General features: G+C 41.7%; 1 protein-coding gene across 1 annotated transcript; it reads left to right on the top strand.

Moving 5' to 3' along the window:
• The first annotated feature begins 13,834 nt into the window (after positions 1-13,834).
• On the top strand, positions 13,835-69,772 carry LOC139461721 (transient receptor potential cation channel subfamily A member 1 homolog). The gene is made up of 32 exons (XM_071243177.1): positions 13,835-14,102; positions 22,244-22,406; positions 23,800-23,930; positions 24,514-24,810; positions 26,922-27,122; positions 33,470-33,569; positions 33,784-33,982; positions 34,487-34,670; positions 35,564-35,653; positions 35,839-35,907; positions 36,255-36,326; positions 36,510-36,578; positions 42,129-42,194; positions 43,938-44,021; positions 44,143-44,190; positions 44,853-44,903; positions 45,323-45,430; positions 47,194-47,285; positions 47,611-47,757; positions 49,654-49,765; positions 50,678-50,814; positions 51,508-51,674; positions 53,281-53,391; positions 54,071-54,195; positions 55,842-56,011; positions 56,405-56,537; positions 59,403-59,537; positions 60,040-60,240; positions 60,725-60,931; positions 67,852-67,920; positions 68,615-68,797; positions 69,356-69,772. The coding sequence occupies exons 1-32, from the start codon at positions 14,079-14,081 to the stop codon at positions 69,548-69,550; spliced, it is 4,140 nt and encodes a 1,379-aa protein (XP_071099278.1). The 5' UTR covers positions 13,835-14,078; the 3' UTR covers positions 69,551-69,772.
• The last annotated feature ends 2,317 nt before the right edge of the window (positions 69,773-72,089 follow it).

Genomic DNA, 72,089 nt, shown 5'->3' with positions numbered 1-72,089 from the left:
ACGCTCAGGAAAGTAGTCCGTCATCATCTGACCCCAGGTCATCACCATGGGGTAGCCAATGACGGGCCTGGAATTCGATCTCACACATATGTTTGATACCAGTTATCTCAAATGGGTTTCTCACCCACAAGTGTGTAAGAAATAGAGAATACTACACTCATTCTCGTTAAGAGAATACTAAACTCATTAAGAAAGTTTACGAGTTACGTAAAAATGGTATCTAACGAGAATGAGTGTGGTATTTTATTTATTACCCACTTTAAATATGCATGTAAGTGCAAAAAAAACTTTTGTTCGTTGACGGACCAAATTGAAACCGGTTGCAAAATCTGGTTGAGCATGAATATTGATATATGCCCAAATATGGGCATTGTTTACATTCCTATGCATACGCATTAACGACATGCGCATGCAGTTGTGTTTGCAAACATAACAGCACCGACGCACAAGATCCTTTTGGAAGTATTTCTTCAACTTTGGAGAATTCAAGCGCCATGTTGTTAGTACGCAGTACACCTATAAGAAAATTTGAAAAGTCACATTAGCGCCGCGCTTTGAATATCGGACCATTAGTCGGTCACTTGCACTGCCGGGTCTGTGCATTCAAGATGGTTCGGTTTCCTTGATCTATCATTTGAATTTATAGCATGTCCGTACCATTTTGAAAGAGGGAAATCAGACTTAACGTACGGATTTAGTATCTTACCACCTGTATCTTCACCACGTGGGTAATAAATCATGGTACAACACTTCACATAAGTAGGATATCACTGAACAGCAATACACAGGAGGAGGATATCATGGTACAACACTTCACACAGGTAGGATATCACTGAACAGCACTACACAGGAGGAGGATATCATGGTACAACACTTCACACAGGTAGGATATCACTGAACAGCAATACACAGGGGGAGGATATCATGGTACAACACTACATACAGGTAGGATATCACTGAACAGCACTACACAGGAGGAGGATATCATGGTACAACACTTCACACAGGTAGGATATCACTACAGCACTACACACAGGTTGGATATCCCTGAACAGCAATACACAGGAGGAGGATATCATGGTACAACACTTCACACAGGTAGGATATCATTGAACAGCACTACACAGGAGGAGGATATCACGGTACAACACTTCACACTGGTAGGATATCACTAAACAGCACTACACAGGAGGAGGATATCATGGTACAACACTTCACACGGGTAGGATATCACTGTGCAGAACTAAACACAGGTAGGGTATCACGGTACAGGACTACACATGGGTAGGATATCACTGTGCAGCACTACACACAAGTAGGATATCACTGTACAACACTAAATCCCGGGTGGGATATCACAGTACAACACTACACACGGGTAGGATATCATTGAACAGGACGACACACGGGTAGGATATCACTGTACAGCACTACACACGTGTGGGATATCACTGTACAACACTATACACGGGTAGGATATCATTAAACAGAACGACACACGGGTAGGATATCACTGTACAAAACTACACACGGGTAGGACATCACTGTTAAGAACTACACACGGGTAGGATATCACTGTACAGAACTAAACATGGGTAGGATATCACTGTGCAGCACTACACATGAGTAGGATATCGCTGTACAGCACTACACACAGGTAGGATATCGCTGTACAAAACTACACACGGGTAGGACATCACTTAAGAACTACACACGGGTAGGATATCACTGTAAAGAACTAAACACGGGTAGGATATCACTGTACACCACTACACACGGGTAGGATATCACTGTACAGCACTACACACGGGTAGGATATCACTGTACAACACTAAACACAGGTAGGATATCACCGTACAACACTAAACACGGGTAGGACATCACTGTTAAGAACTTCACACGGGTAGGGTATCACTGTACAGAACTAAACACGGGTAGGATATCACTGTACAGCACTACACACGGGTAGGATATTACTGTACAGCACTACACACGGGTAGGATATCACTGTACAACATTAAACACGGGTAGGATATCACTGTACATCACTAAAAACGGGTAGGATATCATTGAACAGGACGACACACGGGTAGGATATCACTGCACAAAAGTACACTCGGGTAGGACATCACTGTAAAGAACTACACACGGGTAGGATATCACTATACAACACTAAACACGGGTAGGATATAACAGTACAGGACTACACATGGGTATGATATCACTGTACAGCACTACACATGGGTAGGATATCACTGTACAACACTGAACCCGGGTAGGATATCACGGTACAACACTAAACACGGGTAGGATATCGCGGTACAGGACTACACACGGGTAGGATATCACTGTACAGCACTACACACGTGTAGGACATCACTGTACAGCACTACACACGGGTAGCATATAATTGTACAGCACTGTACACGGGAAGGATATCACTATACAGCACTATACACGGGTAGGATATCACTACAACGCTACACATGGGTAGGACATCAGTGTACCGCACTACACGGGTAGGAAATAACTGTACAGCACTACACATGAGTGAGATATCACTGTACAGCACTACACACTGGAAGGATATCACTATACAGCACTACACACGGGTAGGATAACACTGTACAGCGCTACACACGGGTAGGATATCACTGTACAGTGTAACTGTTAGGGTGCTACCGCAGGCGCATGCGCCACACCTTGCTGATTATTTAACAAAGCTGGATAGCCAATGTAACCCTTGCAATGTTTCCAAATGATTTCAAGAGATTTGGCCAATGCAAAGTGCTTCAAAAGACCTGCACATTTACGCCAAAAACGACAATTGGCACGTTTCTCTAACAGGTAATGCAGACCATTGCCTTTTTGGTTGGCTCACTTGGATGTACTTTTGCCGGAGAAGTGAAAAACACATCTTTCTCAAATATCAAGCGATTTCAGTGTATGGTGGCTGTTTATGTGGCCTCCATGGGCAGTTTGGGGATAGTTTACCTGGGCTTCAATAAGGTGATAAACCTACTGTGTTTTGAAATTTGACGTAGCATAGATACCTCTTTCCTTTAATTTGGAACCGAGCGCCACAACTTTTTATAGATCCAATGTGTCAGCCACCATGTAAAACACATGTGTTGATCCTGATCCTAGTGAACCAGATTTGAGCCATATATACTGACTTTGTGAACCTGAAATGACTTGTTTCCAACTGTTATTAAATCTTTCCAAAGAACCATGCAACAGATGGTCCCGCGAGCTAGATAATAGTTGAAAATGAGCGACACTCGACAAAGAAAGAGACAGCGTTGAATTCCTCAACATTTGCAGGACTATCTGCATAGTGTACCTGATCCAAGTGAACATATTCAGGATGATGTGAGGTCAGTGACTTCATGTTTTTTTCTGATGTTTTATCTACAGCTTCCTCAAATTTGCCAGAAAACAACAAGCTGAAATTCAGAAAATTAAACCAGCACAGAAATTACGTGAACTGAAAAAACAACACGAAGAGGAAATTCTTCATGATAAAATGAAAGATAGACTTGATGAATGCTTTAGAGAAAAGCAGAGAATTCAATCATCACTGCAAAGACATCGTCAACTGCGGCAATTAGAAGCCGAATTAGAAATGGCATCCGTTATTTATGGTATGTTTCTGAAAATGATAAAGACATTGTTTTACAAATCAAAACTGAAACTGACATTGATGATAAATTAGACGTTGATGCATTTGTGTCTGAAGTGTCAAAGGTCAAATATCTACAAATATCACAAATATCATGATAAGAATCGTATAACTTACAAGTACAGACCCATTGCATATTCTACTCTGACACTGAATGTAGTATATAGGATACTAGCCAGTCAGTATGGTCCTCTTGGATTCCTCACACCTTATCTTGCAAGAGCCAAAGTCATTGTTCAGCAACTGTGGCAACACAAACCTCAATGGGGATAACCACTTCCAGAATGTGAACTTCCCACAGAATGGCAACTGTGGGAATCTGAACTGAAACTTATGAACCAAGTCTCACTTCCATGATGCATTGATCCACCTGAACCAGTCAATCAGAGACAGTTACATATTCTCTGTGATGCATCAAAAAAGGTATATGGTTCTGTCGCATACCTCAAGTCAGAGACCAAAGATGGATCATATCATGTCTCCTTTGTTGCAGCACGAAGCAGAGAAGCTCCTAAGGAAGCCCTCTCAGTGCCCCGCCATGAACTGTTAGCTGGAGCCCAGCTTGCCAACATGCTCACCAGTAAAACATGACCATTGACATTCACAAAGGGATCATGTGGAGTGTCTCAACAACTGCCCTAGCATGGTTCACGTCCCAATCATGTTCCTACAAAGTGTTTGTGGGAACTCCAGTAGCAGAAAATGTCCAGTCGGAGAAAAACCCGGCTGATGATATCGCCAGAGGAAAGACACTGCAGTACTTGTGTGTAGAGACACGATGGAGAAATGGCCAAGCATTTCTAAACCTATCAGATATATACTCAACAATATATTTTAGTGTATTTTTCAAATAAGTAAAGTTTGGTTTTCAATATTGTAGTACATGTATGGAATCAAGTAAAAAAACGTAACTGCTATAGAAAAGCATGCATTCCATGCAAAAGTTGACTTTATGCAAGCCCCAAGAATGGGTATAAAAACATGTGCGTTAACGGGATTCCATGTGCATTGTTTACATCATGCTGACAACAACCACTCAGTAAAACAACAAAATTACGCAATTATTCAACATTACGAAATGCCACGCCTGTCCGAAAATGAGCGCCTGGGAGCCATTGGTATGCTTGAAGCAGGATCGAGTCAACGTGATGTTGCAAGACAATTTAACGTCCTCAGAAACACCATTTGGTGTTTATGGCAACGTTGGCAACAGACGAATGCAGTCAACGACCATCCTGGGAGTGGCAGGCCACGCGTTACCAATAATCGATAAGACAACTGGATTCGAACAACACGCCTACGAAATCGATTCCAGCCAGCAACAGTGACTGCAAGAAGCATCCCTGGCCTTCGACGAATATCTTCGCCGCCTCAGATGTGGAGGGACTGTCCAAAGGAGACCCGGCAGACGCCAAAGTTTGACAGGAAACCGTCGTCAAGCACGTGTACAGTGGCGCAGACAGCGTCTACGCTGGACGGCCATGCAGTGGGGACAAGTTCGATTCATCTCAGCCACAGAGATGGACGGATTTGAGTCAACCGACGTCGATGTGAACATTACTTCAATCATTGTATCATGGAAGAAGATCCGCATGGGGGCGGCAGCGTTGTGGTATCGGGTGGGATTACAGCAAGACAGAGGACCCGTTTAATAGTGGTAGAGGGAAATCTCAATGGACAGCGCTACCGCGATGAGATCATCGGCCATGTTGTTCTACCGTTTTTGCGTCGTCATGGCCCAGGCATTACCTTTCAACATGACCACGCCCGGCCTCATATTGCTCGACTTGTTCAGGATTCTCTTCAACAAAACAACGTGAATGTCATCCCCTGGACGGCTCGCTCCCCTGATCTCTCACCAATCGAGCACATGTGGGACGAGATTGATCGGCGCCTTCGACGTCAACCACAGACACTCCAGGAACTTCGAAACATGCTCCAGCAGATATGGACAGATATCACACAGGACTTTGTGCGACGCCTGGTCCATTCCATGAGACAAAGATGTGTTGCTTGCATCGCAATCAAAGGTGGACACACACGCTTTTGATTTATAAATTGACATTTTGGCATGTTCATGGTTTTTTTTATGAAATCACGCATATTCTGAAGTCAGTATGGCAAATTAAACCATTTGAACACTTACAAGATTCTTTTATCTGTTGCAAACCGAAATTACTTTGCATCAAATCTTATTTAATGTCACAGGAACTTTTGTTGTTCAGTATAGAATGGCCCCTCAGTGATGCAAAACCGAAACCTGAAACTGAGACATCTAGTGTTGAAGTAAAGAAAGCCTTCTGCAGTCACATCACAGTTCAACCTAAAGCTGATACATCTCGACATCAATCATAGAAAAAACTCCACCATCAATATTGTCAAGGGTCCCAATGTGGCGGCCTCCATCAATGTTACCGAAGCTGAGAAAGCTGAAATACAACTGTATCGCCAAGTTCAGGAAGATGCTTTCCAAATGAAACGAAAGCATTATCCAGAGGTATGAGAATAGCATCTAACAGCAGGCTCTCACAACTCAGTCCAGAATATGATAAAGACCATCACATGAAACATGTTGGTGGTAGACTGAGAAGATGTGATGAACTGTCAACATCCCATCGTGCCCATCCAAGTCATAATGTTACAAAGCTCTTCATAAAGAAATAAGACTCTGACCTCCATCACTATGAACGCCAAACCTCTGGGATACACCTCATCTAACATCTCCGATACCGATCCTGTAACTTCATACACCTTGCTGATCGGGAGATCAGACCCAGGACTTCCTCAGGTTGTCTACCTGAATGAAGAAAGACTAACAAAGAAACAATTTTGTCAAAGTCAAGTACTTACAGTTTGTATCCTACGAATGGACTGACGGAGGGCGTAATGTACAAACTGACGATATTGTGCTAATCATTGACCCGCTTCACACTCGCAGGGGGTGGAAGAATGGACAAGTGATAGAGACCTATACAGGATCGGACCGTAGAGTACGATCATCAAAAGTGAAAACCAATGACAATAAGACTCTCCGACCTATGTCAAAACTGAGCAAGTTGACAAAATATGTTTGAATACGACAATGTGTCTAAACCAATTGACAATTAATGGCATTATTGACATTTTGACATCCATTTATTCCATGTTTTGTTTCAAATGTATTTCTTTTAGGTTGAAGAAATCGTTAACTTTGATTTATTGTGAAACATTGATATGATCTTTATTTTTAGTTTAAAATTTAGTTCCTAATTTTGGGGCGGTTGTTATAAAGTGATAGCTGTTTATGTGGCCTCCATGGGCAGTTTGGAGATATTTTACCAGGGCTTCAATTACTAATTCATTCTATTCATTGTTTTGTATTACCCCATTCTAAATCCATTTTCTATTTAATTCCACCTTTTATAGATCCAATATGCCAGCCACAATGTAACACCCGTGTGTTGATCATGATCCTAGTGAACCAGATTTGAGCCATATAAATTGACTTTGTGAACCTGAAATGACTTGTTTTCAACTGTTAAAACTTTCCAAAGACAGTGCATGATGGCTCGTTGCAGAGCTCTCCTAATGCTCAGGATTTTGATAGCAAATTAAACACACCAACAAAGGGTCCTTAGGAAAATACAACCGTTTGAAGGTGTCCAAATTGACATCGGAGGCCACTGTTAGGGTGTTACCAAACGCGCATCAGCGACACCATGGTGTGTATTTTAACATACATCTAGCTGGATAGCCAATGTAACCCTTTCAATGTTTCCGAAAAATGTCAAGAGATTTGGTTAATGCAAAGTGCTTAAAAAAACTGCACACTTCCGCCAAAACCGAAAATTAGCACGTTTCTTTTACACACAATGTAGATCAGTGTCTTTTCTGTTTGCTCACTTTGATGTACTTTTGCTGTAGAGGTGAAACACACACCGTATTTAGTTACTTTATAGCATGATGGCTCGTTGGAAAGCTCTCCAAATTCTAAGAATGTTAATAGCAAACTAACAAAGGGTCGTTAGGGAAATGCAACCGTTTGAAGGTGTCCAAATTGACATCAGATGCCACTGTTAGGGTGCTACCGCACGCGCATGCGCGACACCATGCTGGTTATTTTCCCAAAACAGCACCATACCCGTGCTCGTGGGTTTCACCGAAGTGGTAAATGTCTGATACCTGCATCACTTCGGGCTTTCCTCCCACATTAAGCTGACACGCCGCGATATGACTGGAATACTAAAGCGGCGTTAAACCAAACTCACTCACTCACACTCACTCCCAAAACAAAACAATTGTATTTGGCCAAAATATGTCCGAATTGTTACCTTGTTTTGTCTCTGTGTCGGACTGCACTTCGTAACGTTATGACAGGACAGGCAGATTAAACAAACGTGACATCTGATAGCCAAGGCTGGCTAAATACAATGTTTACTCATAATACAGCATATGTACTATCCCCGAACACTCTCGTCTAATAACCTCTATTAATCACCATTCCGTAGAGACAGGGAAGTCTCTGACCGTTGATAATCTACTAAAACAGAATTGGGTAGAAATGAGCAATGCACTTTTAAAACTTTCTCCAATGTCAGACGAAGACATCCTAGCAACATGATCCACACCGATTCTCTCCGCCGCCTCTGTAGCTACTGTGTGACAGTTCCACAAACTGGATAGTAGCCTAGAGGATATAAACAACAGTAGCCTCAGTGATATAAACATTATAGTAGTCTGGGGGATATGAACAGCATAGTAGTCTGGGGGATATGAACAAAAGTAGTCTCAGTGATACAAACAGCATAGTGGCCTAGAGGAAACAAACAGCATAGTAGCCTCGTTGATATAAACAGCATAGTAGTCTGGCGTATATAAACAAAAGTAGCCTCAGTGTTACAAACAGCACAGTCTCGGGGATATAAACAAAAGTTGTCTCAGTGATACAAACAGCACAGTATCTTGGGGGATAAAAACAAAAGTAGCCTCAGTGATATAAAAGCATAGTAGTGAACACCAAAAGAACCATGTAAGCATATGAGAAAATTGCATGAAAAGTATTTGTTAGACACAACATACCTCATGATACACATAAACCAACAAGCCATTAACCATCATTAACCCGAGTCTCCAAGAAGAAATTCATCCAGGCACTTCCAGTTGAACCAATGGAGGTTTTGCTTAGAATTGATGCATCATGTGCTGAGCCTGGCCATTTTGCAACATTAGTAAATCTGAAAATAGAAATAGCAAAGCCCAGATGACAAGTTTTCATCAAACTGACGTTATAAAAGGTATACTATGGACAAGTAGTTACATCATTTTTAAAGTGATGTGATGTGTAACATTGCCAGGCTGATATATCGTTGTGTTCATTGAAATTCCTGCATTCTGATTAGCTCAACTGGTCACGTGTTATTGCATTCATTTCCCAGTGAATGCAGAAAACTAAGCCACGCCCACCGAAGCGGACTACTTTTATTACTATGGAATGTCGGGAAATACCAAAATTACAGTCGAGGGAATTCCCTTTCTGCTTGTATCGTCATGCACAGGACATTTAGCGAAAAGCATTCATATTCATTGTCCAAACAACCTTTTGAGGCCGAAGGCCGAGAAGAAATGAAACAGCAAACGTGCGGGCGAGCTCGCCTGATTTTTTTCCCGCTCGCCTCGGTTCCACAATTTTCATATCTTCGGGTTTCATTTCTAAATAGCATTTTTCCAAATGTGTCAGGGAACTAATGTTTGAATATGTCGGTAACTGACCATGTCATTTGAAACAGCCGCCTTCTCCCGGACATACTTGTTCCGATTAGTAACAGTCTGTCTGTTGCAGTTCTTCTCGCCTCTTGGCTTGATTGACAGGTCCTATGAACATTGTTTTGATCTTACTCTCTGTTGATAAGCTGCTGACTTTGTAGGCGTGTCAAGTTAAGTGCATAAATTAAACAATCACCTGAATCATGTCACGCCAAAGTATGTATTCCTACACCTGGAATGTTTATCAATCTCTGCATTTTTGTCTGCTATGATATATACGACTTTCTTTGGTTAAACTATTGTAGATAAAACATGTTTTCGTTGTCGAATTTAATTATAAGTATTGCCTGTGTATTTTTTCGATTCATACCTCAATGAACCTAATAGCCCCATCACACCAAACTCAATACGTTCGTGAAAATGTTGTCGAACGGGCTCCAACTGCGTATGAACGTAGTGGACGTAGTAGCAACTACTGACAGTCTTTTTACGAACTTCATGGACGGGCTCGGACGGGGACGGTGCTCTAGAACTTTGAGTCTGCTCAAAAAAGAATTCCCGTCCATCCCGTTCCGCAATTAGTCGGATTGACAACGTACTTAAAACGAGAAAGACGTGTAACGAACGAAATTGCCGTACGTCGAACCTACTAGGGACGTGGTTCGACGTGGTGCAGTCGGACATAAATTTCAGTACGTGTGCGCACCCACCGGATCGACTTCTCTTTGGAGGCATGATGTGTACAGCTCGGAGCCCTGAACTCGAATGAAGACTGGCTATAACGCGCTCGGTATCCAGAGGAGTCGGGCCAGGATGGACCAGGACGCGAATACACACGCACTTGGGACGACATGAGGACGTACTGCGAACGAGTTGGTCGGGTTAAGAATAAGATAGAACTTGCTTGGACATATTGTGAACGAGGTAGAACGAGGTTGAACTGGTTAAGAACGGGTTGAGAACGGCTACGGACGTGCTCGAACTGCTTCGAAACGTTGTCGGGATGAGGTGAACGGGCTCTTTTACACGATCTGAACTGGATACAAACGGACTGCAGACTGGCCAAGAACGAGATAAGAACGAGACGTATTGAGGACTGCTTATGAACAAACTAGCATCGTATTTTACGCCAAACTACGCGTTCTACCGTGATCACAGCCCGTTCTAGTATTTGTTAGGGATAGAACGAGATAGAACTGCTTTGGTGTGATGGTAGCATAACTAAAAAAACCAAGGTCAATCCTTTATTGAATATTATGAACAGTGCTTATAATCAATGAACCGTATTAAAAAACTATGCTTGACTTTAACGCGTAAGATATCTTTAAGTAACCAAAAAAGTACCCTTCTAAAAAAATGCTTATTACCAATTGGTTTACAGATATCACGGGCGGGTGTACTGACAGGTGTAATGTGATAGTCGTATCTAATATAAACAGGAAGTAAATTAATAGAAATAGGCCAAGACTTGACCGCCACACATGTCTTCATTGTTATACACTTGCTTGTTCTTTTTATTCTGTGGTATGGTGGTGGGGGGGGGGGGGGGGGGGTCACTGCATGATTTACCCCTAGCTTGCATGGCAAATGGCTTGCACATTAGTGGCATGGAAGCCCTTTCGGCACATGTATGCTGCTTCCTCATCGGCAGGTGGTCTCCTGGTCTGTCAAAGTGTTCCGTCTATGGCTCCGATGCTTTACATCAAGTAAAATGTGAAAACTGATGTTGTGGAGCGGCAAATGGTCGGGTGAACCACCTGTGACATCCTGGACTACATAGTCCCGTGAAAGGTCGCCCAACTCAACGAACAAACACCTTGCTTGAACACCTTTAAGAACACCTTGCTCAAATATCTCAAACTCAGGAGTAACTTCGTTTCTGGATATAGGGAATGTGTTACTTGTGTAATATAGATGAGAGACTGCTTCTAGAGGGCGTTGCGTGGCATACGATAGCGCGCACATAGTTCATCGTCAGATGACGTATCCACTTGCCGGGCGCGGTCTCTAAACACCCGTTCTTTGTGTAAGACACGATCCATTTCCTTGCACATCTTAATAAAAGTCGCAATGGACCCAAGAAGATCCGGGGTAGAATAGGTCTTCAGCAACCCATGCTTGCCATAAAAGGCGACTATGCTTGTGGTGAGAGGCGACTAACGGGATCGGGTGGTCAGGCTCACTGACTTGGTTGATGTATGTCGTGCTATCCCAATTGCATGGACCGATGCTCATGATGTCAATCACTGGATTGTCTGGTACAGACTCGATTATTTACAGACCGCCGTCATATAGCTGGAATATTGCTGAGTGTAAACAACAAACAAACAAACAAAAGTCTTTTTTTTTGTTAATGGACAATTTAACATCGATTTTAGCGATCCTAAGTTGGGATGGAGCAACTTAGCATTTTGATCTTAACTTACAACCCTCTTAGTTAAGATTGCTTTGTGGATCGTAACAAAAAACGTTAGATCAATTTAGACCTAGGATCGATCTGTGGAACCGGACCCTGATTTCAATGAGATTGTTTTTATTTTCTAACGTCTTCTACTTGTATTGACAGTATATATAAATATTAATGGCTTATTTCCCAACACTACTACTGTTTGTAGGGACCAAAATGTATCTTTTATAAACTACCGTTTCAAATGCTTATTTTACTTAATCCTTTACAGTTTTTAAGCGGCGTTAGTACCAGTTCCTCTGAGTTTTGCGCGTTGTGGTGTAACTGTCCCATATAGGCGACAGTGGCATTAATCAATACCCATGAGACAATACTTTAGAGAGGCAGTTTCCAGGAAAACTGTATAGACAGTTTCTAAGAAAAGACAGCTTAACCGGGAATACGTCGCGCTTCGATTGTTGTGTGGAGTGTTGAAATCGATCACGCAAGCAACATGTACCGGCAGTCCCCGCAGTCTGCTCAGCTGTCTGTCAGACGCCGAGTACGAACAGTCTCCATGAAATATAATACATGCACGCATGTACATGATTACGTAAATACTTTTTGAAGAGCTGCAGTGAATGTCGATGTCCCTTTGTAAATACTGACAGTACACAAGTATACCCGTGTGTAATAGTTTATGTTATGCGAGGGGCATTGAGAATGTGGTGGCAACATGCAAACTTTTACCAACAACGTGAATGGGTAACGGCTGAACAAAGAGGACTTGTAATATGCTTAAACCAATACACGTTCGACGATTATTCATATTAATACTTGTAGGTGACAACAGAGACATTACCATCAACCGCATATTATATGGTAGACCAATAACATAACATGGCGTGTCAGTGCCCCCCCCCCTGGATTTTTTATAGAAAACATTTTTCCTTGTGAAAATTGACTTGAATAAGAAATGAATAATCTTATTTGCCCTCCCTGTCACAAAAGGTTAACTACGGCCTTGCGTGTTAGGGTAGACGCATGACGCATGACGCATGACGTATGCAACGTGACTGGTTGACTTGTTTCTTGGTTCGTTGTTTGACGCCACACTCGGCAATATTCCAGTCAATGACGGCGGTCGGTAAATCATCGAGTCTGGATCAGACAATCCAGTGATTGATATCATAAGCATCGATTTACGTCATTGTAATACGATGATATACATCAACCTAGTCAGTGAGCCTGACCCACCTGATCCCATCAGTCGCCTCTCACGACGATTCTTCCTTCTCGGGTCATCATGGGTCCAGGAGCTGGATGGTACTCAGGTTGGCAGGGTACTGAGTAGGACTGGACCCGTGGTGTGTGTGTGTGGCTGCTTGTACTAGTCCGGACTGATGCCTATTTTATAGTGCTAGCCCACTGAGATACAATACCGCAGTTGAACATGAATACCCCTCTCAGACACAATATACTGACTCTGAGCAAACCAGTCCTTGTTTTAGCCCTTAATGCTGAGCTCCAGACAGGGTAACAACAAGTACCATCTTTTAACGTCTTTTAGTTTAACGTGACCGATCCACCCGGACCATCCGCTCTGCCACAGGGCCCAATGTAAACCTAACCTATTACAAAACAAACTCAGGCAAACCATCCTGAGACATTCATAGAATGTTGGTTACTATTTACTGTTCCATATACATAGCTAGCCACTTGTACTTGTCCGCCAGTTGAGGTAAAGGTTATTGTTACTTAGTAAAATAAATGATCAAGCTACGATAACTTTGTATCTGTTCATTCCCTCTATTCGTGTCTCTCTTATTTTACAGAATCGCATATTGACTATATGTCTGTATTTGTGCAATTATTGATTAGTGCACATTACCTCGATAGGCACCAACAATACATTTCTAGGAAGAGAACGGCATGTGTCATCTTGTTACATGACAACGGGATAACAGACCCGGTATCTAGGGGAAGAGCGTTGTGCAGACAGTCACATACCAGCGATTAAGGTAACGGGGACTACCGACCAGGGTGTGCATTGCTGAAATAGATTACTGACACGACACATATCCACCCATGGTGCACACTGTATATATCTGTGACATGTACTTGACGTTGGCAATCGGACCACGAGCGTCTCGTTAAAACCTCTCAACCTGTCTCTCTGTGATTTGTACATGACGTTTGACATCGGACCACGAGCGCCTTGTTGACACTTATCATCCTGCTACAGCTGCAGGTGACGTCCACGGCACCATGGAGAAACTCACCCTTCATAACGTAAGTTGATTGTACAGCTATGTTTGTTTGTTTGTTTGTTGTTTCAAGCTGCACTCATCAATAGTCCAGGTATATAACAGCTGTCTGTAAATAATCGAATCTGGTCCAGGCAATCCAGTGATTGACATCATGAGCATCGGTCCATGCAATTGGGATACCACGACATACATCAACCAAGTCAGTGAGCCTGACCACCCGATCCCGTTAGTCGCTTCTCACCACAAGCATAGTCGCCTTTAATGGCAAGCATGGGTTGCTGAAGACCTATTCTACCCCGGATCTTCATGGATCGATGGCGACTTTTATTAAGATGTGCAAAGAAATGGATAATGAGCATCGATCTATGTTATTGGGGTACGATGACATGCATCAACCAAATCACCTGACCACCCGATCCCGTTAAACGCTTCTTACGTACCAGGATGGGTTGCTGAAGACCAATTCTAGACCGGATCTTCACGGGGATGTACCTATGTAATGACTCTTATGCTCGAAGATCAACTGTGAGTCAATACAACTAGTTCTTGTATTTCAAAGGGCCGTTGGTAAAAAATAAATTACTCATAAGGGAACGGAAATAGCTGAAGTTATTTTCAGAAGTTCTCACTGAACATTATGACAATTATTCCATTGTTTGCGAATAGATCCATATCAACCTGACGTCATAGAAACGCATTGTCGCAAATACTTTTTTGTCGCCTTCCATTGTTCATGACGTCATAACGATTTAATGTGACGTCCGTGCATCTATGGGTAATATAGAGAATAGGCTTTTCACAACTCTTAATAACGGATTATCTGTCCGTGAATTAACGTTCAAAGTTACCTGCTCCTCGTAGCTCGTATGTTCTCTGTTACCCATAGAGGCGCGGAAATAGGCGGCCTTGCGTCAGTGTTTCTCGGTGAACATCATACTGTTGATTTATTCTGATCGTGTACAGCAAATTATGTTCCATTGTTTTTTTAATACTTGAAAAGATAGTAAATAGTTCATAACGTCATCCTAGCTCATGATATCATATTCTTTGAGGTAGTGTGTCTACTCAAACTAATATTTTTCTACGTCTTTCCGCCATGGGTAGGTAACCTTTCCTTAAATCCTATCATTTCATGGGTTATTATCTTAATGTGTGTACATTTCATATGAAATCCTGCCAATGTTTGACTGCCACGAACTAATCATGCTTTGAATTATAAGAATTCATATATACTGAGTCAAATTAAATACTTCAAATTTTTAAAAGTAATCCCATATATGATATACAACGGACAAATGTATCAGAGAAGGTAATTTTTCATCATAAATGTCCAAAGAAGAATTTTAATTAACGGTGTTTTTTCTTTTTTTTATCTTTTTCTTTTTTATTTGTTAATGACTGCTAACAAGTATGGCTGAAAACACGTGCGGTATTATGGCCACATGACCAGTTGCACGTGAAAAAACACTTGATTGCACATGATTTTCATCGTTTCACCTGCACAAAAACGACAGTTATCTGAAGACAATACATGGCCATTACTGTTTAAATACACAATAAGGGCCCACTATGATAACTGGTCAAAATGTTAAAATTTTAGGATTGTGAAGTTTTTAATTTGGTTCAGTATACTTCAAAACATCATATGTGGGTGTTGCTATGAATTGATTTATTTGTGTCAGTCAAGATATTTCTTGAACGGAATAGCAACCACATTTTATGAACTTTACGACAGTGAGATAAAACACAGTGACACTGACACCAGTAATGCCGCCTTGACCTGCTTCAGTTGTTTGTTGTCGAGTGGTATCAGATCAAACAGGTTATATGAAGACGTTACGCTCCTGCAGACGAGTATTTAGTGTGTTCACCGCCCAGCAATGATAAGCTTTGTGCTGCTAAAAAAAAAGATACGTTCATACAAAGACAGTCACATTAGTTTATTATGGTCTCACTCACCATACAGTGAACACTGACTGCTCCATACCATAGAGGATATTCCATGTGCCTCGTGAAATATCATGTTTCTCTCATTAATTCTCTGACACACGGGTACGGTTCACCACCCCTTGTATTTGCGATTTAAAAGTAGTTTCGTGTTTGCGAAATCTTATAAAAATTAAACTGGGCGGCAAAAGAAAGTATAGGTCGAGTACCATGATCGATAAAACATGACAAGAAATGGTTTTATTGTGAATTATAATATAATCTAGGGAGGGTAACAAATAATTGATCAACTACAGTTTGAATGAAATTGTGCAATCACTGGTAATGTTAGCTCAAGGTAAACAATGATGGGGTAAGAAATTTCATTTTCAAAAGTTGTCTGAAATGTCACCAAATAATTGTCAGACACACTACAAGTTCATTGTCGACACAGTTGCCTTGCGTGTATGACCTCCAACTGCCTCAATGCATGCCGTGATACGCCGCCTCATCGATGACGTCAGTCTTCTGGAATCCGTTGCCACTCGTCTCTCAGGGCCTGCTGCAATTCTTATCTGTTGACGGGAGGCTGATGGCGTGCTCTGATCTGTCTGTCAAGATGGTCCCACAGATGTTCAATAGGATTCATATCGGGTGAGTGGGCAGGCCAGGGCAAAATGTCAACGTTCTGCTGGTTTAGAAAGTTCCGAGTCAGTCTTGCAGTATGGGGCCTGGCATTGTCGTGTTGAAACAATGTCCCCTGCTGTTGGTTTGGTAAGAACTGGCTTCAACACTTGGTCTCTGTACTGCACAGCGTTCAGGTTTCCCTGTATAAACACCAAATCGGTCTTCTGATCTCCACAAATACCGCCCCACACCATGACACCTCCCCCGCCGAATTGACGGACCTCTCGAATACACGAGTAAACAGCACTCGACGCCAATTTCTGACTTGCCAGCGTCGAACCTGTCTCGCCCATCGTAGTCTCAGGCGTCGATGTTGAGCAGTCAGTACCATTCCTCAGAAAGGACGATACGCTCGGATTCCAGCAGTACGAAGTCGTCGTAGTACTGTACGTTGGCTAATGGGATGTGCCAACGCTGTTGCTGCAGTCGCCGTTACGAATCTGTTTCGCAGGTGAATGAGCCGTATCTGACCGTCTTCCAGTGGTGCTAGGGGCGGTCGGGTAGCCTAGTGGTTAAAGCGTTCGCTCATCACGCCAAAGACCCGGGTTCGATTCCCGACATGGGTACAATTTGTGAAGCCCATTTCTGGTGTCCTCCGCCGTGATATTGCTGAAATTTTGCTAAAAGCGGCGTAAAACCATACTCGCTCACTCACTCCAGTGGTGTTGAAACTCGGGTCGTCCGGTTCTAGACCTGTCCTGTGTCCTCCCTGTCTGCCTGTACCGTTGAATCAGCCTGGTTACTGTCAATGGTGTACAACCAAACCTTCTGGCAATTTGGACCCGTGTTGCCCCCATTTCGGCCATACCGATGGCTCTCTCTCTCTTCTCCTGTGACAGTCGTGGCATTTCTTTTGTGTGCTTTCATCACGTGTGGTTATACCCTGCAGACGAACGCAGTTATACAGCTAACATGCACGTGCAGTTTGTGCGATAGGCGGGATTCCTGTTTCACCATTTTTTTGGCAAAGGTGGCGCGTTCGGGTGTTCCTGGGCAGTCATATTCCCAATACCCACTTTCCACTAGTTATCGCTGTTTTTAGGAAAATTACAAATTGCCAACGTATAGTTTCTTTTGCCGCTTAGTTTATAAACAAAAGTATCAAAAAATATTTAGATTCACGATAATTCTTAATCATACATTTAGATATGATTGTATACAAAATCAACTTTTACACACAAAAAACTTGAATACTAGGAGACAAGCTGAGAGAAGCGAAAGAATACACGCTGGTGAAGTAACAAAAATGGCGCTTTGCGAAACGAACAGTCTCGATATGACGAGGTAAATGAGAGATTTACAGTTTATAACGAAACACTTTCGAGCGAAGAATCAACGGCTAGAAGTGATATTAACTCCCTAAATGACCATCCGTCATTATTTTGCCTTGTCAATCTGGAACTAACGTAAAAAGAACGTCAACAATTGTGTACGGGCTTGTCACTTACGACAAGGGAGACAATTAAAAGGGAAGTAACTCTTGTAGGACCATAGTTCCGTCAAAGTGTTATGTTCACTGCAATGAAAATATCACTTTTTACAACTTCAGAAAATAAAAAGGTAGGTTGCCTCAAGTCCTTTAACCAATCAGATTTCTAATACGTATCGGTTTCACTTCTTTAACACCTCGATTCGGATATTTAAATCTCTGCAAACGAAAACCCTAACAGACCCAACACTATAAAAAAAAACTTATGCCACACTTTACCGGTACCACGTCCCGAAGTAAAACTTATGCCACACTTTACCGGTACCATCTCCCGAAGGTAAACTTATGCCACACTTTACCGGTACCACGTCCCGAAGTAAAACTTATGCCACACTTTATCGGTACCATCTCCCGAAGTTAAACTTATGCCACACTTTACCCGTACCATGTCCCGAAGTAAAACTTATGCCACACTTTACCCGTACCATATCCCGAAGTTAAACTTATGCCACACTTTACCCGTACCATGTCCCGAAGTAAAATTTATGCCACACTTTACCCGTACCATGTCCCGAAGGTAAATTTATGCCACGCTTTACCCGTACCTGTCCCGAAGTAAAACTTATGCCACGCTTTACCCGTACCATGTCCCGAAGTAAAATTTATGCCACACTTTACCCGTACCTGTCCCGTAGTAAAATTTATGCCACACTTTACCCGTACCATGTCCCGAAGGTAAATTTATGCCACACTTTACCCGTACCATGTCCCGAAGTAAAACTTATGCTACATTTTACCATGCCCCGAAGTAAACTTTAATCCACACTTTACCATGTTCGGTAGAAAATCTTATTCCACATTTACCATATCTATCGTAAATCTTATTCCATATTTAAACATGTTCCGAAGTAAAGCCATATTCTGTTTCATTAATTTTGTTCCGCTACAAATGCTCCACAATATCTCATGTCTCACCTCCTGTTGCTATTTATGCAAAATAAATCATTTACTGCCACTGCAAATTACTACAATACATTTACAACTAATTCATAATAAAATGCATGTAGCATAGTAATGTACCTCTTCAAAAGCCATATGGATATTGTATAATAATTAAACTTTCATTGTGTTCATTATAATTCCTGCATTCCGACTAGCTGAATTAGTCACGTGTTATTGCATTCATTTCCCAATGAATGTAAAACATTTCAGCACGCCCACCGAAGCGGACTACTATTTATTACGGATTATCGGGGAACCCCTCTGTTACAGTCGAGGGACTTCCCATTCTGCTGACCTGTATCGTCATGAACAGGATTTGTTATGCATATTTATGGTCCATATCACTCTTTGATGCCTGTCACAGTTGTTGTTTATCGCGCGCTCTTGGTTCCACAAATTTCATGTCTTTGGGTTTTACTTCTAACCCGCATTGTTCCAACTGTGTCATCCCGTTCTCAGGGAACTAATGTTTGAATCTGGCAGGAATGAAACAGCAAACGTGGCGGGCTAGCTCGCCTGTTTTTTCCCCGCTCGCCTTGGTTCCACAACTTTCATGTCTTCGGGTTTCATTTCTAACTAGCATTTTTCCAACTCTGTCATCCCGTTCTCAGGGAACTAATGTTTGAGTGTCATTTAAAACAGCCGCCTTCTCCCGGACATATTTGTTCCGGATTGTTACAGCCTGACGACAACAGTTCTCGCCTCTTGCCATGATTGACAGGTCTTCTGAACTTTGATTTGATCCTACTCTCTGTTGATCAGCAGATTTCTATAACTGTTTTTGATTAATCTATTGTAGATAACACATTGACTGTATTCGTTTCGGTTCATTGAGGTACGAATCGAAAAACAGATGTGCAAACGTTTGTCAGAATCCGCTACGCTTTCAGACACTCATTTTGCAATTCTCGAGTTATCCAACATCTGTGTAACATGTTCAATTGCATGTTTTACTCGAAGAATTCTTTAATAAAAATTATGTTGTCTTGCATTTCCTAGCCAAAGAGTAAGTGAACGGGAGACAACTCCGCGGGCTGTCCCCGTGGTGTCATGCAGAATGTAGGAATCTGTGATGCGACAAATGTGTTTGTTTCCATCAGGCGTTTCTTTCAAAGGAACCGGGGAACTCCAGGTGGGAAGGGGCGGTCGGGTAGCCTAGTGGTTAAAGCGTTCGCTAATAACGCCGAAGACCCGGGTTCGATTCCCGAAATGGGTACAATGTGTGAAGCCCATTTCCGGTGTCCCCCGCCGTGATATTGCTGGAATATTGCTAAAAGCGGCGTAAAACCACACTCACTCACTCAGTCACTCACTAACCCCAGGTGTGATACCGCTGGTTTGTCTCAGTAATGAGTAATGGATGGAGGGGTGCGTTTTGGTGATGGCTTGAAACTGCAGAGACTTGGTATATCTGACATGACCAGGGCCCACTTGCACAAAGCGATCTTAGCGCTAAGACTGTCGTAAGTCTATGTTAAAGTAGGGAAGTAACGATCATCTTAGCGCTAAGATCGCATTGTGCAAGCGGGTCCTGATGTAATCATGAACATCCAATAGTACCTGTGTCTGCGAGAACCACACACCCTGTCGGCGCCAAGGTAACCATCATCTGCTTCAGGATCAAGGTATGAGCTAAGAGCATCAGTGCAAAGGCTCATGTGAAGGGCTATTTGAGGAATCAGTTTACCAGATGCCTCTATCCTGCTAGCACGAGGATGATAGAACTGGAAAGGTACACCATCTCATACTCATGAACAGTGTGTCGGATCCTTTTCTTCTGATTGACATCTTGTTGAAGGGAAGCATTTTCGGGGAAATTGACTTTGCCTTTGACATCAGGAAATTGGCGTTGCAATTGTTGTCAGGAGAAGAGGGAGTGGAGATTTGTCCTACAATGGTATCAACAGGTGGACAGATTGGGATGGGTAGTCGTAGAAAAAATGAACCAAGAGGTTTCCCAAGATAGTGCATCAGCACTGGTGTTAGCTTTTCCGGGTTTATCAACAATGGAACAGGTGTACTTTTGCAGTTCAAGGGCCCATTGATGGATTGGTAATGTGCTTGATGCTCTGTTACCACATCAGTGAATTATAGTCTGTGATGATTATGAAGGGTTGGCTGGCAGGATAAATACGGTTGGTCTTGACTGCCTCTACTACTGTTAAACATTCTCAGTTGTTCCCTTACAGTCCAGTACCTTTCATATGAATTAAGAGATCTCCCCTTTTGCTATAGCTCGTCCCTTGACATAAGACATAACCAATCACCGATCCGCATCTGTGGTGAGAATGATTGGTTGCTTCATGTCACAATAGGCCACAACAGGAGCCTGAACAAGACTGTTTCAATTGATCAAATGCAGTTTGGCAATCCTCAGAGCAATTGAAGGGGATATCATTGGTAAAAGGGCATTACGTGGTGTTGCAAATTCGGAATAACATTCGATTAATTTTCTGTATTAACTGCACATTCCAAGAAGCTGAATGATGGATGTTCTTTGGAGGGGGGAATGTACGAACGGTTTCTGTTTTGGAGGGGTCAGTTCCTGGTAGCTTTTTTTAGATAGCCTGTAAAAACGACGTCTGCCATCCGCATGGCGTGGCATATTACGTGACTCGTCAGTAGACCAGACTTTTCTCCATCGCAGATTTGGTCATACTCTGTGACCTCGCAGCCGACGATACATATCCGTCAACAAAACACCTCGAACTGGTCACATAGCGCGAATAACTTCAGCGCGAAAACGGTTCTTCACGATCAGTCTTGACTGATATCATACGCAATCCTCGTATTGCCGTAGTTGTAGAGGTGGCCCATGGTGGTTCTTTCAGAAAAGCAATGTAACAGTATCAAGCTGTCCTGTCCTCTAGTAGCTCTAACATGTTTTTGCGATGTTTCCATCTTTTCACCAAATTTCTGCAGGACCTTTTTTTCTACAGAAATCAATCTTAACCCATGCGGAAAAGAACTTTCGCGTTTCATTTTTCGCAGAGTAAATGAAGCTGTATGATTGTGTGTACACAGACTAGCCTTACATTATGAGAATGTATTTATTTTTCTCAGATTAGAGAGTAAGGCATTCCAAAGGTAAATGACAGAGGTTAGTTTTCATGTTGTAGCTCGCCAGAGAAGGTGACGACAAGACGCTGAAGGCCGTGCTTCATGAGAACAGTTACGTGGACTTCGACACTCGAGATTCAAACAACCTGACAGCTTTGCAGTGTGCAGTCATCTGGGACAAGCCACATGTCCTTAGTGTACTACTTGACGATGAAAGAACAGGTAAATGTGTTACATATATCTCCGACTGTAGCCATGACAACCCACATGTCCTTAATGTACTACTTCACGATGAAAAAAACAGGTAAATGTGTTACATATATCTCCGACTGTAGCCACCACAACCCACATGTACTCAATGTACTACTTCACAATGGAAGAACAGCTAATGTGTTACATATATCTCCAACTGTAGCCATGACAACCCACATGCCCTTAATGTACTACTTCACGATGAAGGAACAGGTAAATGTGTTACATATATCTCCGACTGTAGCCATGACAACCCACATGTCCTCAGTGTACTACTGCATGATGAAAGAACAGGTAAATGTGTTACATATATCTCCGACTGTAGCCATGACAACCCACATGTCCTCAGTGTACTACTGCATGATGAAAGAACAGGTAAATGTGTTACATATATCTCCGACTGTAGCCATGACAACCCACATGTCCTCAGTGTACTACTGCATGATGAAAGAACAGGTAAATGTGTTGCATATATCTCCAACTGTAGCCATGACAACCCACATGTCCTTAATGTACTACTTCACGTTGAAAAAAACAGGTAAATATGTTACATATATCTCCGACTGTAGCCACCACAACCCACATGTCCATTACACCACAAAATAGAAACGCGGTTGCATTGACATCGAATCAAGACCAGATATATCAGTGATAGGCGGCATGTGTGTCGGTGCACGCCGTAGGGTTATATTATGCTGAAGGAACATGCACATCCCGAAATCGCAACAGGGAACACAATAACATTTACCTTTGTTCTGCATAGTCATGATCATCTAGTTGATCATGCATAGATGCACAGATAAGGTATATGTGTATAATTCAGCCTTTGACTCGAATTATTAAACGTCAACAAGGCGAGACATCGAGTGAGTTATATGCCTTTGACATCCTCGTTTATCCAGTAGTATGTCTCCGTTATATTATCATTCATAGTCTGGGCCCATTCGCTACTATAGCTTTGTTTTGAACCCTATTCGAATAAATAGCCATCCAATCATATTACACTCATGAGCGAGAGAAATCCTGTTCGAAGATAGTGATAAGATAGATGGAGAAGACGAGGTCACCAAAGAATAATTATCGTGGGCAGTTGGTCCAGGGTTTTATCATTTTTGAATGGAGATACGATACACTGGATAATTGAGGAAGTGACTTCGATGGTGCCAGAAGTATGTCTGATCTCAATTGACCCGAGTGTCTCAGGACGTCTACCACGTTTGAATATCGTGTTGCCATATTGCGCAGTCTTGTGAGGAACCTTCCATTAAATATTCTGTGGAAGTTTGGGGATTTGTGTAAGAGACAGGATGCATTATCACATCAGTCGCTAAGCTATTCTTATCTGCTTCATTGTGTTAATCAGAAAGTGCCCGCCAGGTGCGAGACAGCGAGGGTCTGTCCCTGGCACACTATGCAGCCAAGACTGTTCGGGGGAACATTAATCCCGGCATCTGTATCGACGGCAGCGTCGTCCGTCGCGACAGCGGCGAGGAGGTGAGATATAATTCATTGTAATGTTCATTGAAGTAAAACATTAATAAAACTTTCCAAACTGTATCAATGCCCTCATCTCAAGCTATCAAAAAGAAGTTCCATTTTCTATTTTGAAGTTTGAACATTCGAAAGAGGAAGAGAGAGTTTGACATTCTTCATTTAAGCTGAGAAACAGCGAGTTTATATGTATGTTTATGCATATGACATGTGCTACAGCTGGGAGGTAGATATTCTGTGGGATGAACAAGGTAGGGTGAGTGAGTGAGTGAGTTGGGTTTAACGCCGCTCTTAACAGTATTACAGTTATAACGCGGCGTGTCAGCTTAATTTGGGAGGAAAGCCCGAAGTGATGCAGGTCTCAGACGTTTACCACTTCGGTGAAACCCAAGAGCAAGGGTATGGTGCTGACAAACCTGGAAACGTAATCGGGGCGAACTGGGATTCGAACCCACAATCATAGGTTTCTGGCGTGCCCAAGGGACGAAACTCTGCACAGCTAATCGCGGCGTCTTAGACGACTGGGCCACCCGTGCCCCCAACAAGGTAGGGGAATAGACTGTATATCAAACATGCTTCAAAACAGGGGAGGTCTTGCCTGAAAGTCATCATAGACAGTGACAAAGTACAGAAAAGAAAATGGAGGAAGAAGAGCGGACGCAAGAGGCTGACCCTGGAGGAAGATGTGGAGAAGCGGGAGGAGAAGCTGCTGATGTATAGCCGAGATCTCGGGGGTCAGTCACCTATGCACTACGCCGTCATGTCCGGGAACAAACACGCCGTTGATCTCCTGAACCACAACGACGACACCTCGAACGCAGCCCCCGACAGCAGACATGAAAAAACAGCAGAATGGCAAGATGACAAGAAAAGACTCATATATGTACGTAGAGTAACATTCCAGAAAATATGTAGAGTGATGTCGTTGTTCCATTATTTACATATCCCCCCAAGGACATGAAGCAACCCCTGCAATGTATGGTTTCCTCTATGATGTGTCCTACATCCTACATTCCGGAGAGCGGAAGGTCCGGGGTTCGATCCCCGGCCGCGTCATACCAAAAGACGTTAAAAGATGGTACTTGTTGTTACCCTGTCTGGTGCTCGGCATTAAGGGGCTAAAACAAGGACTGGTCGGCTTGGAGTCAGTATCCTGTGTCTGAGGGGGGTATTCATGTTAAACTGCGGCATGGTATCTCAGTGAGCTAGCACTATAAATCTGCATCAGTCCGGACTAGTACAAGCAGCCACACAAACACACACACGTACATGCACGTCGCTATATAAGTGCAATAATCTTTGACGCGGCGTTAAACCCCATCTCACCTCACCTCACCTACATTCTGATTTGTAGACAGGTGGTATCGAATCTCCCATGACACTATGGAAATTAATATGATGTGTGTTAAATGTAGCTAACGAGTTCGTTTTCACATTATATTGATACTCATGACAACCCACATGTCCTCAGTGTACTACTTCACGATGAAAGAACAAGTAAATATGTTAAATATATCTCCGACTGAAATTAACTATACCCTATTTTAATCCTTCTATGTCATGTTTTCTGTCCAAAATATTTTAGAACACTTCTTTGAAATACCTTCCGGACGACCCAGCAACATTTTGCATTGCATATTTGTAAAAAAGTGTTTTGAAGAAATAGGAGCTTTCAGAGAAGTATTTTCGTTCCAATAGACCAGTCCGAAGATTTCTACGATATCATGGTATCCGATCTGTTTTGCTGTATTTGTTTGTTTTTTAACGCCGCACTCAGCCATATTCTACTTGTGTAACGGCGGCCTGTAAATAGTCTATCCATTTATCATATAATGGTTAGGTTTCTCGGCAGGATAAAGCCAACGGATAAAAACAATATCCGTTGGAGTCATATGCGGATAGTGATGCAAATATCAAAGGTCAAGTAGAGACTACTTTCACTGTTGATGAACAAACATGGCGTCGCCCTCGTCATTCGGCGATCGAGTCAGAATTAACCATCGGGAATCTGGATAACCTAAAGGGATAATTGCTATCATTATCAAACGAACAGTCTAATATAATGAAAATCAGTGTCTAACTGTGACGTAGCTAAGGCATTTTATAAGTTTTGGCAACGTTGGAGATATATATTTCGAAACAATTTTGCGAGGGCACGAGACCTAGCTAGCCAAGTGGGATCAGTAGCCATATCTGTGCTTGTCGACCTCTGCGGCTTGAAACCTTCTCCACAAATTAAAATAGTTGGATTTGGCCGAAATATGTTCGAATTGTTACCTTGTTTCGTTTTGTCGCTGTGTGTACATCTGACTGCACTTTTTCACGTTTTGACAGGACAGGTCGACTGTCAACAACGTCTGAGCGTGACCGTGACGTCTCATAGACTAGGGTTAGAGTAGCTTCCCTTCTGACAAAGGGCAGTTACTCTAGCGGACAGACCGATGAATTGCCGCGAAATGCAAGTGAAAACAATTGTTGTTTTGCGAAAGAGTTGCTTCACCACTGTATAAGAAACAGATTTCAGTTGGAACTATATTGGCTACTGTCACTGTCCGACTGACATATCACTTACCCTGTGACGTAATATATATTAATGTGCGCAATCCAGGAAAACTCGCAAAGTTTAGGTAATGTTTGTGAGAGGGAAAGCACAGAATTAAAGAATGACATTATATGACACGCTTGTGTGTTTAGGGATGGTAAATATCCTGTGTTAGGAATAAACAATATGTATTTAAAGGCTCGCTAAATACAATGTTTATTCCTAATGCAGGATATTTACAATCCTCAAACACACAAGCGTGATAACCTCTATTTATTAATCATGTGAATATTATTAGCAAAGATCTGCACAGTACGATGACGCCTAGCACGACAAGCATAGATTGCTGGGGACCTACTCTAACCTGAGATCCCCCTGTGTGGTAGAACTCATGATGAACTGTCTGTACTGTCACAACTATTATATTACCGAGGGCATGTCACGTGTTCCAGAGTGCAGACCGCCATGGCATGACCCCTCTCCACGTAGCTGCCAAATATGGTCAGGTGACGATAGCCACGTACCTGCTGGACCGAAAAGCGAGCAGCCTGTCCCTGGACGGCGACAACTCCACCCCCCTGCACTATTCAGCCGCGGCCGGCAACCTGGACATGACCAACCTGTTCCTGGAGAGGACCGAAAACATCACTGAAGTAGGTCATTTGTCAGGGCAGGTAGAACGAGGCCTCTCTTGGTGCACACGAAACTTAATTAATGTAACAAATGGACATATAATGAATACAGTAGGATAACGTTATATATCTGCTACAGGACTATGTTGGTAATGTCAGCTTCTGTCTTCAGCAACCCATGCTTGTAAGAGGCGACTATGCTTGTAGTAAGAGGCGACTAACGGGATCGGGTGGTCAGGCTCGCTGACTTGGTAGATGCAGTGCATCGTATCCCAGTTGCTAGGAGTTATGATTGAAATTTACTGACCAAAACATCATGGTAATACAGGTACTTTTTTTGACCTTAGACAATACCTAAAAAACGTATGGAGCTGCAGGATAAAGTAAACGAGTTACATTTGATATTTCATGTGAAAATGTTCCTTAAAGTCTCTACTTGACATGACACGTGAAATAGATCAGTAGCGGGTATAACCGCAACGTGCCCGGATGACACATTCCACCCTACGTCTCATGCCTCCAGTGAGACGTTGGATCTGTTGATGGGTCAACAACAACCACTCCTGTTTTAATGCTGCTTCCAATTAATCTTGTACAGGAGGCTCTCTTGCCTGTATGCGCCGCCCCAGAATATCCCAAACATGTTCAAGGGGGTTCAGATCTGGGCTCATTGCTGGCCAGGGTAGAGTATTGGCCCTCATGTAATCCAAGACTGCAAGCGAACGATGAGGCCTCGCATTCTCATCCATGTACTGAAATTGAGTAGCAAGAGGGTGGTTGACAAAATGAGGAACGACGACTGGCCTCAACACGTCTCGGATGTACCGGTGACAAAGTCCAACATGCAATCACACCCCCAAACCAATACCGAGCCCCCGCCGTATGCAACCGTCGGCTTAATATTCCTGGGGGTGTAGGCCTCCAAACTCTCGTTCTTCCATCAGTGACGTGTAGCAGAAAGCGACTTTCGTCTGACCAATGGATCCGTCTTCAAGTTCTCAGATTCCAGTTCTGTCGCGCAATACACCACGCTAAACGAGGAGCTTTGTGGTGATCTCTCAACAAGGGACGCTTTATGACTCGTCTAGCCCTCCGTCCTGCTGGTTTCAGCCAGTTCCTGACAGTTCTGGTGCTGAAACAACCATTGGGCAACCACAGCTGTTCCAGACGAGTACTTGTTAAAAGGGTTCTCGGCGTATGAGACGAAGAAGGTCCCTGTCTTCGCGATGTGTCGTCACGGGAGGTCTTCCGGGTCTGGGACGGTCCTGTACATCACCAGTCTGAGCATGACTGATTACATCATCTCGAGAAAACATAATTCTTCCCTTAATTCGTCGCCTGAGAACCAAAGTGTTCTATCTCCACTTTTGGTGAAAATTGAGTTAATGGTGTTCGAGCTATTTTCAATGCTTATTCTATCTCCATATCAAGCTTCAAAGCGATACTGTGCCAGGAAATGTGTTTTTTCATAGATGGGTTTAGTTCTATCTCCACAAATTCAACAGCCTTTCAGTTCTAAAGTGTTCTATGTGAACATCCAATGGTTATATTCGTATTTGCCACGTGGTATGGAGATAGGACAATCTGGTTCCAACGTTGGATTGAAGTCACATGCACAAGGTAGGAGACTTTTTTTCATGTTTCATAATATTAATGAGCTTCTGAACATTTCATGATGATGCAAATATAATTTGTTTACATATTGTTACTGACATAAAACTATCACAGTAAATATTGATGTACAAACGTTTTCACATTTCCCTTTTACTTTTATTTCGGAGATAGAATAGTCTGGTTCTAAATTAAAATATTAATCCTCATACATACTGTACAATGGACATAGAACATTTGTTTAAAATATGACATGATTTTTTTTCATGTTTTCAGGTGTTCTAGCAGCAGGAGATGATTCAAACATTGCCAGATGAGATCGTAGTTCATGTATTCTCTTTCCTGTCACTGGCAGATCTACTTCTAAATGTGTGCAGAACATGTAAACACTTCAACTGTCTCACTCATCAATCACCAAAACTTTGGAAAGATTTTGAATTCCATGGTAGAAATTTGACCTCGTCCCAGCTACATAAACTCTTTTCAAAAGCAAGGTATTTCAAAAGTCTTCAAATCCCATTAACGGTTGTTGATGGTCCAGTATCAGTAATTGACTACATATTTGTGACAGGCCTGTTAAGAGCAGAAGGGCTAAAGTGGCTTAATATTAGTGGCATTAAGGTATCAACTCTTGCCTTTCTGGTGAGTTTGCCAAATCTGGAACTGCTAAATCTTGAAAGCTGCATCCATCTTTGTGATGAAGACTTTTTGATTATCAAATCTTGCACGAAGGTTGAGCACCTGAACGTGAACTACACAAAGGTCACACCGACAAGTTTAACCGAAATATTCACTTTCACAAAGAAATGTTTCAACTTGGAGGCATTTGGTATTGAATTCACTCTTGACAACTGTATTGACTTCCTGAGTGTTGCTTACTTCTCCTCTCTACATTTCTTTGATCTCAGCCTGGTAGATTCTTTTGCCGAAGCAGACTTTGTTTCTTATATAGAGGAAGAGTTTGTTGATTGCCGGTATAGAATTAGAGTCTAAATCTTGAATGGAACAATGGATCTTGAAACAGTTATATCTTTGATTAATGAAGTGGGGGAGTCTGAAGGACCCGAAGAAATCTTTGAGGTTGAACCTATTATCCAGATGGAATCAAGTGTACCTGGAGATCTGAACATCCAAGTTGAATCAACTGGATTAGCTTGTGAGCAAATTGCAGAGACAGTGGAAATAGCAACAATGGTGGAGGAGCCTGTAAACAACATCTTATCAGTAGGGCTGCAAGAACCTGAACTTGAGAACTCATCTGGAAGTGAAGACGTGGACGTGAACAACAACACTGTTACTGCAGATCTTCCTGTCAGAGGAAGAAAACGTAAGAGGGATCCTGATTCATGGAGCAAGAACCAGAGAAAGAACAGGAGGCAGGCAGGTGAAAGTTACAAAGGAACACGGGGACAGGCTGTTCCAAAACGGAGTCCAAAGAACAAAAAGGATTGCCATGGAACCTGCAAGTATAAATGCTCTCAAAACATTGACCCTTCTGAAAGACAGAACATTTTTGAATCATTTTGGTCTCTTTCTGATGACAAAAAGTACCACTTTTATAATAAAACGGTCGAAAGATGTTTGAAAAAGAGGAAAAGAACGGAAAAAGAAAAGAGCAGGAGGCATTATTCCTTTGCTTACCACTTCTTTCTTAAAGAAGAGAAACTCCGTGTCTGCAAGGACTACTACATGACCACATTAAACATATCTCAACGCAGGGTGTCTTACTACTTTGAAAAGAAGCATAACACTTCCACAGTTACACCTTGTGAAGGTGACAGGCGCGGAAAACTGACAAAGAACAGAATTTGCATAGAAAAAAAGCAATTTGTGAGAGATCACATAAACTCCTTCCCTACAGTTGAATCGCATTACTGTAGACAGTCCAGCCAAAAGAAGTATCTCGACCAGAGTCTGTCCATTACTCAAATGTACAGACTTTATCTTGAGAAGTGTGAAGTTCAAAGTCAAACTCCAGTCAAAGAACATCTCTACCGGACAATATTTAACACTGAGTTCAACCTGGACTTCCACTCCCCGAAGAAGGATAGGTGTGACAGATGTGAGGAGTTCCGTATGAAGGAGAAATACAACTTGTTAGATGACAATTTGAAAGCTGCTCACACTCAACACATTGAATCAAAACAAGCAACCAAGACAGAGCGTGACAAGGATCGTCAGGGTAATTATGTTACTGTTTGTTTCGATCTTCAAAACGTTATCACCTGTCCTCGGGCAAACATCTCCAGCTTCTTTTACAGGAGAAAGCTATCGGTTTACAACCTCACAGCTCATTGTAATCTTAACTCCGCAGGCTATTGTGCCATTTGGCATGAACAACAGGCAGGTCGAGGAGCCAACGAGATAGCGAGTGCTCTTGTCGCTATTCTTGAGCGAATAGATGCTGAACATCACCCAGACTCAATAACATTGTGGTCCGATTCATGTGTGCCTCAAAACAGGAATTCGGGTATGGCATTTGCAATGATAGATTTCATTAAACGAACATCTGTATCTTCCATACAACAGAAGTTTTGTGAGCCAGGACATTCTAGCATTCAGGAAGTAGACAACATCAACAGCCACCTTGAAAAACAACTAAGTGCATCTGATGTGTTCAGTCCTCTCGGAGTGATGAAGTCTTTCAAGAGGGCAATGAGGAAGCCAATTAGCATCATTCAGATGAAGGACAACCAATTCAAGAAGTATCTAGAGGCTTCACAAAACTTAGACTTCAAACATGTTCCTTTTTCCAAGGTGAAGTCATTGAAATACAGCGACAAAGATCTGTTTGGCTTGGCGTTCAAGAAATCATTTGAGCCCGAAGCTGTTTGGGGACATGTTTCACTTCGTAAGCGTGAAATGTCAGTGAAAAGAATGTCGTCACCACCAAGAAGTCCTACTTCAGTGATATGGCCATTGAGCAAGCAAGTTTCTGGGATTCCAAAAATGGCCAAAGAGAAAGCAGCAGACATCAGAGCCATGTTAAAATTCATGACCCCGACGGACAAACGATTTATGAGTGGCCTTATTTCATAGGTTATTACTGAATAAATGTTTCAGTCTGTGTTAGGTTGTTTTAATGTTTTGAAATGTTAACAGTTCAAGAGTTGTTCCAGCAGTTAACCAGTTTCTCCTAAGCAATTTATTTGATAGTTACAGTGAAGACTGTATTATGAAGACTTAGTTTTATAGATTGCATTCGTTATTCATTCTAGTCATATATTCAAATTGAATACTTGATGTTATTTTGGATCTGGTTTCTAATCAGATTTTGATTTACGATGTTTTGGTGATATTTTCATTAAATTCATGAATCGTCTTTCGCCTTTCTTCTTTTTTTCACCTTGGTCAAGGAATGTACATGTTATAAATAGTTTATATGCTGTTTTACATTACTTTACAATACTAATTTCATCGTACATTTACAGGTAGTGACGTAAAATATCCAGCATAAGTCACATAGAACAATATGGAACTAATGGAAACGGCTTCAGATTTTAGAAAATTGTTCTATCTCCAAACATTATTTTGTTATTTTAATTGACATTTTCAATTCATTTGATAAAATTTGTAGTTTATGTACTCTAACAATACAAAATACATATCTATGTAAACATTTATGAAGGTAGCTATCATGATAATAAAACAGTTAACATCCAAACTTTTACAGCTCAGTTTCTTAAAACAAGGTTTTGAGGAGTTAGAACACCATGGTTCTCAGGCGACGAATTATATCTTTCATGACTTACAAATATTGGAGCTGAACAATAATGAAATTAGGGTGTGCTTAACTTCTTCTTTTTGGTGTGTATATATCATTAAGGCAATTTTTTGGCGACACAATGAGCGATATGACGTCATAATGATGACGCGAGGCGAAGAACGAAAGTTTTGCAAAGCTTGATTAGTTTTCTTCAGGGGTGTCTACCTCACGTTAGCTTTCCAAGTTGCTTTCAATGCTTGTCATATGTTTGAGTGAAGTATTACAGTGTAAACAAACTGTTTGAGCATGTGGAGCGCCATATTTTGTTCAAAGGCTCAGTGTTGTTGTCTGTGATTCCGTAATTCAGATCCGTGGTCTAGTGGTAGAGCGTCCGCCCGGAGAGCGGAAGGTCCGGGGTTCGATCCCCGGCCGCGTCATACCAAAAGACGTTAAAAGATGGTACTTGTTGTTACCCTGTCTGGCGCTCGGGATTAAGGGGCTAAAACAAGGAATTGTCGGCTCTGAATCAGTAAAACTGCGGGATGGTATCTCAGTGGGCTAGCGCTATAAATCGGCATCAGTCCGGACTAGTACAAGCAGCCACACACACACACACACACACACACACACACACACACGTGCATGCACGTCGCTTTATAAGTGCAATAATCTTGGACGCAACGTTAAACCCAATTTCACCTCATATCACCGTAATTCAGATCGACAGCCAACTCAAAACACTAGACTCAACCCATGCCGCTTCACTCAATATATTTGCGAACACTAAAGAGTTCGCGTTTAATTTAGTCGTAGTAGAATGGAGATAAACATAGCTGTGTTTTCAATGTAGAGCTATAGGTACAAACACAATGACGTTACAGCGTATCATTGTTACGTCATGTCGACCCTGATGGATAATACAGTGATTATACTATACATGTTTATATCCATTGGAATTTTCCGAACTCGTGTGCCAGTTGATTTATTTCCAAACTACTTGTTTCGTGTGTGCGGTCTGGCGTCTCACACCTGACTACCTATTTGTCAACAGCTCGTGAACCAAAAAGACAAAGAGGGAAACACGGCACTCCACCTTTCTGCAGAGAACGGACACGAGAAGGTAGCAAATATCTTGCTCAGCAAAGGTATAGGTATGTACCTTTTACTTTTCTTATTCTACTTGTAAAATATATACATATTTTGGTCTTATGACATAACACTCGCACATCGGGGGAAACGTACTACCTCTCTGTCGGTTTGAAATAGTTTGGTAGCGGCAACGTCACTGAACGTCTGCTCAAATCGGCGAAAGTAACTGATCTAGTGTTGAATGATGCGACTGACTGACTGACTCCCTCCCAACAGATGTCAAGTTGACACAGGCGAGGAATGACGGTTCGTGGCCCGTCCACCTGGCGGCCGCCTCTGGTAAACTGTCTATTGTGGAGGAGCTGACAAGTCAACCTGAAGACTTCAACAGGACAAACCGGCAAAACTCCACGGCACTCCACATCGCTGCCCAGTACAACCGCTGCGACATCGCCAACTACATCTTGCAACAAAAGTGAGCGGAGACTTGTCCCTGAAGTGATCTTTACACTACCACTGCAGGAACCGATTCTTTAACATAGTCATACGTCTCTCGTAGCGCTAAAACTCTTGTCCTGAACTGAAGTTCGATATCATGGGAACATGGCGTTTGTGTTTATTATGTTGGCGTAAGAATCCAATTGTCTAATTGGGGCGGTCGGGTAGCCTAGTGGTTAAAGCGTTCGCTCGTCACGCCAAAGACCCGGGTTCGATTCCCGACATGGGTACAATGTGTGAAGCCCATTTCTAGTGTACCCCGCCGTGATATGCTGGAATATTGCTAAAAGCGGCGTAAAACCGTATTCACTCACTCACTCACTCAATTGTCTAATTTGATGCTTGTCAGATGATGGAGGGGTTTCATTTTGTATATAATGGTATAGTCTGATTTTAAACGCGTACAAACTTAGTAGTCTGAACTACTACATACAATGTGGAGTATACTTTTAGACATACTTTTTTAACTGATTATTTGAAGGGATGACTCGCTCGGGAGAAAAGATAAGGACGGGAACACGGCTCTTCATATAGCCGCCAGATATGGACACACAAAGCTGGTGAGAAGTCTGATGGACAGAGGGGCTGATATCAGCTCCACCAACGTCCAGAGACAGATACCGTTACATGCTGCCGCAGAGCACGGACACGTGGACACCTTCAACGTACGTAAAGTGGCACGTGTAGGCAGTAGACGCTTCCTTGCGCTACCACTGGTTAACATTGAAGAACTTGTCGGAGCACTTGTCGAGGATCGGGGACTTTGATGAGACAGTTGAGACATGTGTTCTCTAGAGGGTTACGAGAGACATGTGTTCTCTAGAGGGTTTCGCGAGACATGTGTTATCACTGGGGTTCGGGAAGATATGTGTTCTCAGGGGAGTTTGAAGAGACATGTGTTCTCTAGAGGAGATGGAGAGACATGTGTTCTCTAGAGGAGATGGAGAGACATGTGTTCTCTAGAGGGGATGGAGAGACATGTGTTCTCTAGAGGGGATGGAGAGACATGTGTTCTCTAGAGGAGATGGAGAGACATGTGTTCTCTAGAGGACATGGGGAGACATGTGTTATCTAGAGGAGATGGAGAGACATGTGTTCTCTAGAAGAGATGGAGAGACATGTGTTCTCTAGAGGGGTTAGAGAGACATGTGTTCTCAGGGGAGTTTGGAGAGACATGTGTTCTCTAGAGGAGATGGAGAGACATGTGTTCTCTAGAGGGGATGGAGAGACATGTGTTCTCTAGAGGGGATGGAGAGACATGTGTTCTCTAGAGGGGATGGAGAGAAATGTGTTCTCTGGAGGAGATGGAGAGACAAGTGTTCTAGAGAGGGGTTGGAAGGACATGTGTTTTCTAGGGAGTTTTGAGAGACATGTATTCTCAAGAGAGTTTGGAGAGACTGTTCTCACTGTGTTTAGGGGAGATAAATGTTCTCAGGGAACCACCACTGTTTGAAAGTGATTCATACACACTTGCTTATTATATAGTTGGAATCGCGCAATAAATTTCTCATAATTATGGAAAGGGCATTACATGTAAAAATGCCACATTTTATTTCAGGTGCTTTTGACGCCTTCTAATTCCCCCAATTCAAGCGAATCTCTGAAAGTGGACATTGAGACGAAAAAGAAAATTGTTGAACTCCTGGAGGTATGTTGGGGTTTTAAAGAAACATTTAAAGATTTTGAAAAGTTATGAATAAATGTATTACTGTGTTTTCGTTTAATGTTGGAAGGATCCCCAAAACGTAAGTTAAAGGAGTTGCGTATATAAATAAAATATAAAGACAAGTATCACTTCCCACCAACACGTCCATGTATGTTCTGTTCCTGCAGTCTTTGGTCGGTGCAGGAGACCCACAAGAGAAGGAGAAAATCATAGGATCAATTTCAGAAGTACTGCAGGTGAGCTACGGTGTTTAGGAAACCAATCTGAGGAATTATAGACACTATGTGGCTTTTTGGTCAAATGGCATGTTTATCTTATCGAATGACCGAATGAACAGCTTCGAGTAAAATGTCAACATGTTCAGGACAAGAGAGGACATACGTTCTATTCATTATGTATTGTCTTTCTAACGATGTTGCTGTGTAAACCATGGTGTCACTGAGGCAGACTGGAAGAAGTTCCGGAACATTGTGTTAAATGCACTTGAGTGGGGTATCTTTTTTATTGTCTCTGATAAATACATTATAAATGATCTTATCTTGCAAACCTAAAGAAAATATACATAATGATCTTTCATTTCCAGATTCTTTTGTCTTCTAAAAAACAGTCAGGTGTGAATGACGTTACACGACAGAAGGCTGCACAACTGATACAGGTAGGTTAAGGTCGTAAGATAGAGCGTGCAGAGTTAAATGTTCACCGACATATAGTCCCGTTTCTAATTGACCACAGATGCTGAACATTACTCTCTGAAGGAGTAATGTTTTGAGATCAACAACATGTAGCCTTCTGTCACAACTACACTGAGTAGAATCATGTTTCCCATTTATTCCTGCAGACTCTGGTTGATGTCAACGACACCAAAGAGAAGGAAAGATTGATGAAGAGAATATCAGAGGTACTTCAGGTATGGTGACGTGGAAGGGGGAGCATATCAGAGGGACTTTAGGTATGGTGACGTGGAAGGGGGAGCATATCAGAGGGACTTTAGGTATGGTGACATGGAAGGGGGAGCATATCAGAGGGACTTTAGGTATGGTGACGTGGAAGGGGGAGAATATCAGAGGGACTTTAGGTATGGTGACGTGGAAGGGGGAGAATATCAGAGGGACTTTAGGTATGGTGACGTGGAAGGGGAGCATATCAGAGGGACTTTGGGTAAGATGACGTGGAAGGGGGAGAATATCAGAGGGACTTTAGGTATGGTGACGTGGAAGGGGGAGCATATCAGAGGGACTTTAGGTATGGTGACGTGGAAGGGGGAGAATATCAGAGGGACTTTAGGTATGGTGACGTGGAAGGGGGAGAATATCAGAGGGACTTTAGGTATGGTGACGTGGAAGGGGGAGCATATCAGAGGGACTTTAGGTATGGTGACGTGGAAGGGGGAGAATATCAGAGGGACTTTAGGTATGGTGACGTGGAAGGGGGAGAATATCAGAGGGACTTTAGGTATGGTGACGTGGAAGGGGGAGAATATCAGAGGGACTTTAGGTATGGTGACGTGGAAGGGGGAGCATATCAGAGGGACTTTAGGTATGGTGACGTGGAAGGGGGAGAATATCAGAGGGACTTTAGGTATGGTGACGTGGAAGGGGGAGAATATCAGAGGGACTTCAGGTATGGTGACATGGAAGGGGGAGAATATCAGAGGGACTTTAGGTATGGTGACGTGGAAGGGGGAGAATATCAGAGGGACTTTAGGTATGGTGACGTGGAAGGGGGAGAATATCAGAGGGACTTTAGGTATGGTGACGTGGAAGGGGGAGAATATCAGAGGGACTTTAGGTATGGTGACGTGGAAGGGGGAGCATATCAGAGGGACTTTAGGTATGGTGACGTGGAAGGGGGAGCATATCAGAGGGACTTCAGGTATGGTGACAAGGAAGGGGGAGAATATCAGAGGGACTTTAGGTATGGTGACGTGGAAGGGGGAGCATATCAGAGGGACTTTAGGTATGGTGACGTGGAAGGGGGAGAATATCAGAGGGACTTTAGGTATGGTGACGTGGAAGGGGGAGAATATCAGAGGGACTTCAGGTATGGTGACGTGGAAGGGGGAGCATATCAGAGGGACTTTAGGTATGGTGACGTGGAAGGGGGAGCATATCAGAGGGACTTTAGGTATGGTGACATGGAAGGGGGAGCATATCAGAGGGACTTTAGGTATGGTGACGTGGAAGGGGGAGAATATCAGAGGGACTTTAGGTATGGTGACGTGGAAGGGGGAGAATATCAGAGGGACTTCAGGTATGGTGACATGGAAGGGGGAGAATATCAGAGGGACTTTAGGTATGGTGACGTGGAAGGGGGAGAATATCAGAGGGACTTTAGGTATGGTGACGTGGAAGGGGGAGAATATCAGAGGGACTTTAGGTATGGTGACGTGGAAGGGGGAGAATATCAGAGGGACTTTAGGTATGGTGACGTGGAAGGGGGAGCATATCAGAGGGACTTTAGGTATGGTGACGTGGAAGGGGGAGAATATCAGAGGGACTTTAGGTATGGTGACGTGGAAGGGGGAGAATATCAGAGGGACTTCAGGTATGGTGACATGGAAGGGGGAGAATATCAGAGGGACTTTAGGTATGGTGACGTGGAAGGGGGAGCATATCAGAGGGACTTTAGGTATGGTGACGTGGAAGGGGGAGCATATCAGAGGGACTTTGGGTATGGTGACGTGGAAGGGGGAGAATATCAGAGGGACTTTGGGTATGGTGACAAGGAAGGGGGAGAATATCAGAGGGACTGTAGGTATGGTGACGTGAAAGGGGGAGAATATCAGAGGTACTTCAGGTATGGTGACATGGAAGGGGGAGAATATCAGAGGGACTTCTGGTATGGTGACGTGGAAGGGGGAGAATATCAGAGGGACTTTAGGTATGGTGACGTGGAAGGGGGAGAATATCAGAGGGACTTCAGGTATGGTGACATGGAAGGGGGAGAATATCAGAGGGACTTTAGGTATGGTGACGTGGAAGGGGGAGCATATCAGAGGGACTTTAGGTATGGTGACGTGGAAGGGGGAGCATATCAGAGGGACTTTGGGTATGGTGACGTGGAAGGGGGAGAATATCAGAGGGACTTCAGGTATGGTGACATGGAAGGGGGAGAATATCAGAGGGACTTCAGGTATGGTGACGTGGAAGGGGGAGCATATCAGAGGGACTTTAGGTATGGTGACGTGGAAGGGGGAGCATATCAGAGGGACTTCAGGTATGGTGACAAGGAAGGGGGAGAATATCAGAGGGACTGTAGGTATGGTGACGTGAAAGGGGGAGAATATCAGAGGTACTTCAGGTATGGTGACATGGAAGGGGGAGAATATCAGAGGGACTTCAGGTATGGTGACGTGGAAAGGGGAGCATATCAGAGGGACTTTAGGTATGGTGACGTGGAAGGGGGAGAATATCAGAGGGACTTCAGGTATGGTGACAAGGAAGGGGGAGAATATCAGAGGGACTGTAGGTATGGTGACGTGAAAGGGGGAGAATATCAGAGGTACTTCAGGTATGGTGACATGGAAGGGGGAGAATATCAGAGGGACTGTAGGTATGGTGACGTGAAAGGGGGAGAATATCAGAGGTACTTCAGGTATGGTGACATGGAAGGGGGAGCATATCAGAGGGACTGTAGGTATGGTGACGTGGAAGGGGGAGCATATCAGAGGGACTTTAGGTATGGTGACGTGAAAGGGGGACAATATCAGAGGTACTTCAGGTATGGTGACATGGAAGGGGGAGAATATCAGAGGGACTTCAGGTATGGTGACGTGGAAGGGGGAGAATATCAGAGGGACTTCAGGTATGGTGACATGGAAGGGGGAGAATATCAGAGGGACTTCAGGTATGGTGACATGGAAGGGGGAGAATATCAGAGGGACTTCAGGTATGGTGACGTGGAAGGGGGAGAATATCAGAGGGACTTCAGGTATGGTGACGTGGAAGGGGGAGCATATCAGAGGGACTTCAGGTATGGTGACGTGGAAGGGGGAGCATATCAGAGGGACTTCAGGTATGGTGACGTGGAAGGGGGAGCATATCAGAGGGACTTTAGGTATGGTGACGTGGAAGGGGGAGCATATCAGAGGGACTTTGGGTATGGTGACGTGGAAGGGGGAGAATATCAGAGGGACTTCAGGTATGGTGACATGGAAGGGGGAGAATATCAGAGGGACTTCAGGTATGGTGACGTGGAAGGGGGAGCATATCAGAGGGACTTTAGGTATGGTGACGTGGAAGGGGGAGCATATCAGAGGGACTTCAGGTATGGTGACAAGGAAGGGGGAGAATATCAGAGGGACTGTAGGTATGGTGACGTGAAAGGGGGAGAATATCAGAGGTACTTCAGGTATGGTGACATGGAAGGGGGAGAATATCAGAGGGACTTCAGGTATGGTGACGTGGAAAGGGGAGCATATCAGAGGGACTTTAGGTATGGTGACGTGGAAGGGGGAGAATATCAGAGGGACTTCAGGTATGGTGACAAGGAAGGGGGAGAATATCAGAGGGACTGTAGGTATGGTGACGTGAAAGGGGGAGAATATCAGAGGTACTTCAGGTATGGTGACATGGAAGGGGGAGAATATCAGAGGGACTGTAGGTATGGTGACGTGAAAGGGGGAGAATATCAGAGGTACTTCAGGTATGGTGACATGGAAGGGGGAGCATATCAGAGGGACTGTAGGTATGGTGACGTGGAAGGGGGAGCATATCAGAGGGACTTTAGGTATGGTGACGTGAAAGGGGGACAATATCAGAGGTACTTCAGGTATGGTGACATGGAAGGGGGAGAATATCAGAGGGACTTCAGGTATGGTGACGTGGAAGGGGGAGAATATCAGAGGGACTTCAGGTATGGTGACATGGAAGGGGGAGAATATCAGAGGGACTTCAGGTAAGATGACGTGGAAGGGGGAGAATATCAGAGGGACTTCAGGTATGGAGACATGGAAGGGGGAGAATATCAGAGGGACTTCAGGTATGGTGACATGGAAGGGGGAGAATATCAGAGGGACTTTAGGTATGGTGACATGGAAGGGGGAGAATATCAGAGGGACTTCAGGTATGGTGACGTGGAAGGGGGAGCATATCAGAGGGACTTCAGGTATGGTGACGTGAAAGGGGGAGAATATCAGAGGTACTTCAGGTATGGTGACATGGAAGGGGGAGAATATCAGAGGGACTTTGGGTATGGTGACGTGGAAGGGGGAGCATATCAGAGGGACTTCAGGTATTGTGACTACCTCGCTAAGGTAGAATGGGAAAGGACATCTTTTCCTAGTGTAGTACTCATATCTTCTTGGTTGACTTTTGGTGGTGAACCTTTTTCTTTATGTACTTGATCAATGCATGTTCCTCAAGGGTGGTCATTTTCTAAAGGTCACATATCTCTGCTAACCGACTTGTCACAGCGAAAGAATTTGCACAGTTGGCTGGAGTTTGTGCAGATATACCCCTATGACATCATGTAATGCCCACAGCAAAAGATTTCAATATTACGCAATTCTTTCTATGTGGGGCTCAGAACATGTCGGTCCGCCCTTGTACGGCCCGTCATGCATGTGGCACGCTCAAATTGATGCGGGTCTCAACATCGAAAGAAGAAACCTAAAAATTCACCGGTGAGGGGAAATGTTCAAGGCATCTTACCTATTACAAGGTAGACACAAGTTTATGGATACATCTTACCTATTACAAGGTAGACACAAGTTTATGGATACATCTTACCTATTACAAGGTAGACACAAGTTTATGGATACATCTTACCTATTACAAGGTAGACACAAGTTTATGGATACATCTTACCTATCACAAGGTAGACACAAGTTTATGGATACATCTTACCTATTACAAGGTAGACACAAGTTTATGGATACTTCTTACCTATTACAAGGTAGACACAAGTTTATGGATACATCTTACCTATCACAAGGTAGACACAAGTTTTTGGATACATCTTACCTATTACAAGGTAGACACAAGTTTATGGATACATCTTACCTATTACAAGGTAGAAACAAGTTTATGGATACATCTTACCTATTACAAGGTAGACACAAGTTTATGGATACATCTTACCTATTACAAGGTAGACACAAGTTTATGGATACATCTTACCTATCACAAGGTAGACACAAGTTTATGGATACATCTTACCTATTACAAGGTAGACACAAGTTTATGAATACATCTTACCTATCACAAGGTAGACACAAGTTTTTGGATGCATCTTACCTATTACAAGGTAGACACAAGTTTATGGATACATCTTACCTATTACAAGGTAGACACAAATTTATGGATACATCTTACCTATAACAAGGTAGACACAAGCTTATGGATACATATTACCTATTACAAGGCAGACACAAGTTTATGGATATATCTTACCTATTACAAGGTAGACACAAGTTTATGGATACATCTTACCTATTCAATGATATGATGTATTTCAGGAAGCACACGGAGTCTTGACTCTTGATGAAGATGACGCAGGGAAACGCTTCCAGCATATTGTCACGGTAACTTTGCCGCTTTGATTCTGGGTTAGAACTGTACCCAAAGTCGTTTTGTTATACGAGGTGACTGGGCGGATCGGATAGTCAGGTTCGGTGACTTAAACAACAAACCAACTGACTGTCAGACAATAATCATTGGGACTTGCATCAAACTGTTTATAGAGGTAACGGTAGTCACAGTATTTATACAGATACGAACTGCGTATAGAGCATCTTATTAACTGCAGCTTAGAAAATATCTCTTTTTATCTCACGATGATGAGAGTGGGGAATGCTGTCTCCGCCACAGTCAGCGGTGTTCATGTCGAGAATCGTGATATATTTGAAAAGCAGCACCTCTGGATTAGAGCTATTAATTTTTGAGTTTTTGACGTTTATTTGAAACCTCTAAATTGATTTGAAACATAATGCATTAGATGGCACTGGCATATGTACTGTCAGTGTATGTAATTACTAGAGACCCGAAATCTGGAAATAATTACAAAGTATTCCCATTTATAGTGATGATTCCCTTCCAGAGGAAATAATTGTTATATCATTTTTAAAGTGAAGTTTACACAACATGCGATTATTCTGTTGGACGAGAGGTCGGTCACATGACCGCGAAACTGACTTTTCATTTTGACGTTCACACGTTTTTCACGAGACTGTATTCTTGAAATGACGTAAACACTGAGGGACTACTTCCACATTCCCGGGGAAACGCCTGAGAATTCCCTAGCACGAATACCTACGAAAGCGTTCTTTCTGATCATTTCGACTCTTTAATCTTGAACACTGCGTTTTTGTGTACATTGGGATAGGTCAGAGAGTTTGAACGAATGTCCGTTCAAGAATATCCTCACTACGCCCCGTCCTAGTGAACAAAACGAAGAAATGCGCATCCAACTATCTACTCAATCCGTGTCTAGATTGGCAAGTGATAGTCCACAGCAATTTATAAATATACCTTAGTATCTATTTTAGACATTATTATAATCGCCTTTAAATGATCGGCAAATTGTTCAATGATGACTAACACTTGTAATCGCCACAGTTTCATAAACAACTTCGGAAATCTGTGCCGTCAGACTCATAGTGTCGGCCATTTTGACGTCTCGTATTTCATGCCTATGTATTACTACGCGCTGTCAAAGTGATTGACAGTGGTAGTACTTGAGAGACCTTTTCCATATTTGGACCTATTTGTTGTAACAAAACTACAAAAAATGTTCCTGTTGAGCAAGTTGAGCATACATCTGGTTATGTTACCTCTCCTTTTGGTGATCTATTTTATTCCGCGTTACAGTTGGTTGTTGAATGACTGTCAGTGTAAACATGAAGTCACACGCACTACATGCAATTGTGTAATACATCCCTCGAGGTATAAAATAGTGACATAAAAACATAAAAAATGACTTTCGCTTTGTCAGAGTTTATTGGGAGTATGAACCTTCATAGAGTCAGGGCCAACTGTGTGGACGTTTGAGCTCACTCTGTTAAAGTTCATACGCCAATGATCTCATTGGAGAAGGTTCATACGCCAATAAACTCACACATTGTGAACGTCAATTTTAATTCAAACCTCTGATTCACCATTGCTCTGTTACTGTTGGTAGAAAAGTAAATTACTTAAACACTGTTACCAGCATCAACACGAGGCTGACTTTCCACAAACATTCCTGGTATATTAAGCAGGTTAGGAATATTTGACCGCCCAAAAGGTGATTTGATTGGTCAGGAAGTACATTTTGTTCTCTTCTGTAGATGGTTGTGGATGTGAAAAGATGGAAGAGCCGCGCGGCCAAAACACCACAAGACAACAATGTGCAGTCTGGAAGCAACCTAGCGGTATGTATAGACATGTGTATTTACAATACAGTACATACAAAGTGAATAAGATCAAGAGGGTCATATGTACAACAGTCACACTGATTCATATAGTAAACTACAGCTTCATCACAATCCACAGAACGAGAGAAACGTCAGACGACAAAGCAAGGGAACTAACTCTGTACGGGTACGTGTGATTCTCCTGTTAACCGCTTGGTGCTTTTGTCACAGTAACTGTCGCGTAAGCATAGTGTCGTAGTCATGGTGATACAATGTCTGCCACGTATTTTTGACAGGTACTGCGTTCAGTTCAAGTTGTTGTAGTTTCAGACACCTCAGTCTTCCATTGGCAAAGCCTGCTATCCACTCCCAAGTGGAGATTCCGGGTCAGAATAGATGTCCAGTGATCTATGCTTATACGAGGCGATTGCATGGATCGGGTGGTCAGACCCCCACCACCGCCCACAACCAACCACCCACCCACCCACCCACCCATACCCCCACCCCTCACGCACACACCACACACACACCCTCCCTTACCCCCACCCCTCACGCACGCACTTCCCTGACAATCAGTCTCTCCTTGCTTCTCTTTGATAATCACGGTTTTCGGACATTAGAATTGTTTAGACCGTTATTTTCACATTACAGTAAACTACGATTATAACAAACACGCTTATAACGAACTGACGGATATAACTTATTTCTTTTGTCCCGACCATTTGCTGTACATATGCTTTATATGCTTATAATGAACCACGGTTATAACGAACTAAACTTAGTGGTCCCTTTGAGTTCGTAATAACCGTAGTTTACTTAACTGATTGATGTCCTTTGGTTTGGTTTCAGCCACTGAATGGGGGCAGCAGAGGGGGGAGTGCGCCAGCAGCACCATATGAGGTAGACTGTATACTTGTTTCTCACGTTAACTCTTGTGATACCTGATTGATTTATGTATAGAGTTATTGTGCGTGAATGCATTTGTTGCAGTCGTTGATGTTATTGATGTAGCTGTAACCGCATCACAGTAGTTGCAGTCGTTGATGTTACTGTTGTGGTTGTAACTGCACCACCATTGTTATAGTCGTTGATGTTAATGTTGTAATATTAACCGCATCACCGTTGTTACAGTCGTTGATGTTACTGTTGTAATATTAACCGCATCACCGTTGTTACAGTCGTTGATGTTACTGTTGTAATATTAACCGCGTCACCGTTGTTACAGTCGTTGATGTTACTGTTGTGGTTGTTACCGTATCACCGTTGTTGCAGTCGTTGATGTTACTGCTGTAGTTGTCACCGTATCACCGTTGTTGCAGTCGCTGCTGGGACTGCTGCACGCTCACATCTGGATCAACTCGGAGGACCAGAAAGGGAACACACCGCTACACCTGGCGGCGTCCAGTGGCCAAGAGGATATTGTTACGGTTAGAGCGAAAATAGACAATACCACACTCATTCTCGTTAGAAACCATTTTTACGAAACGACTGGACTTCTATGGTATATGACTGAGCGAGAGTTTCGTATTATATTTATTACCCATGTTAAAGATATATTAAAGTGTAAATAAATAATAACTTGCGTTCGTTGACTGACCAAATTGAAACCGGTTGCAAAACCTGGTTCCGCATTAATATTGATATATGCCCAAATATGGGCATTGTTGACATTTCTATGCATACGCATTAAAAATATGTTTCTGCAAACATAACAGCACCGACACAAAAGATCCTTTTGGAAGAATTTCTTCAACTTATGGTAATTCAAGCGCATAGTTGTTAATCAAATTATAGTCACATATGAATATCGGACCAACGGTCGGTCGCTCGCACTGCCTTGGTCCGGGGTGTGCAATCAAAATGATTCAGTTTTCTTAATCTATCAGCTGAATTTATATCCTGTTCGTACCATTTGTGAAGAGGGAAATCAGAGTGTTCGCCAAAGACATTCATGTTAACTGTACCACCCTATACTGAAGACGTGAAAATTAACAAACTCAAGTCTGCTTGCATGTTAGTGACAGCTTCGAACGAAGGGCAAGGTCACCACCGGAATAAGAAAAGACAACCGTGATCTACTCAAAGCGTTTTACGCTAGAGATAGGGAATGTTATTGTCCACATTGGGGATATTTTGGATTACACACTTCTATGGAGTTTTCGAATGATTTGTATCGGAAATATTCACTTTGAGTGATCTGGTCATGCATGTTCAGTCATGAACAAACACCTCCGGAAGCAATGTCACAAAATCCGCTTCGAATGGCGACACTGATGGCACAACCGGAGCATCGAACGTAAGATAGATATCTGTCCAGATAGTTTAAGCTGACTTCATTTCACCACGCTTAACTCTTTACGTTATAACAAATTGAAAGTCGCGAAAGTGGTCGGGCGCGTCACGCTCATTTTGGACCCTCGATCAATCGGTAGACATTGCATATGGATATGCATGGCTCGATTTTATTATGTCTGCAGTAGCTCTGTGCATAACTAATATAGAAAGCAAAGCGAATTTAATGCGTGTGACGATCTTGTTCGGTTTAATAAAGTGCGTGTAAATGTTCTCGGTTTCGTGAGATTCCTTTAGTTCTGCCTTGTAGTTGAGAAAGCGAATGACGTCTCGCGATTTTTTTTTGAATGAAAAAAGTAGTTCCAGTATGACAGAGGTTAGGGTTATCCAATCAAAACGAATAAAACGAGGTCAACCTTGTACGACACACGTGTGACGTACGGATTTAGTATCTTCACCACGTGGCTAAAAAACTCATTACTGTACCTCCATAGACAATGTCTCTGCTCTACGAGACACCGTGTCTGGTAGATGTAACAGTTCCCCTCTAAGCTAGACACTGCCTCTGTTGTACAACTAGACACCGCGTCTGGTAGGTTTACCTGTTGCTCTCTAAGCTAGACACTGCCCCTGTTGTACAACTAGACACCGTTTCTGGTATGTTTACCTGTTGCTCTCGAAGCTAGACACTGCCTCTGTTGTACAACTGTCTGGTAGGTTTCCCTGTTGCTGTTTTAAAGCATATTTAGCCATCTATATCCATTCACGGGGCGGCGTTGCTGGTTATATTTCATCTGTTCTTTCCACCAGATGCTTTGTCTACTGGAGTAGTTGTAGTTCGGTATGAGTTGAACACCATGCCCTGTTAGATACGCTGTACCTTGGTTTTATACTTCAGTGCATCTTGAGAAATTATTCAGTGGTCCCAAACCGAAAGAATAATTCGGAGAGAACAGCGCTACATCTGGCTGCCATCAAGGGAAACACTAGGTATGTAGCACCATACGTTACATGTCTGTGTATCAGCGAACATATTGTTGCCAAACAATTTTGCTTACAAAATCTGACTTTTATTTTAAGGAAGGAGCAAAACAATTAGAATTCGTATTGAAAGTTATCTGTGTTCATACAATTGAGGATTATACCAATACTTCAAATTCATCGTATTTTTAAGATTTAACATCTCCGGTGGCAAGAAAGGGTCCTCGTCCCTTCTATATTTAATGACAGCGATTGTGAAAGTGGAATGAGCAGAAATAGTTGATATAACATTAAACTTATCAGATATTTGTAACACTAAGTTGTCGATGAACAGGTCCGCGGAGGTAATAGTGAAGGAGAGCGGGAACGCCGTGTTTGCCGAGGATCAGGGCGGAAACACCCCCCTCCACCTGGCCGCTCAGGGGAGACACAAGGACACCGTACAGTTACTTCTTCTCCACGGAGCCGACACAAAACACATGTAAGGATTGCAACAGGCACAAAGCACAAGTAAGGATTGTATTAGGCACAAAGCACAAGTAAGGATTGTAACAGGCATTAAAACACAAGTAAGGATTGTAACAGGCACAAAGCACATGTAAGGATTGTAACAGGCACAAAGCACAAGTAAGGATTGTAACAGGCATTAAAACACAAGTAAGGATTGCAACAGACACTAAAACACATGTAAGGATTGTAACAAGCACTAAAACACAACTAAGGATTGTAACAGGCACTAAAACACAAGGGAGGATTGTAACAGGCACTAAAACACAACTAAGGATTGTAACAGGCACTAAAACACAACTAAGGATTGTAACAGGCACTAAAACACAAGTAAGGATTGTAACAGGCATTAAAGCACAACTAAGGATTGTAACATGCACTAAAACACAACTAAGGATTGTAACAAGCACTAAAACACAAGTAAGGATTGTAACAGGCACAAAACACATGTAAGGATTGTAACAGGCACTAAAACACAAGTAAGGATTGTAACAGGCACTAAAACACAAGTAAGGATTGTAACAGGCACTAAAACACAAGTAAGGATTGTAACAGGCACTAAAACACAACTAAGGATTGTAACAGGCACTAAAACATACACGAAAGGCAAGCAAGGCTTGTAACTTACACGAAAGGCAAGCAAGGCTTGTAATTTTCACGAAAGGCAAGCAAGGCTTGTAACTGACTCGAAAGGCAAATAATGGCTTGTAACTGACACAAAGGCAAGTAATGACTTGTAACAGACACAAAGGCAAGTAATGGCTTGTAACAGACACGAAAGGCAAACAAGGCTTGTAACTGACACACAGGCAAACAAGGCTTGTAACTGACACAAAGACAAGTAATGGCTTGTAACAGACACACAGGCAAGTAATGGCTTGTAACTGACACAAAGGCAAGTAATGGCTTGTAACAGACACACAGGCAAGTAAGGCTTGTAACTGACACGAAAGGCAAACAAGGCTTGTAACTGACACGAAAGGCAAACAAGGCTTGTAACAGACACAATGGCAAGTAATGGCTTGTAACAGACACAATGGCAAGTAATGGCTTGTAACAGACACAATGGCAAGTAATGGCTTGTAACAGATACAAAGGCAAGAAATGGCTTGTAACTGACACAAAAGCAAGTAATGGCTTGTAACAGACACAAAGGCAAGTAATGGCTTGTAACAGACACAAAGGCAAGTAATGGCTTGTAACTGACACGAAAGGCAAACAAGGCTTGTAACTGACACGAAAGGCAAACAAGGCTTGTAACAGACACAAAGGCAAGTAATGGCTTGTTACAGACACAAAGGCAAGTAATGGCTTGTAACAGATACAAAGGCAAGTAATGGCTTGTAACAGACACAAAGGCAAGTAATGGCTTGTAACAGACACAAAGGCAAGTAATGGCTTGTAACAGACATAAAGGCAAGTAATGGCTTGTAACAGACACAAAGGCAAGTAATGGCTTGTTACAGACACAAAGGCAAGTAATGGCTTGTAACTGACACGAAAGGCAAGTAATGGCTTGTTACAGACACAAAGGCAAGTAATGGCTTGTAACAGACACAAAGGCAAGTAATGGCTTGTAACTGACACAAAGGCAAGTAATGGCTTGTTACAGACACAAAGGCAAGTAATGGCTTGTAACAGACACAAAGGCAAGTAACGCTTGTAACAGACACAAATGCAAGCACGGCTTGTTACTGACACGAAAGGCAAGCAACGCTTGTTACAGAGCAAAAACACAAGTAAGGCTTGTAGCAGATACAAGAACACATGTGAGGCAGTCGTTAACCAGTCGCAAAACATTAGGACTTTGTAACTGGCCGGAAACTTCACTTTTTTATTCGTTATCACAGGAAGGTTTGAATGTTTTCAGGAATGCACCAGGCCACAATGTATTGGACTTGGCCGCCTCAAGCGGGTGTGAAGAGACCTGTAACATATTGATCCGGTTCGACTCCCACGCCAAGGAAGATCTACAGCATACAGTGAGTCAATCAGTGTTGTGTCACTTGATAGTCAGTGACACTCCAGCCATTTCCCGACGGTCTGTAAATAATCTATCCACTATCCACGTTGGCTAAGTACGATGACACGCAAACAGCCAGGTCAGACATCTGATCCCCAGTAGCAGACATTAATGGGACCGTTGTCTGATGATAGAGCGTCTGCTCAAAGAGTGTAATGTCGGGGGTTTGATCTCCGGCCGGGTCATACCAAGATCAAGAGATACCGCGTCATACATTATGACGCGGCATTAAGGGGATAAAACAAGGACTGGTCGGCTCGGAGTCGGTTTACTGTGTCTGAATGGGATATTCATGTTAACCTGCGGTATGGAATCTCACTAGGCTGGCACTATATCTATGTGTAATGTTGAACACGATTTAAACCTCATTTCACCTCGACTCACTGGACGGGGCACGAATGCCGGTTTTACACAGCCAGCCCACTAAGATACCATGCCTCAGACACAGTATACTCCGAGCCGAGATTTAGACCCTTAATGTCGCAGCCCATGACACGGACGGGGATCGAACCACCGACCTCCCGCTCTCCAGACAGACGCTCTATCATCTACACCACGGAGACTGTCCCTGTGTGGTATACTGTGTACTATGTGTGATTTTTTTGTATAACGCCGCACTCGGCAATAATCCTGATCTTTTACGTGGGCCTGTAAATTATCGAGTCTGGACCAGACAATCCAGTGATTGGTATTATAAAAAACGAACCACGCTTTCGGGTACGATGGCACGCCACCAACCAAGCCACAATGCCTGACCACCTGACCACCCGACCACCCGACCACCCGACTCACTGATCTAACCCGTACTCCCCACGGGCTGCAGTAATACCCAATGCTGACGTCTAGTGACGGTAATTTGTTTTGTTGACAGACCAGCCCTCTGAACTTGGCGTGCAAAAATGGACACCTTCGAGTGGTCAAACTGCTGTTAGAGAACGATGGCGACGTCAATGTTAAGGACGAAAGTGGACTGAATTGCCTTGACCTTGCTGTGGACAATAAACACAGGTAAACTGAATGCATCCAACGTGGGCGTTATCGTTAAAAAGATTAAGGACACGGGATCGAGAAGCGCTCAAAATACAACCTCACACACACACCTTTGTATTATCCATCTTGTTCAAGTAAGGTAGTTACGACGAATCCATTAGGAGGACATAAATTCACGTCCTCTATAGCATTGTGATGTAGAAACCCCTGTTGACGTCATGTTTAATGACGTCACAATGTAAATGACGCCAAATAGTATCATTGTTGACCTAATGTTAACCATCTCAGCTTCAGGATACGATTTGAAATACAGAAGATAATATCGCGACACTACAGTGATATCATGAAGTGTTGATAATAGAGAGATTATGACATTCGTGTCAGGAGCCATGTATTTATTCCGTCAATTCTGACATTAGTGTTGCAAAATTAGTAACACACACTCATGTAATAATCTATATTAATCCTGTTTAATCCTGTTAATCTGCATCATTATGCCCCGCCACAAAGGGTGAGGGGGATATATGAATCATGGATTTTGTCGCGCCGTCCTTCCATAGGTCACTTTTGTTTCTGGCGCAATAATGAAAACCGTTCAGTTTCCGACAGTTTCTTGATAAAATGTTGTGGAACAGGGCTATGGCAGCTTCTGTGGTAAGATATTTGAGTCTTCCGTGCTTGTTGGTGTTAAAATTATGTTTATGTTTCTAGAGACGTCGCTCGCCACATCATCCGGTCCACCCAATGGAAAGATGCTCTTAAAAACAGCGTTAAAGCATCAAAGAGTAGCTGCACCTGCGAGTTGTCTTGCGCGTGTGTTAAAAAGTCCAAGAACAGAGTTGACACACCCATGCGTCGACTCATAAAAAAAATGCCAGGTATCTGATTGCATATTTTGATGCATACACTCACATGATTTGCGAATCCTGACCACATAACCTAGGTCGGAGTACGTCGACGAAAAAGAACATTGTACTCTTGACAACGTTGAACATAGTCAAACACCTTTATGTCGAAGTAAGGGGACTAACGTAAATACTTTGAGCTATCCGAGGTTCGACAAAACCGGAAAAAAATGAATAAAAAGGAATGTTTGTCGTGGAGTCAGCGATTGAGTGAGTTTGGATTAACGCCGCTTTTAACAGTATTACAGTTATATCGCGGCGTGTCAGCTAAATGTGGGAGGAAAGCCCGGAGTGATGCAGGTCTCAGAAGTTTACCACTTCGGTGAAACCCACGAGCACGGGTATGGTGCTGACAAACCTACAAACATAATCGGGGCGAACCGGGATTCGAACCCACAATCATAGGTTTCTGGCGTGCCCAAGGGACGCATCGCTGCACTGCGAATCGCGGCGCCTTAGACGACTGGGCCACCCTGTTTGTCGTGGAGTTCCGGGATATATTAAGGAGATAAAAAATGTGTTTTCAATGTAGAGCTGGGTTACCTGTATATTTAACCGCGTTAAATTGAATTTGGAACCGAACGCGCAGCAGAGTATGTTTATCGCCATTCTACCATGACTACCATGAATAAAACGCGAACTCGTTGGTGTTAGCAGCATTGAAGCAGCATTGGTTGAGTCCAGTGTTTTGAGTGGGCTGTCGATCTGAATTACGGAATCACCGACAACAGCTTTAAACAAAATATGGCGCTGTCAAACAGTGTGTTTACACCGTAATTTTTTACTCGAACATATGACAGGCATTGAAAGCATATAAGCACGACAACTTGGTAAGCTTACATATATGAGGTAGGCATCCCTAAGAAAACGGAGCAAGCTTTGCAAAGTTTTCGTTCTACAGCGCGGGTCACCATTATGATGTCATATCGCTCATTGTGACGCAAAAGATATGACGTCACGGTCGTATATAGAAAAACGCCAAATTCTAAGCTCTCTGTAGCCCCCAAAACTTAAAATACATTCTCTTTGTAGATTTCTATTGTGTTTTCTGTACGAAACATATTGCCACACATCCTTTGAATATTGTAGTAACCGCAACTTTGCGTTTTGTAACCTGTATTATATATAATTATTTAAATATACCTACCGACAATGACTGAATAAAGGCACTATTCTGTGAATACTAGCTTCCGCGGTGAGGCGACCGTCAAACCAGCTGTTTCAATCAGAGGAGTTTATTGTGAATTAATAGCCTCTGATTGACCAGTCAGAATCTTGGAGCAAAAATATTATGTTAAAATTCTCATCGTTAGGATTCAGAAACAGAGGTGCACATATTCTTTGAGAGATATATAATGTTTGTCGTGGTGATCCCATGATAAATAATTATCTTATGCTTGTTTCGAGGCTTCCGAGACAGATGCGTGCACAGTGACTGTTCTGGGATTATCTCCCCCTAGTCCCGGGATTCATTGGAGGAGTTGTATGGTTAGGTATTTGTCTGTGCTCTAGTGACCGTCTAGCTATTACAACGTGCAAGATGTAGAATGACGTCGTCTCTCATTATTTGTGTTTGTAGATGTTGCCTATGAGGTTCTGGACAAATGTATCGACTCCACATCGACGTCCAAGCAGCCCCTGTATGACTATCAGTTTATTGATGATCTGTACGAGTCCTGGATTTCTACAGGTATTCCGTTTTGCCAAACAACCACCACTCTCTTAATTATCCCATTTCCAGTTTTTCTATGTAGCTATGGAAGCCAAATAAATGTCTCAGTACCATGCAAATACAATCACTCCAAAGTTGTGCGATGCTGGTGCATTGTAACATTCAGAAAGTCTTTGTAAACTAAACTCATTTCATTATGGTGAAATGAAGAAAGAAGCCAAATATTAGGAATGACCACCACACAATGTTCACACACACAGCACATGTGTCCATTGTCCTCTGCCAACACGATTAGACGTCACGCTTTCAACGAGCACAACTTGCAAATATACATACACTGAACTTTTAAACAGAATTTGGGTCTAATTTCCCTGTGATTATTTCTTGGCTTATGTCTCAGTGATGACAAATGAATTATATCTGATAACTGTATAAACTTGGAATTTAAACCAAAATGATCTACTGTCCAAGAATCGAAATATCATGCAGGAATGAATTTCCTGTGGTACAAATGTACATTCTGGAACATTTAATTACTTTTAAAAATGTACATGCCAAGAGATGCAGATAAATGAGCTATAATATATGTCATTGTCAATCACATTGTCAATCTTTTGATTATATAATGTGTATTATATTGACAAACTGAACGCTATCCCGAGGGTTGACATTCTATACGTACTGGTTTTTGATTCAGATAATCCAAAAAACAGCGATGGCAAAATGTCCAAGGAAAAACAAAAAAAGAAAGAAAACAAAGATCTGACCCCTTATACAAAGAAAACTCGCACCATCAAGAAGAACCACCCCCTGAAGATCATGGTAATGCCTTAGTTTTATGTTATATTGTCCTAGAGTTGGTCGTACACACCACTCTTTGCACCATCACTATAAGAGTGCCAACCCTACTCATGTCCAGTAGCTGAATATGCACACAGGAGACGGGATGTGCTGGTGTACTATGGAGTTCTTCTCTGTTACAACATGAGGATGTTACAAAGGGGAGGAGAGGTATAATTTTCTGTCATGGCAGAATGTTACATGAGACAGAGGTATAATTGTCTGCCATGGCAGAATGTTACATGAGACAGGAGAGGCATTATTGTCTGCCATGACAGAATGTTACAGGAGAGGTATAATTGTCTGCCATGGCAGAATGTTACATGAGACAGGAGAGGTATAATTTTCTGTCATGGCATGATGTTACATAAGGGAGGAGAGGTATAATTGTCATGGCAGAATGTTACATGAGACAGGAGAGGTATAATTGTCTGTCATGGCATGATGTTACACAATGGAGGAGAGGTGACATTCTAATGGAAGCAGAATATTACATGAGATAGGAGAATAATAATTGTCAGTCATGGCAGAATGTTACATGAGACAGGAGAGGCATAATTGTCTGTCATGGCAGAATGTTACATGAGGCAGGAGAGGCATTATTGTCTCTCATGACAGAATGTTACATGAGACAGGAGAGGCATTATTGTGTGTCACGACAGAATGTTACATGAGACAGGAGAGGCATTATTGTGTGTCATGACAGAATGTTACATGAGACAGGAGAGGCATTATTGTCTGTCATGACAGAATGTTACATGAGACAGGAGAGGCATTATTGTGTGTCATGACAGAATGTTACATGAGACAGGAGAGGCATTATTGTGTGTCATGACAGAATGTTACATGAGACAGGAGAGGTATAACTTTCTCTCATGGCAGAATGTTACATGAGACAGGAGAGGTATAATTTTCTCTCATGGCAGAATGTTACATGAGACAGGAGAGGTATAATTGTCTGTCATGGCAGAATGTTACATGAGACAGGAGAGGTATAATTGTCTGTCATGGCAGAATGTTACATGAGACAGGAGAGGCATTATTGTGTGTCATGGCAGAATGTTACGTGAGGCAGGAGAGGTATTATTGTCTGTCATGGCAGAATGTTACATGAGACAGGAGAGGCATTATTGTGTGTCATGGCAGAATGTTACGTGAGGCAGGAGAGGCATTATTGTCTGTCATGACAGAATGTTACATGAGACAGGAGAGGCATTTTTGTGTGTCATGGCAGAATGTTACGTGAGGCAGGAGAGGTATTATTGTCTGTCATGGCAGAATGTTACATGAGACAGGAGAGGCATTATTGTGTGTCATGACAGAATGTTACATGAGACAGGAGAGGTATAATTTTCTCTCATGGCAGAATATTACATGAGACAGGAGAGGTATAATTGTCTGTCATGGCAGAATGTTACATGAGACAGGAGAGGCATTATTGTGTGTCATGACAGAATGTTACATGAGGCAGGAGAGGTATAATTGTCTGTCATGGCAGAATGTTACATGAGACGGGAGAGGCATTATTGTGTGTCATGGCGGGACGCTACATAATTATCTGCCACACCTGACACTGACATTGGTATATGGGCCCCTACAAGCAGCCCTCCTGTACTCAATTTTCGCAGGTGAAATATGGCCGAGACGAGCTGCTGCAACATCCGGTGGTGAGGAATCTGATCACGACGATGTGGTGGCAGTTCGGGTTGTACTACTATCTGGCGACGGCTCTCTTTCACACCTTCTTCCTCATCCTTCTCTCGAGAGTCGTCCTGATGAGCAAGCCACCGCATGCATAGTAAGGCACTGTCTACTTCATTGACTAAAACTGACATAGAGTGTTTTCGCCGGTTTTGTGACCTTGACTTTCAGACATTGCGGATGAAATCTTACATGAAAGACACACATTTGCTAGTACATATATATAAGTGGTTTTAAGACCATCAGTTGGGATGCCTCTCTTAAATCTTAAAAACCTCACATTGATACAACTGAAACTTACATGCGTGGAAGGATAATGTATATAATGACATCATAAATGCTACACGCACATATTTTAAAATATTTGGAGTAAGTTGTATTTTAAGTGTACAATAAATTCAAGCGCTAGTGTTTGAGTCCATCTGTTCGATCTGTCATGAGTATTGTGACATCTGCTTTCACTGACGTACTCACTGCCTTTCCCTTGCAGTCCTTCCTATGAGATTGAGAGTGTACGAAGCGACTCGTGTAGATCGGTAATCGACCAGACAGACCTCAGCGACTGGCTGGTTATAGAGAAGGGCATCATGTACGCCCTGATGTTGATCGGCGTTATCTTTGAAGTAAGCTCCACGTGCAATACCACTCGACATTGTACAAGACAATCAGCAGTGCCACTGTATCATACTCTTCGTAGCGCACTATAACACGAGACATAATGAACACACAATGCCATTTCGAAAGTGGTCAAATGTAACAAATGTTATATTTGGGATAATACTTCCTTTGTAAAGTACAGATTCTTGTACCTTTTGGTTGAGACTTCGTGTGCTGGCGATAAGGTGCCTCACTCTGTCAGTGTGGGTACGAATCCCTGACGGGACTCAACCCAAAAAGCTCAAGAATATGTACTTTACAAAGAAAGTGTTATCCCAAAATTTTTACAATAGACATAATGTTTACTATGTTCCTCTGTATTGTTTTTAATCCATTACCAATACAAAGCTACCAACAAGACAGTGTTTCGTTTAGAGTTGGTACTATGATTGTTTTAACAAACAATTGTTAGCTTATCAGTCACATCCATTAATAACGTCACTATACCCGTGTTGGGAATCATAGCGGAGGCATAGGAATGACTTTCGAACGCTTCAACCCCTTGCCCCATCGTCTACAGTATTGTAAGTTCAGAATAGCTACCTTCACATTAACAGTATTGTTGTTAGTTTGACAGAGATACTTTCACATTGGCAGTATTGCTGTTAGTTTAACAGATACTTTCACACTGGCAGTATTGTTGTTAGTTTAACAGAGATACTTTCACATTGACAGTATTCTTAGTTTATCTGAGATACTTTCACATTGACAGCATTGTTGTCAGTTTAACAGTGATACTTTCGCATTTACAATTTTGATCTTAGTTTAACAGAGACACTTTCACATTGACAGTATTGTTGTTAGCTTAACAGAGATACCCCCATATTGACAGTATTGTTATTAGTTTAACAGATACACTTTCTCATTGACAGTATTGTTGTTAGTTTAACAGAGATACTTTCACATTGACAGTATTGTTGTTAGCTTAACAGAGATACTTTCACATTGCCAGTATTGTTGTAAGTTTAACAGAGACACTTTTACATTGACAGTATTGTTAGCTTAATAGAGACACTTTCATATTGACAGTATTGCTGTTAGTTTAACAGATATACTTTCACATTGACAGTATTGTTGTTAGCTTAACAGAGATACTTTCACATTGACAGTATTGTTGTAAGATTAACAGAGACACTTTTACATTGACAGTATTGTTGTTAGCTTAACAGAGATACTTTCATATTGACAGTATTGTTATTAGTTTAACAGATACACTTTCACGTTGACAGTATTGTTACTAGTTTAACAGAGACACTTTCATATTGACAGTATTGTTGTTAGTTTAACACAGATACTTTCACATTGACAGTATTGTTGTTAGTTTAACAGAGATACTTTGACAGTGACAGTATTGTTGTTAGTTTAACAGAGATATTTTCACACTGACAGTATTATTGTTCGTTCAACAGAGATAGTTACTTTCACGTTGACAGCATTGTTGTTAGTTTAACAGAGATACTTTCACATTGACAGTATTGTTGCTATTATACCGCCAACAAAATGTCGGGGGTAAATAGTTATACCAAGGTTCCGTCCGTCCGTCCGTCTGTCCGTGTCCGAAAACTTTGTCCTCGCGATTTCTCTTAAACTATTTAGTGGATTCATCTCAAACTTAGTACATATAATCCGTGTCATATGGAGGGGTGCAGTGAAAAGAAAAAAAATGTTTTTATTAATTTTCCATTTTTTTATAAATTTTTCAAACCCTAACCCTATCCCAGCTATTTAATTTGTAACTACTGACACACTAGGCGGGTCGGGGATATTAGTGAGCCACGCTCACTTTTGCACTTGTTTTAACAGAGACACTTTCACACTGGCAGTATTGTTGTTAGTTTAACAGAGACACTTTCACATTGACAGTATTCTTAGTTTATCAGAGACACTTTCACATTGACAGCATTGTTGTCAGTTTAACAGAGAAACTTTCGCATTTACAATTTTGATCTTAGTTTAACAGAGACACTTTCACATTGACAGTATTGTTGTTAGCTTAACAGAGATACTTTCACATTGCCAGTATTGTTGTAAGTTTAACAGAGACACTTTTACATTGACAGTATTTTTAGCTTAACAGAGACACTTTCATATTGACAGTATTGTTGTTAGTTTAACAGAGATACTTTCACATTGACAGTATTGTTGTTAGCTTAACAGAGATACTTTCACATTGACAGTATTGTTGTAAGTTTAACAGAGACACTTTTACATTGACAGTATTGTTGTTAGCTTAACAGAGATACTTTCATATTGACAGTATTGTTATTAGTTTAACAGATACACTTTCACATTGACAGTATTGTTATTAGTTTAACAGAGACACTTTCATATTGACAGTATTGTTGTTAGTTTAACACAGATACTTTCACATTGACAGTATTATTGTTCGTTCAACAGAGATACTTTCACGTTGACAGCATTGTTGTTAGTTTAACAGAGATACTTTCACATTGACAGTATTGTTGCTATTATACCGCCAACAAAATGTCGGGGGTAAATAGTTATACCAAGGTTCCGTCCGTCCGTCCGTCCGTCTGTCCGTGTCCGAAAACTTTGTCCTCGCGATTTCTCTTAAACTATTTAGTGGATTCATCTCAAACTTGATACTTTCACATTGACAGTATTGTTGTTAGTTTAACAGAGAAGCTTTCACATTGACAGTTTTCTTAGTTTATCAGATATACTTTCACATTCACAGTATTGTTGTTAGTTTAACAGAGATACTTTCACAATGACAGTATTGTTGTTAGTTTAACAGGGATACTTTCACATTAACAGTATTGTGTTAGAGATTCATCGATTGATCATAACGGGTTGTTTTGCAACTACAGATCCTACAGATTTACACCTCAAGATCCGCCTACTTCACCAGCCTGGAGAATTATGTTGAGTGGGTTGTCTTCATCCTTTCCTTCCTTTTCCTTCTCGATTTCAACCTTTGCTACGCATATACCGGATTCAGAGAGGTATGTGCAGCCTGTATATATATTTCACTTACTGTTACGCACGAAACGGTTTCAGAGAGGTATGTGTAGCCTATATCTATTTTCATTACTGCTACGCACAAAGAGGTTTCAGAGAGGTAAGTGTAGCCTATATCTATTTTCATTACTGCTACGCACAAAGAGGTTTCAGATTGGTACGTGTAGCCTATATCTATTTTAATTACCGCTACGCACGAAACGGTTTCAGAGAGATATGTGTAGCCTATATCTATTTTCATTACTGCTACGCTTAAAGAGGTTTCAGAGAGATACCTGTAGCCTATATTTTTTATTTCAATTACACACCTCATGTAAACTCCCTTCATCGTTGTTCATGTGATGTCAGAGCAGGTATTCCCCTCATTGTGTTATTGTTGAATGTTCCGGAACAGCAATGCTAATTTTGTCCTTCATTCCCACAAGAGCTCTTTCCTTCGAGATGGGTGGGAGACACACAAACCTGTACATTACACATTAATTCCAGGAATGGCAGTGGTCTCTGGGCGCTTTCGCTCTCTTCTTCTCCTGGATTGACCTGGTGCTATACCTCAAGGCCTTCACGTCCCTAGGCTTGTATGTCATCATGTTCCAGCTCGTCTGTTGGACGTTTCTCAAGGTGTTTGTGGTCTTCTTCTGCCTGCTAGGAGCATTTGCGCTCGGTTTCCATACACTGTTGCAAAACCAGGTACTTACCTATTCTCTCAGACCAGGTACACATGTATAATTTCAGAAATGGGTAAACACTTTCCCATCAGAACAAAGTGAATTTCCTTAGTCACACTACTGTATAATTCCGACTATATGATAAGCATATGTTTCGGAATCACTATCAAATAGTGATGGTACTGGGCGTCCCACCTGTGACATGCGCCACTTATTTATTATTTACTCCTGATTGCAACCAGTAATCGGTAGTGCCAATATGTGTTTCTGTTCTTCTGCCCCCAACCGCCCCCCTTGCTGTGACACATTGTGTCAGTCAATGTGTAGCTGGTCTTCAAACTGCATGTCATGTGAGCTCACTTCTTGCTGTGAAGTAACCTCGCTTTTAGTGTAACGCCTAGTTAAGTCATTGATTGTGTGTACATAATCTATAGTACAATTTGCAGTAATCCGTTTTGACAAATGTCGATATACAGTGGGTTTCGCAATATTTGTATTTGTTACAGATTCCATTTCGGGACGTTGCCAACTCCATCCTCCGAACATCGGTAATGTTCATCGGGGAAATAGACTATAATGACATATTCAATGCTGGTGTCAACGCTACTGGCGATGCATATGGGAAGGACAACAACCTTATCTACCCGACAGCAACATCTGTCATGTTCTCCACCTTCATCCTACTGGCCTGTATAGTACTGATGAACCTCTTGGTTAGTAATACCGCTGCTCTTGTCATGTTCTCCACCTTCATCCTACTGGCCTGTATAGTACTGATGAACCTCTTGGTTAGTAATACCGCTGCTCTTGTCATGTTCTCCACCTTCATCCTACTGGCCTGTATAGTACTGATGAACCTCTTGGTTAGTAATACCGCTGCTCTTGTCATGTTCTCCACCTTCATCCTACTGGCCTGTATAGTACTGATGAACCTCTTGGCTAGTAATACCGGTGCTCGTGTCATGTTCTCCACCTTCATCCTACTGGCCTGTATAGTACTGATGAACCTCTTGGTTAGAAATACCGGTGCTCGTGTCATGTTCTCCACCTTCATCCTACTGGCCTGTATAGTACTGATGAACCTCTTGGTTAGTAATACCGCTGCTCTTGTCATGTTCTCCACCTTCATCCTACTGGCCTGTATAGTACTGATGAACCTCTTGGCTAGTAATACCGTTGCTCGTGTCATGTTCTCCACCTTCATCCTACTGGCCTGTATAGTACTGATGAACCTCTTGGTTAGTAATACCGGTGCTCATGTCATGTTCTCCACCTTCATCCTACTGGCCTGTATAGTACTGATGAACCTCTTGGTTAGTAATACCGTTGCTCTTGTCATGTTCTCCACCTTCATCCTACTGGCCTGTATAGTACTGATGAACCTCTTGGTTAGTAATACCGTTGCTCGTGTCATGTTCTCCACCTTCATCTTATTGGCCTGTATAGGACTGATGAACCTCTTGGTTAGTAATACCCGTGGTAAACATCTGAGACCTTCATCACTTCGGGCTTCCCTACCACATTAAGCTGATACATCGTGATATAACTGGAATACTGTTAATAGGGGCGTTAAACCCAATTCAATCACTCACTCACGCACTCTTGGTCAGCATCTCATTGCCCTACTCACATCAACAGTTGGTCTGGATGACATAGCCGAATATGTGTTTGTATTTTAAACTACAGCAAGGAATGACACTATTATACTTGTTTGCAGATTGAAACTACAGCAAGGAATGACACTATCATACTTGTTTGCAGGTTAAAACTACAGCAAGGAATGACACTATCATACTTGTTTCCAGGTTAAAACTACAGCAAGGAATGACACTATCATACTTGTTTGCAGATTGAAACAACAGCAAGGAATGACACAATCATACTTGTTTCCAGGTTAAAACTACAGCAAGGAATGACACAATCATACTTGTTTCCAGGTTAAAACTACAGCAAGGAATGACACAATCATACTTGTTTGCAGGTTGAAACTACAGCAAGAAATGACACTATCATACTTGTTTGCCGGTTGAAACTACAGCAAGGAATGACACTATCATACTTGTTTGCAGGTTAAAACTACAGCAAAAAATGACACTATCATATCTGTTTGCAGATTGAAACTACAGCAAGGAATGACACAATCATACGTGTTTGCAGATTGAATCTACAGCAAGAAATGACACTATATATCATATTTGATTGCAGGTTGAAACTACAGCAAGAAATGACACTATCATACTGGTTTGCAGGTTAAAAATACAGCAAGGAATGACACTATCATACTTGTTTGCAGATTGAAACTACAGCAAGGAATGACACTATCATACTTGTTTACAGATTGAAACTACAGCAAGGAATGACATTATCATACTTGTTTGCAGGTTAAAACTACAGCAAGGAATGACACTATCATATCTGTTTGCAGATTGAAACTACAGCAAGGAATGACACTATCATACTTGTTTGCAGATTGAAACTACAGCAAGGAATGACACTATCATACTTGTTTGCAGATTGAAACAACAGCAAGGAATGACACTATCATACTTGTTTGCAGATTGAAACTACAGCAAGGAATGACACTATCATGCTTGTTCACAGGTTAAAACAACAGCAAGGAATGACACTATCATACTTGTTTGCAGATTGAAACAACAGCAAGGAATGACACTATCATACTTGTTTGCAGATTGAAACTACAGCAAGGAATGACACTATCATGCTTGTTCACAGGTTAAAACAACAGCAAGGAATGACACAATCATAATTGTTTCCAGGTTAAAACAACAGCAAGGAATGACACAATCATACTTGTTTGCCGGTTGAAACTACAGCAAGGAATGACACTATCATACTTGTTTGCAGGTTAAAACTACAGCAACAAATGACACTATCATATCTGTTTGCGGATTGAAACTACAGCAAGGAATGACACAATCATACGTGTTTGCAGATTGAATCTACAGCAAGAAATGACACTATATATCATATTTGATTGCAGGTTGAAACTACAGCAAGGAATGACACTATCATACTGGTTTGCAGGTTAAAACTACAGCAAGGAATGACACTATCATACTTGTTTGCAGATTGAAACTACAGCAAGGAATGACACTATCATACTTGTTTACAGATTGAAACTACAGCAAGGAATGACACTATCATACTTGTTTGCAGGTTAAAACTACAGCAAGGAATGACACTATCATACTTGTTTGCAGGTTGAAACTACAGCAAGGAATGACACTATCATACTTGTTTGCAGATTGAAACTACAGCAAGGAATGACACTATCATACTTGTTTGCAGATTGAAACTACAGCAAGGAATGACACTATCATGCTTGTTCACAGGTTAAAACAACAGCAAGGAATGACACTATCATACTTGTTTGCAGATTGAAACAACAGCAAGGAATGACACTATCATACTTGTTTGCAGATTGAAACTACAGCAAGGAATGACATTATCATGCTTGTTCACAGGTTAAAACAACAGCAAGGAATGACACAATCATACTTGTTTGCAGATTGAAACTACAGCAAGGAATGACACTATCATACTTGTTTGCAGGTTAAAACTACAGCAAGGAATGACACAATCATACTTGATTCCAGGTTAAAACTACAGCAAGGAATGACACAATCATACTTGTTTCCAGGTTAAAACTACAGCAAGGAATGACACAATCATACTTGTTTCCAGGTTAAAACTACAGCAAGGAATGACACAATCATACTTGTTTCCAGGTTAAAACTACAGCAAGGAATGACACTATCATACTTGTTTGCAGGTTGAAACTACAGCAAGAAATGACACTATCATACTTGTTTGCCGGTTGAAACTACAGCAAGGAATGACACTATCATACTTGTTTGCAGGTTAAAACTACAACAACAAATGACACTTTCATATCTGTTTGCAGATTGAAACTACAGCAAGGAATGACACAATCATACGTGTTTGCAGATTGAATCTACAGCAAGAAATGACACTATATATCATATTTGATTGCAGGTTGAAACTACAGCAAGGAATGACACTATCATACTGGTTTGCAGGTTAAAAATACAGCAAGGAATGACACTATCATACTTGTTTGCAGGTTGAAACTACAACAAGGAATGACACTATCATACTTGTTTGCAGGTTAAAACTACAGCAAGGAATGACAATATCATACTTGTTTACAGGTTAAAACTAGAGCAAGGAATGACACAATCATACTTGTTTCCAGGTTAAAACTACAGCAAGGAATGACACTATCATACTTGTTTGCAGGTTAAAACTACAGCAAGGAATGACAATATCATACTTGTTTACAGGTTAAAACTAGAGCAAGGAATGACACAATCATACTTGTTTCCAGGTTAAAACTACAGCAAGGAATGACACTATCATACTTGTTTGCAGGTTGAAACTACAGCAAGAAATGACACTATCATACTTGTTTGCCGGTTGAAACTACAGCAAGGAATGACACTATCATACTTGTTTGCAGGTTAAAACTACAACAACAAATGACACTTTCATATCTGTTTGCAGATTGAAACTACAGCAAGGAATGACACAATCATACGTGTTTGCAGATTGAATCTACAGCAAGAAATGACACTATATATCATATTTGATTGCAGGTTGAAACTACAGCAAGGAATGACACTATCATACTGGTTTGCAGGTTAAAAATACAGCAAGGAATGACACTATCATACTTGTTTGCAGGTTGAAACTACAACAAGGAATGACACTATCATACTTGTTTGCAGGTTAAAACTACAGCAAGGAATGACAATATCATACTTGTTTACAGGTTAAAACTAGAGCAAGGAATGACACAATCATACTTGTTTCCAGGTTAAAACTACAGCAAGGAATGACACTATCATACTTGTTTGCAGATTGAAACAACAGCAAGGAATGACACTATCATACTTGTTTGCAGATTGAAACTACAGCAAGGAATGACACTATCATACTTGTTTGCAGATTGAAACAACAGCAAGGAATGACACTATCATACTTGTTTGCAGATTGAAACTACAGCAAGGAATGACACTATCATGCTTGTTCACAGGTTAAAACAACAGCAAGGAATGACACTATCATACTTGTTTGCAGATTGAAACAACAGCAAGGAATGACACTATCATGCTTGTTCACAGGTTAAAACTACAGCAAGGAATGACACTATCATACTTGTTTGCAGATTGAAACAACAGCAAGGAATGACACTATCATACTTGTTTGCAGGTTGAAACTACAGCAAGAAATGACACTATCATACTTGTTTGCAGGTTGAAACTACAGCAAGAAATGACACTATCATACTTGTTTGCAGATTGAAACTACAGCAAGGAATGACACTATCATACTTGTTTGCAGATTGAAACTACAGCAAGGAATGACACTATCATACTTGTTTGCAGATTGAAACTACAGCAAGGAATGACACTATCATACTTGTTTGCAGGTTAAAACTATAGCAAGGAATGACACTATCATACTTGTTTACAGGTTAAAACTAGAGCAAGGAATGACACAATAATACTTGTTTCCAGGTTAAAACTACAGCAAGGAATGACACTATCATACTTGTTTCCAGGTTAAAACTACAGCAAGGAATGACACAATCATACTTGTTTGCAGGTTGAAACTACAGCAAGGAATGACACTATCATACTTGTTTGCAGATTGAAACTACAGCAAGGAATGACACTATCATGCTTGTTCACAGGTTAAAACAACAGCAAGGAATGACACTATCATGCTTGTTTGCAGATTGAAACTACAGCAAGGAATGACACTATCATACTTGTTTGCAGATTGAAACTACAGCAAGGAATGACACTATCATACTTGTTTGCAGATTGAAACTACAGCAAGGAATGACACTATCATGCTTGTTCACAGGTTAAAACAACAGCAAGGAATGACACAATCATAATTGTTTCCAGGTTAAAACTACAGCAAGGAATGACACAATTATGCTTGTTTCCAGGTTAAAACTACAGCAAGGAATGTCACTATCATGCTTGTTTGCAGGTTAAAACTACAGCAAGGAATGACACTATCATGCTTGTTCACAGGTTGAAACTACAGCAAGGAATGACACTATCATACTTGTTTGCAGATTGAAACTACAGCAAGGAATGACACTATCATACTTGTTTGCAGATTGAAACTACAGCAAGGAATGACACTATCATACTTGTTTGCAGATTGAAACTACAGCAAGGAATGACACTATCATGCTTGTTCACAGGTTAAAACAACAGCAAGGAATGACACAATCATAATTGTTTCCAGGTTAAAACTACAGCAAGGAATGACACAATTATGCTTGTTTCCAGGTTAAAACTACAGCAAGGAATGTCACTATCGTACTTGTTTGCCGGTTGAAACTACAGCAAGGAATGACACTATCATACTTGTTTGCAGGTTAAAACTACAGCAACAAATGACACTATCATATCTGTTTGCAGATTTAAACTACAGCAAGGAATGACACAATCATACGTGTTTGCAGATTGAATCTACAGCAAGAAATGACACTATATATCATATTTGATTGCAGGTTGAAACTACAGCAAGGAATGACACTATCATACTTGTTTGCAGGTTAAAACTACAGCAAGGAATGACACTATCATACTTGTTTGCAGATTGAAACTACAGCAAGGGATGACACTATCATACTTGTTTGCAGATTGAAACAACAGCAAGGAATGACACTATCATACTTGTTTGCAGATTGAAACTACAGCAAGGAATGACACTATCATACTTGTTTGCAGGTTAAAACTACAGCAAGGAATGACACTGTCATACTTGTTTGCAGATTAAAACTACAGCAAGGAATGACACTATCATACTTGTTTGCAGGTTAAAACTACAGCAAGGAATGACAATATCATACTTGTTTACAGGTTAAAACTAGAGCAAGGAATGACAATATCATACTTGTTTACAGGTTAAAACTACAGCAAGGAATGACACTATCATACTTGTTTACAGGTTAAAACTACAGCAAGGAATGACACTATCATACTTGTTTACAGGTTAAAACTACAGCAAGGAATGACACTATCATACTTGTTTGCAGGTTAAAACTAGAGCAAGGAATGACAATATCATACTTGTTTACAGGTTAAAACTAGAGCAAGGAATGACACTATCATACTTGTTTACAGGTTAAAACTACAGCAAGAAATGACACAATCATAATTGTTTGCATGTTAAAACTACAGCAAGAAATGACACTATCATACTTGTTTGCAGGTTGAAACTACAGCAAGGAATGACAATATCATACTTGTTTGCAGGTTAAAACTACAGCAAGGAATGACAATATCATACTTGTTTGCAGGTTAAAACTAGAGCAAGGAATGACAATATCATACTTGTTTACAGGTTAAAACTAGAGCAAGGAATGACACTATCATACTTGTTTACAGGTTAAAACTACAGCAAGAAATGACACAATCATAATTGTTTGCATGTTAAAACTACAGCAAGAAATGACACTATCATACTTGTTTGCAGGTTGAAACTACAGCAAGGAATGACAATATCATACTTGTTTGCAGATTGAAACTACAGCAAGGAATGACACTATCATACTTGTTTGCAGGTTGGACTGGCAGTAGATGACATCAAAGGCATTACTCGAGAGGCGACATTCAAGAGGACGTCAATGCATGTGAGTAAAATAAGTTAAGTATGTGTTGTACTTCTTTGATGCTGATCTCTCGGGTAAAACAACTGCCGGATACTCACCTAATTATAACAACTTGACACACCTAGACAAGTTAATGTATTACATTATTAAGAAGTATGTCCTTTACAGCCATTGGTAATTGTTTTGACACATTGATATCGTATGTCAAGGGTCAAGGTCATCATCAAGGTCATTGTCGTATAAAACCTCGCGAAGAATTTACTGTATGTCCAAGAAACGTGTTAATAACGTTACTAGGTGCGTGGTACTTCCTGTTTTAAGCTACATTGCATATGACATATTTTCATCAACAAGAAGTGAAATCAATGAACCAGAAGTGGTTATAACTTTGTTATTAGAGGAATTGAACTTTCTGAGTCTGCACTGGCCATTTCCCAAACCTGAAAAGATGTCATTAGAATAGAAGTGATGTCATTTGATTGGGAGTGATGGCATTACCAAACACTACTAGGAAGAAACGATATACCTTTCGACAACAAACCCTTTTTCGTTAATCACGAGAAATATATATTCCTCACAAACAAAGTAATCACGCAAAACATATTGAGGAAAATATATCTTTAAGAGTAGCTGTGTTTTAGCGTTCCTGGTCCTTTTATCGTACTTTATTTTTTTAGCATTTTATTAAAGAGCATGTGTTGATATTTATTGGCAGGTTGACATGGTTTTAGATGTAGAGACAGTTCTCTATAAATCCCACCGCGAGAAGTGTTACCGTAAGCGGAGGAAATGTGTGGCCAAGGATAAAGTCAAACAGCGCGGGTTCTGGCAGTGGTTGAAACATCTGCCCATCTGGTGGTGGAATCAACAGGTGGAGACAGATGAAAATGCTATTCTGGTTAGTACACCTGACTGACTATCCAATCAAATAGGGTGATCCCACAAGCAATAAGATGAACTACCTTCTCCAAAGATACACTGAGATATACTTTTGAGAATAAAAGATATTACTTATATAGAAGAAGAAATTTATACTGGCGAGAGTAAATATATATGTAGTTAATGGTGGACAACTTTCCTTCATTGGTTAACTTATGAACGAACTAAAGTATTTCAATATGCTCCAGTGTTTTCCACAACTATAGATGCCTATGAATCATTCTGTCAGTATGTTGTATCTCTCCGGTCCTCTCAAACTGTTGACGTGTTCTGCCATAGATCTTATCAGTAATGCTTTGTATGGGAACTTAATGTTTGTGAGGAGAACGTTTTGTGGGTGTCAACTTGTTTATTGTGGATTTAAACAAGATGAAATTCATAAAACGCTGTTCTTAAAAGTATTTTCACAATCTCAACTCTTTACATATGCACATGACTTCAAATTCACTGACTCATGTATTCTAGAAATGTATTCCGATCTGAGGCAGCCTTTGATCCACGGAATGTTGTTTTTCAGAAATGTATCCCCGAACTCATAAAGCGTCAAGAAGAGCTGCATGAGCTGCTATTGGGGATGAACAAGGAGCTGCTGGCTCAGAACCGCCGGATGGAGAAGTTCCTACAGGTCAAGGGGGATGCCGGGAAGGCGGAGAGCAGTCATAACGCCGAATTGGAGAAGGAGGCCAACAGCCTCACTTTGCACCACGCATAGAGACTGGGAGGGCCTGAGTGTCCCCGTTGTCTCAGGCATCGTAATTTGCTGTGTAGAGTTGCTGCCTTCAGTCGTGCCAACCTCAGCTGATCGAGGGTTCGATCCTCCATACAACTGACCCGCTGCGATATAACTGTAGAGCCGCACTTACCCATTTACTCGTTGATACTGGAATGTTCGTGCCAATGTTTGAAATCCATTTCTGGTGTCCCCCCTCCCTCCCCCGCCTTATGCATGGAATAATGCTCACAGTGGTGTACAACCATATTCACACCCTTACTCACGTTAGCAGTTTCGTTTTCCATGAGTGAGTGACTGCTGCATTCTAAGTGAAACTGTGGATAATCATTATGACAAAATACAGTAGAACATGGATATAACGAACTACAAGGGAGCAGAGAATTCAGTTCGTAATATCCGTTGTTCGTTTTACACGTTTTCGTGCGCAAACGTCCGCCATCTTGGATAAATCAAAACACAATACACGTAATTGCATTATTGACTTGTATTAGCTTACTGTGGTTTTCAACTATATTCACACCCATACTCACGTTAGCAGTTTACCGGGAGTGAGTGATTGCTGCATCCTAAGTGAAACTGTGGATAATCATTATGACTAAGTACTTGTAAATTTTGCTTTGTTTTGATGGGAGTTAAATGGTCGATAACAATATTTTGAAGAATTAAATCGTCGATAACAATATTTTGAATAATGTTGAAAGTAGTTGTATTAACAATGCTGTCAATGAAATCGCTGTTTAATTAAGAACTTGTGAATATTTTTTGTACTAAAAACCACCATCAGCATTTTAATGCATTGCAGTTCTGTTTGCTCAAGAATAACATGGGAAGCACTTACTACGGATCAGCGGATGTATCCGATGCAGCTTTGATATCATGTGAAATGCCGCCATCTTGATCTTGCTTTCTTGTAGCCGCCATCCTTGTCCTGTATTGTTTTGAGCTGCCAACTTGATCCTGCATTCTTTTAGCCGCCATCTTGATCCTGCATTCTTGTAGCCGCCATGTTGATCTTGCATTAATGTAGCGCCATCTTGGTCCTGCATTCTTTTAGCTGCCAACTTCATCCTGCATTCTTGTAGCCGCCATCTTGATCCTGCATTCTTTTAGCTGCCAACTTCATCCTGCATTCTTGTAGCCGCCATCTTGATCTTGCATTCTTGTAGCCGCCATCTTGGTCCTGCATTCTTTTAGCTGCCAACTTCATCCTGCATTCTTGTAGCCGCCATCTTGATCTTGCATTCTTTTAGCTGCCAACTTCATCCTGCATTCTTGTAGCCGCCATCTTGATCCTGCATTCTTGTAGCCGCCATCTTGATCTTGCATTCTGTTAGCCGCCATCTTGATCCTGCATTCTTTTAGCTGCCAACTTCATCCTGCATTCTTGTAACAACCATCCTGACCTTGCATTCTTTTAGCCGCCATCTTGATCATGTATTCTTTTAGCTGCCATCTTGGTTGTGCATTCTTTTAGCCGTCATCTATGTCCTATGTTATGCATTGTTTGTCTTATCTTTAATATTGAGATATTCATGCAGGTACGATAGATTCCTGTCCTTTCTCTGTACCGTCCAGCTATATAGTGTTTTCGGGCATGTATGTTTCCTCCATGCGAACTTAATGCTTGCTACAGTTACTTGTTTGTTTTGCTTATTAATACTTTATTTAACTTTTGAAGCCTAAATTTATCTCTTGAGGAGCAGAGGCTAAATAACACATAAAATGACAGGTTTCAATACTTCCTTGTCAAGTACCCCAACATGAATGATGTTAATAAACATCTTGGTCGCTCTGGTCATCAGAGAGTTTTCAAAAGTAATGTCATTTCAACCAAGTTGGCGTAAATATACAGGACCAAGATAGCGACATTCTTCTTCTGTAAGTGAACACAATACAAATTAGACTATGCTTTAGATAAGGCTTTTTGAATATGTGACCTATGACCCTGATCACGTGGTATGTCGTCTCTAGGCCAACCTTTGTAACTAATCACACATGATATCACCACGTTACGACTGTTGATCCTGCTTCAAACATGATAACTTGAGTGTTGGATAACCTAGACTTATTGTATCTTTGTCACATAAACGAGAGGTTCAATATTACCGTGATACAAACACATCTCTGACTGTTCCAACACTAGGAGTGACATGTCACTGAGTGTTGTCACTGAAGACTGGTTCCACTGCGTGTTTTGTATTCCCTGTGCAACATAGAATCATTACAAAAGTATTTTGTACATTTCCATGGAAAATAAATACATCAAACGTTGTGATATGGCTTGAACTTGGACATCTACGTTATACAGACAGTGACACATGCAATATAGAAGCGTGGTAGCGTCAACAACGAGGACTTGCGTGCCTGTCCTTCCGCCACACACGATTTGATCATGTCTACTGAATACATTTCCTTTGTTGGACATATAGTTGAACCACGTTGTCTCGAACTCAGACAAGACTAAAGAAATAGGCAGACTTATCCTGGGTTCGAGATATCCGACTCGACTTTATTACCA

The sequence above is a fragment of the Haliotis cracherodii genome, unplaced genomic scaffold, assembly GCF_022045235.1.
Source record: "Haliotis cracherodii isolate W230 unplaced genomic scaffold, xgHalCrac1.p SCAF_15, whole genome shotgun sequence".
NCBI classification, from domain to species: Eukaryota; Metazoa; Mollusca; class Gastropoda; order Lepetellida; family Haliotidae; genus Haliotis; species Haliotis cracherodii.
The sequence above is the reverse complement of the archived record's forward strand: the minus strand, read 5'-3'. Positions and strand labels throughout refer to the sequence as shown.

Excerpts from the sequence above, each read along its gene's own strand:
- LOC139461721 (XM_071243177.1), top strand. The coding sequence starts at position 14,079 with ATGGAGAAACTCACCCTTCATAAC. Across the intron at positions 33,983-34,486 it reads AACTACATCTTGCAACAAAA|GGATGACTCGCTCGGGAGAA; the intron begins GTGAGCGGAGAC and ends GATTATTTGAAG. Across the intron at positions 67,921-68,614 it reads TCAAGAGGACGTCAATGCAT|GTTGACATGGTTTTAGATGT; the intron begins GTGAGTAAAATA and ends ATTTATTGGCAG.